This window comes from Corvus hawaiiensis, assembly GCF_020740725.1.
Source record: "Corvus hawaiiensis isolate bCorHaw1 chromosome 37 unlocalized genomic scaffold, bCorHaw1.pri.cur SUPER_37a, whole genome shotgun sequence".
NCBI lineage: Eukaryota > Metazoa > Chordata > Aves > Passeriformes > Corvidae > Corvus > Corvus hawaiiensis.
This window is the reverse complement of record NW_025963262.1, coordinates 783-69887: the sequence shown is the minus strand read 5'-3', so window position 1 is coordinate 69887 and position 69105 is coordinate 783. Positions and strand designations below refer to the sequence as shown.

The 69105-nt window shown below is 58.1% G+C and overlaps 4 protein-coding genes and 2 long non-coding RNA genes across 12 annotated transcripts; 4 read left to right on the top strand and 2 right to left on the bottom strand.

Moving 5' to 3' along the window:
* The first annotated feature begins 17796 nt into the window (after nucleotides 1-17796).
* Nucleotides 17797-32150, top strand: LOC125320798 (kallikrein-6-like). Its single transcript, XM_048293225.1, has 5 exons — nucleotides 17797-17888; nucleotides 26787-26952; nucleotides 28520-28773; nucleotides 30059-30198; nucleotides 31850-32150. The coding sequence occupies exons 1-5, from the start codon at nucleotides 17852-17854 to the stop codon at nucleotides 32009-32011; spliced, it is 759 nt and encodes a 252-aa protein (XP_048149182.1). The 5' UTR covers nucleotides 17797-17851; the 3' UTR covers nucleotides 32012-32150.
* A 6-nt stretch (nucleotides 32151-32156) lies between these two features.
* On the bottom strand, nucleotides 32157-33027 carry LOC125320800. Of its 3 annotated transcripts, XR_007201287.1 has the most exons (6): nucleotides 32966-33027; nucleotides 32756-32799; nucleotides 32591-32630; nucleotides 32465-32528; nucleotides 32249-32350; nucleotides 32157-32217 (listed from the first exon to the last, which is right to left on the bottom strand). It is a non-coding gene; the product is annotated as an uncharacterized LOC125320800 (long non-coding RNA). The 3 variants fall into 3 exon arrangements; XR_007201285.1 differs by lacking the exon at nucleotides 32157-32217 and having other exon boundaries at nucleotides 32349-32392; nucleotides 32508-32630; XR_007201286.1 differs by lacking the exons at nucleotides 32157-32217; nucleotides 32966-33027 and having other exon boundaries at nucleotides 32349-32392; nucleotides 32508-32630; nucleotides 32756-32833.
* A 106-nt stretch (nucleotides 33028-33133) lies between these two features.
* Nucleotides 33134-33536, bottom strand: LOC125320801. The gene is made up of 3 exons (XR_007201288.1): nucleotides 33479-33536; nucleotides 33338-33447; nucleotides 33134-33254 (listed from the first exon to the last, which is right to left on the bottom strand). It is a non-coding gene; the product is annotated as an uncharacterized LOC125320801 (long non-coding RNA).
* A 2958-nt stretch (nucleotides 33537-36494) lies between these two features.
* Nucleotides 36495-50678, top strand: LOC125320797 (kallikrein-14-like). The gene is made up of 6 exons (XM_048293224.1): nucleotides 36495-36590; nucleotides 41407-41481; nucleotides 41696-41849; nucleotides 43303-43556; nucleotides 47205-47341; nucleotides 50454-50678. Exons 2-6 carry the CDS (start codon nucleotides 41412-41414, stop codon nucleotides 50604-50606), a joined length of 768 nt encoding a protein of 255 aa, XP_048149181.1. The 5' UTR covers nucleotides 36495-36590; nucleotides 41407-41411; the 3' UTR covers nucleotides 50607-50678.
* LOC125320796 (vegetative cell wall protein gp1-like) lies at nucleotides 36610-39797 on the top strand. Of its 5 annotated transcripts, XM_048293221.1 has the most exons (4): nucleotides 36637-38792; nucleotides 38863-38981; nucleotides 39046-39128; nucleotides 39279-39797. In XM_048293221.1, exons 1-4 carry the CDS (start codon nucleotides 38013-38015, stop codon nucleotides 39482-39484), a joined length of 1188 nt encoding a protein of 395 aa, XP_048149178.1. In that variant the 5' UTR covers nucleotides 36637-38012; the 3' UTR covers nucleotides 39485-39797. The 5 variants fall into 5 exon arrangements, with proteins under 5 accessions (XP_048149177.1, XP_048149176.1, XP_048149180.1 ...); XM_048293220.1 differs by having other exon boundaries at nucleotides 36610-38757; nucleotides 38912-39128; XM_048293219.1 differs by having other exon boundaries at nucleotides 36610-38792; nucleotides 38863-39128.
* Nucleotides 50679-57843: 7165 nt separating the features above from the next.
* On the top strand, nucleotides 57844-65026 carry LOC125320799 (thrombin-like enzyme bhalternin). Its single transcript, XM_048293227.1, has 5 exons — nucleotides 57844-57900; nucleotides 60390-60724; nucleotides 61774-61910; nucleotides 64678-64908; nucleotides 64988-65026. The coding sequence occupies exons 2-4, from the start codon at nucleotides 60595-60597 to the stop codon at nucleotides 64858-64860; spliced, it is 450 nt and encodes a 149-aa protein (XP_048149184.1). The 5' UTR covers nucleotides 57844-57900; nucleotides 60390-60594; the 3' UTR covers nucleotides 64861-64908; nucleotides 64988-65026.
* The last annotated feature ends 4079 nt before the right edge of the window (nucleotides 65027-69105 follow it).

Below are 69105 nucleotides of genomic sequence, written 5' to 3'. Positions count from 1 at the left end.
GTCTCCTGATGGACGTCTTGGTTGGGACACACCTTGGTTGACCACTGACCATGTGACACGAGGTGTCCTTGGGACACTGGACATCGCGACACGAGGGTGGGTCATGGACACATTGTGGCCACCCATCGGTCATCTTGCAGGTGGTGTCCTTGGAGCACTGGATGTCACGGCAGGAAGGTCTCCTGATGGACGTCTTGGTCTGGACACACTGAGGGTGACCACTGACCATGTGACACGAGGTGTCCTTGGGACAGTGGAGGTCACTGCAGGAAGGTCTCCTTGGGGACACCTCGGTGGGGACACACTGGGGCCATCCAGCGATGACCTGGCAGACGTGGCCTTTCTGGCACTGGACATCACTACACGATGGTCGCTGATGGACACACTGGGGCCACCCGTTGGTCATCTTGCAGGTGGTTCCCTGGGGACAGTGGAGGTCACTGCATGATGGTTTCCTGATGGATGTCTTGGTCTGGACACACTGCGGCCACCCGTTGACCACGTGACACATTGTCCCCTTCTGGCACTGGACATCCCGACACGTTGGTCTCTGATGGACACACTGGGGCCACCCATCGGTCATCTTGCATGAGGTTCCTTGGGGACAGTGGAGGTCACTGCAGGAAGGTCTCCTGATGGACGTCTTGGTCTGGACACACTTTGGTTCACCACTGACCATGTGACACGAGGTGTCCTTGGGACAGTGGAGGTCACTGCAGGAAGGTCTCCTTGGGGACACCTTGGTGGGGACACATTTTGGCCACCCACTGACCATGTGACACGTGGTGTCCTTGGAACACTGGACATCGCGACACGAGGGTGGGTCATGGACGCATTGTGGCCACCCATCGGTCATCTTGCAGTTGGTGTCCTTGGAGCACTGGACGTCACGGCAGGAAGGTCTCCTGATGGACGTCTTGGTCTGGACACACTGAGGGTGACCACTGACCATGTGACACGAGGTGTCCTTGGGACAGTGGAGGTCACTGCAGGAAGGTCTCCTTGGGGACACCTCGGTGGGGACACACTGGGGCCATCCAGCGATGACCTGGCAGACGTGGCCTTTCTGGCACTGGACATCACTACACGATGGTCGCTGATGGACACACTGGGGCCACCCATTGGTCATCTTACATTGGGTGCCCTGGGGACAGTGGAGGTCACTGCAGGAAGGTCTCCTGATGGATGTCTTGGTCTGGACACACTGAGGGTGACCACTGACCATGTGACACGAGGTGTCCTTGGAGCACTGGACATCGTGACACGAGGGTGGGTCATGGACACACTGGGGCCACCCATTGGTCATCTTACATTGGGTGCCCTGGGGACAGTGGAGGTCACTGCAGGAAGGTCTCCTGATGGACGTCTTGGTCTGGACACACTGTGGCCACCCATCGACCATGTGACACATTGTCCCCTTCTGGCACTGGACATCCCGACACGTTGGTCTCTGATGGACACACTGGGGCCACCCATCGGTCATCTGGCATGAGGTTCCTTGGGGACAGTGGAGGTCACTGCAGGAAGGTCTCCTTGGGGACACCTTGATGGGGACACATCGTGGCCACCCACTGACCATGTGACACGAGGTGTCCTTGGAGCACTGGACATTGTGACACGAGGGTGGGTCATGGACGCATTGTGGCCACCCATCGGTCATCTTACATTGGGTGCCCTGGGGACAGTGGAGGTCACTGCAGGAAGGTCTCCTGATGGACGTCTTGGTTGGGACACACCTTGGTTGACCACTGACCATGTGACATGAGGTGTCCTTGGAACACTGGACATCGCGACACGAGGGTGGGTCATGGACGCATTGTGGCCACCCATCGGTCATCTTGCAGGTGGTGTCCTTGGAGCACTGGATGTCACGGCAGGAAGGTCTCCTGATGGACGTCTTGGTCTGGACACACTGAGGGTGACCACTGACCATGTGACACGAGGTGTCCTTGGGACAGTGGAGGTCACTGCAGGAAGGTCTCCTTGGGGACACCTCGGTGGGGACACACTGGGGCCATCCAGCGATGACCTGGCAGACGTGGCCTTTCTGGCACTGGACATCACTACACGATGGTCGCTGATGGACACACTGGGGCCACCCGTTGGTCATCTTGCAGGTGGTTCCCTGGGGACAGTGGAGGTCACTGCATGATGGTTTCCTGATGGATGTCTTGGTCTGGACACACTGCGGCCACCCGTTGACCACGTGACACATTGTCCCCTTCTGGCACTGGACATCCCGACACGTTGGTCTCTGATGGACACACTGGGGCCACCCATCGGTCATCTTGCATGAGGTTCCTTGGGGACAGTGGAGGTCACTGCAGGAAGGTCTCCTGATGGACGTCTTGGTCTGGACACACTTTGGTTCACCACTGACCATGTGACACGAGGTGTCCTTGGGACAGTGGAGGTCACTGCAGGAAGGTCTCCTTGGGGACACCTTGGTGGGGACACATTTTGGCCACCCACTGACCATGTGACACGTGGTGTCCTTGGAACACTGGACATCGTGACACGAGGGTGGGTCATGGACACATTGTGGCCACCCATCGGTCATCTTGCAGTTGGTGTCCTTGGAGCACTGGACGTCACGGCAGGAAGGTCTCCTGATGGACGTCTTGGTCTGGACACACCTTGGTTGACCACTGACCATGTGACACGAGGTGTCCTTGGAGCACTGGACATCGTGACATGAGGGTGGGTCATGGACGCATTGTGGCCACCCATCGGTCATCTTGCAGGTGGTGTCCTTGGAGCACTGGACGTCACGGCAGGAAGGTCTCCTGATGGATGTCTTGGTCTGGACACACTTTGGTTGACCACTGACCATGTGACACGAGATGTCCTTGGGACAGTGGATATCATGGCAGGATGGAGAGTAGTGGACACACTGGGGCCACCCATTGGTCATCTTACATTGGGTGCCCTGGGGACAGTGGAGGTCACTGCAGGAAGGTCTCCTGATGGACGTCTTGCTCTGCACACACCGCGGCCACCCGTTGACCATGTGACACGAGGTGTCCTTGGGACAGTGGAGGTCACTACAGGAAGGTCTCCTTGGGGACGCCTTGGTGGGGACACACTGGGGCCATCCAGCAATGACCTGGCAGACGTGGCCTTTCTGGCACTGGACATCACTACACGATGGTCGCTGATGGATGCACTGCGGCCACCCATCGGTCATCTGGCATGAGGTTCCTTGTGGGCAGTGGAGGTCACTGCATGATGGTCTCCTGATGGACATCTTGGTCTGGACACACTGAGGGTGACCACTGACCACGTGACACGAGGTGTCCTTGGAGCACTGGACATCGTGACACGAGGGTGGGTCATGGACACATTGTGGCCACCCATCGGTCATCTTGCAGGTGGTGTCCTTGGAGCACTGGACGTCACGGCAGGAAGGTCTCCTGATGGACGTCTTGGTCTGGACACACCGGGGTTGACCACTGACCATGTGACACGAGGTGTCTTTGGGACACTGGACATCATGGCAGGATGGAGAGTAGTGGACACACTGGGGCCACCCATTGGTCATCTTACATTGGGTGCCCTGGGGACAGTGGAGGTCACCACAGGAAGGTCTTCTGATGGATGTATTGGTCTGGACACACCTTGCTTGACCATTGACCATGTGACACGAGGTGTCCTTGGGACACTGGACATCGTGGCAGGATGGTGGGTGATGGACACACCATGGTTGACCATTGGTCATCTGGCATGAGGTTCCTTGGGGACAGTGGAGGTCAGCACAAGATGGACTCTTGATGGACATCCATGTCTGGACACACCGGGGTTGACCATCGGTCATCTGGCACGAGGTCCCTTGGGGACAGTGGAGGTCCTGGCAGGACGGTGGCCTTGGGGACACCTTGGTCTGGACACACTGTGGCCACCCATTGATGAGGTGACACGAGGAGCCCTTGGGACAGTGGATGTCCTGGCAGGTGGGCGGGTGATGGACGCACCGGGGTTGGTCATCCACCATGTGACACGTGGTGTCCTTGGGACAGTGGAGGTCACTGCAGGACCGTGGCCTTGGGGTCACCTTGGGCTGGACACACCGTGGCCACCCATCAATCATCTGACACGCGGTGTCCTTCTGGCACTGGACTTTGGCACACGATGGCCGGTTGTGGACACACCTTGGTCGACCATCGGTCATCTGACAGTTGGTTCCTTGGGGACAGTGGAGGTCAGCACAAGATGGATTCTTGATGGACATCTTGGTCTGGACACACTGGGGTTGACCATTGACCATGTGACATGAGGTGTCCTTGGGACACTGGACATTGTGGCAGGAAGGTCCCATTGGGGACACCTTGGTGGGGACACACCGCGGCCACCCATTGTCCATCTGGCACATCATCCCCTTCCTGCACTGGACATTGTCACATGTGGGCAGGGGATGGACACACTGGGGTCGACCATCGGTCATCTGACAGTTGGTTCCTTGGGGACAGTGAAGGTCAGCACAAGATGGACTCTTGATGGACGTCTTGGTCTGGACACACCGGGGTTGACCACTGACCATGTGACATGAGGTGTCCTTGGGACAGTGGACATCATGGCAGGATGAAGAGTAGTGGACACACTGCGGCCACCCATCGGTCATCTTACATTGGGTGCCCTGGGGACAGTGGAGGTCACTGCAGGAAGGTCTCCTGATGGACGTCTTGGTCTGGACACACCTTGGTTGACCATTGACCATGTGACACGAGGTGTCCTTGGAGCACTGGACATTGTGGCAGGAAGGTCCCATTGGGGACACCTTGGTGGGGACACACCGCGGCCACCCATTGTCCATCTGGCACAGGGAGCCCTTCTGGCACTGGACATCGTGACACGATGGTCGCCGATGGACACACTGGGGCCACCCATCGGTCATCTGGCATGAGGTTCCTTGTGGACAGTGGAGGTCACTGCAGGAAGGTCTCCTTGGGGACACCTTGGTGGGGACACACCGCGGCCATCCATTGTCCGTCTGGCACATCATCCCCTTCCTGCACTGGACATTGTCACATGTGGGCAGGGGATGGACACACCGGGGTTGACCATCGGTCATCTGGCACGAGGTCCCTTGGGGACAGTGGAGGTCAGCACAAGATGGACTCTTGATGGACGTCTTGGTATGGACACACCGTGGTTGACCACTGACCATGTGACATGAGGTGTCCTTGGAGCACTGGACGTCATGGCAGGATGGTGGGTGATGGACACACCATGGTTGACCATTGGTCATCTGGCATGAGGTTCCTTGGGGACAGTGGAGGTCAGCACAAGATGGACTCTTGATGGACATCCGTGTCTGGACACACCGGGGTTGACCATTGGTCATCTGGCATGAGGTTCCTTGGGGACATTGAAGGTCAGCACAAGATGGACTCTTGATGGACATCCGTGTCTGGACACACCGGGGTTGACCATCGGTCATCTGGCACGAGGTCCCTTGGGGACAGTGGAGGTCCTGGCAGGACGGTGGCCTTGGGGACACCTTGGTCTGGACACACTGTGGCCACCCATTGATGAGGTGACACGAGGAGCCCTTGGGACAGTGGATGTCCTGGCAGGTGGGCGGGTGATGGACGCACCGGGGTTGGTCATCCACCATGTGACACGTGGTGTCCTTGGGACAGTGGAGGTCAGCACAAGATGGACTCTTGATGGACGTCTTGGTCTGGACACACCGGGGTTGACCACTGAGCATGTGACACGAGGTGTCCTTGGGACACTGGACGTCCTGGCAGGACGGTGGGTGATGGACACACTGAGGTTGACCATCGCTCATCTGACAGTTGGTTCCTTGGGGACATTGAAGGTCAGCACAAGATGGACTCTTGATGGACATCCGTGTCTGGACACACCGGGGTTGACCATTGGTCATCTGGCACGAGGTCCCTTGGGGACAGTGGAGGTCCTGGCAGGACGGTGGCCTTGGGGACACCTTGGTCTGGACACACTGTGGCCACCCATTGATGAGGTGACACGAGGAGCCCTTGGGACACCGGATGTCGTCACACGAGGGCGGGTGATGGACGCACCGGGGGTCACCGTCCACCACCTGACACCCGGTGCCCTGGGGACACCGGAGGTCACCGCAGGCCCTTGGGGACACCTTGGTGGGGACACACCGGGGCCACCCAGCGCTGACGTCACACGCGGTGCCCGGGGGACACCGGGGACACGAAAGGCCCCGGCGGTGACGCCGGACACAGCGCGGCCACCCGTCGGCCATCTCGCACCGGGGACAGCCGGCCAGGGGACACGAGGGCACGGGGACACACCTGGGCCACCCTTCGGCCATCTTGCACCGTGTCCCCTCGCCGCACCGGACGTTGGCACATGAGGGGATGGGGACACATCTGGGCCACCCTTCGGCCATCTTGCACCGCGTCCCCTCGCCGCACCGGACGTTGGCACACGAGGGGATGGGGACACATCTGGGCCACCCTTCGGCCATCTTGCACCGCGTCCCCTCGCCGCACCGGACGTTGGCACACGAGGGGATGGGGACACATCTGGGCCACCCTCCGGCCATCTTGCACCGCGTCCCCTCGCCACACCGGACGTTGGCACACGAGGGCACGGGGACACATCTGGGCCACCCTTCGGCCATCTTGCACCGCGTCCCCTCGCCACACCGGACGTTGGCACACGAGGGGACGGGGACACACCTGGGCCACCCTCCGGCCATCTTGCACCGCGTCCCCTCGCCACACCGGACGTTGGCACACGAGGGGACGGGGACACATCTGGGCCACCCTCCGGCCATCTTGCACCACGTCCCCTCGCCACACCGGACGTTGGCACACGAGGGGACGGGGACGCAGCGCGGGTCCCACGTCGGTGACCTGGCAGGTGCCGGAGGGGCCGCAGGCGACGCCGGAGCAGCCGCTCCAGGAGAGGGGCTCGGCACCTGGGAATGGGGGAAAAATGGGGGGAATTGGGGAAAATTGGGGAAAAAATGGGGGGATTTGGGACTGGAAAGGAGAAAAACGGGGAATTTGGGGGAAAAATGGGGGGATTTGGAGGGAAAATTGGGGGAGAATGGGGAAGATTGGGGGGATTTGGGGGGATTTGGGGGAAAATTGGGGGGATTTGGGGCTGGAAATGAGAGAAATGGGGAATTTTTTTGGGGAAAGGGGGAATTTGGAGGTGGGAATGGGGGAAATGGGGGAATTTGGAGGGAAAATTGGGGGAATTTGGGGCTGGAAATGGGGGAATTTGGGGAAAATTGGGGGGATTTGGGGAAAAATTGGGGGATTTGCGGCTGGAAATGAGAGAAATGGGGAATTTTTTGGGGAGAAATGGGGAATTTGGGGGTGGGAATGGGGGAAATGGGGGAATTTGGGGGGAAAATTAGGAAAAGTGGGGGAATTTGGGGGAAAAATTGGAGGAATTTGGAGAAAAATGGGGGGAAATGGGATTTGGGGCTGGAAATGAGGAAAATTGGGGAAATGGGGGGAAATGAGGAAAAATGGGGAAAATTGGGGAAAAAGGGGGAAATTGGGGGGATTTGGGGCTGGAAATGAGGAAAATGGGGAATTTTGGTTGGGAAATGGGGAATTTGGGGCTGGAAATGGGGGGATTTGGAGGGAAAATTGGGGGAGAATCGGGAAAATTGGGGGAATTTGGGGGGAAATGGGGAAAATTGGGGGGATTTGGGGGAAAATTATGGGGATTTGGGGCTGGAAATGAGAGAAATGGGGAAATTTTTGGGGGGAAATGGGGAATTTGGAGGTGGGAATGGGGGAAATGGGGGAATTTGGGGGGAAAATTGGGAAAAGTGGGGGAATTTGGGGGGATTTGGGGGGATTTGGGGAAAATTGGGGGGATTTGCGGCTGGAAATGAGAGAAATGGGGATTTTTTGGGGGGAAATGGGGAATTTGGGGAAAATTGGGGGGATTTGGGGAAAAATTGGGGGGATTTGGGGCTGGAAATGAGAAAAATGGGGAATTTGGGGGGGGGAATGGGGGAAATGGGGGAATTTGGGGGGAAAATTGGGAAAAGTGGGGGAATTTGGGGGAAAAATTGGAGGAATTTGGAGAAAAATGGGGGAGAATGGGGGGATTTGGGGCTGGAAATGAGGAAAATTGGGGAAATGGGGGGAAATGAGGAAAAATGGGGGAAATTGGGGGAAAAAGGGGGAAATTGGAGGGATTTGGGGCTAGAAATGAGGAAAAGGGGGAATTTTGGTTGGGAAATGGGGAATTTGGGGCTGGAAATGGGGGGATTTGGAGGGAAAATTGGGGGAGAATGGGGAAAATTGGGGGAGAATGGGGAAAATTGGGGGAATTTGGGGGGATTTGGGGGATTTGGGGGAAAATTGGGGGGATTTGGGGCTGGAAATGAGAGAAATGGGGAATTGTTGGGGGGAAATGGGGAATTTGGAGGTGGGAATGGGGGAAATGGGGGAATTTGGAGGGAAAAGTGGGGGGAAATGGGGAAAATTGGGGGAAATGGGGAAAAATGGGGGAAATTGGGGGGATTTGGGGCTGGAAATGAGGAAAACGGGGAATTTTGGTTGGGAAATGGGGAATTTGGGGCTGGAAATGGGGGGATTTGGAGGGAAAATTGGGAAAATTGGGGGAATTTGGGGGGAAAATTGGAGGAATTTGGAGAAAAATGGGGAAAATGGGGGGATTTGGGTGGATTTGGGGAAAAAAGAGGGAAAACGGAGGAATTTGGGGCTGGAAATGGGGAAAAATGTGCGAATTTGGGGAGGAAATCAGGCGATTTGGGGCCAAAAATTGAGGAAATGGGGGATTTAGGGGGAAATTGGGGTGAGAAAGGGGGATTTGGGGCTGGAAATGGGGAATTTGGAGGGGAAATGGGGAATTTGGGGCGGGAATGGGGGATTTGAAGACGGAAAGGTGGAATTTGGGGATGGAAATGGGGATTTTTGGGGTGGAATCGGGGGATTTGGGGGCAGAAATGGGACTTTTGGGGCTGGAAATGCCAAATTTGGGGCTGGAAGTGCCGAGTTTGAGGTGCAAATGTGGAATTTGGGGCTGGAAAGGCCAAATCCAGGTCAGAAATGGCGGGTTTGGGGCTGGAAATGCCGGATTTGGGTCAGAAATCACCAAATTTGGAGCTGGCGATGGGCGGGGCGGGTGGAGCCGGGTGGGGGGAGGGGCAGGGTGGGATTTGGGTGGGAAAAAGCGGGATTTGGGTGGGGAAAAGCGGGATTGGGGTGGGAAAAAGCGGGATTTGGGTGGGGAAAAGCGGGATTTGGGTGGGGAAAAAGCGGGATTTGGGGGGGGAAAAGCGGGATTTGGGGTGGGAAAAAAGCGGGATTTGGGTGGGAAAAGCGGGATTTGGGTGGGGGAAAAGCGGGATTTGGGTGGGGAAAAAAGCGGGATTTGGGTGGGGAAAAAAGCGGGATTTGGGTGGGGAAAAGCGGGATTTGGGGTGGGAAAAGCGGGATTTGGGGTGGGAAAAGCGGGATTTGGGTGGGGGAAAAGCGGGATTTGGGTGGGGAAAAAGCGGGATTTGGGGGGAAAAAAGCGGGATTTGGGTGGGGAAATAGCGGGATTTGAGTGGGGAAAAGGAGGGATTTGGGTGGGAAAAAGCGGGATTTGGGGGGGGAAAAGCGGGATTTGGGTGGGAAAAAGCGGGATTTGGGTGGGAGAAAGCGGGATTTGGGGGGGATAAAAGCGGGATTTGGGTGGGGAAAAAGCGGGATTTGGGTGGGGGAAAAGCGGGATTTGGGTGGGGGAAAAGCGGGATTTGAGGTGGGAAAAGCGGGATTTGGGTGGGAAAAAAAAGCGGGATTTGGGTGGGGAAAAAAAGCGGGATTTGGGTGGGGAAAAAGCGGGATTTGGGTGGGAAAAAGCGGGATTTGGGTGGGAGAAAGCGGGATTTGGGTGGGAGAAAGCGGGATTTGGGTGGGAGAAAGCGGGATTTGGGTGGGGAAAAAGCGGGATTTGGGTGGGAAAAAGCGGGATTTGGGTGGGAGAAAGCGGGATTTGGGTGGGGAAAAAGCGGGATTTGGGTGGGGGAAAAGCGGGATTTGGGTGGGGAAAAAGCGGGATTTGGGTGGGGAAAAGTGGGATTTGGGGGGAGAAAAGGAGGGATTTGGGTGGGAAAAAGCGGGATTTGGGGGGGGGGAAAAGCGGGATTTGGGGGGGGGGAAAAGCGGGATTTGGGTGGAAACCAGCGGGATTTGGGACTCACGGCAGCCGAGCAGGACCCAGGCCCAGAGGAGCAAAGTCCGGGGGGGCCCCATCTGCCCGTGGGGGGAGGGGCGTGAGAAAAGGGGGGGGAACCCCGGGATTTGGGACCCTCCCGACCCCAAAAGTCCCCCCCAAATTCCAGGAGGACCCCAAAAATCCCCCCCAAATTCCGGGAGGACCCCCAAAATCCCCCCAATTTAGGGGGGAGACGCCGTAAATTCCGCCCCCCCCCCAACCGAAGGGAACCACCCCGACCCCCAAAATCCCCCCCAAAATCCCCCCAAAAATCCTCCCCAAAATCCCGGGGGAACCCTCCCGACCCCAAAATCCCCCCCAAAATTTGGGGGGACCCCTCCCCCCCCAGCCTCACCTTCCCCGGCTCCGGCTCCCCCAGGAATTCCCGGGGTTTTTAAGGGATCCCTGGAGCCGCCTCGGCCAATGGGAGCCGGCCACGCCCCCCGGCCACGCCCCCGGCCACGCCCCCGGCCACGCCCCTCTGGGATATCAGAGATAAGATCGGGGGGGGGGAGGGGCTGGGGGAGAGCGAGATAAGATCTGGAAGGGGGAGGGGGGGCCTTAATGGGACAGACTGGGGTGGACTGGGATGGACTGGGGTGGACTGGGAGGGGATTGGGAGGGACTGGGGTGGACTGGGAGGGGATTGGGAGGGACTGGGATGAACTGGGATGGACTAGGAGGGACTGGGGTGGACTGGGGGGGAGTGGGATGGATTGGGGAAGACTGGGATGGACTGGGAGGGACTGGGATGGACTGGGGTGGACTGGGATGGACTGGGGGGGACTGGGAGGGACTGGGAGGGGACTGGGAGGGACTGGGGAAGACTGCGATGGACTGGGAGGGACTGGGATGGGCTGGGGTGGACTGGGATGTTCTAGGGTGGACTGGGATGGACTGGGAGGGACTGGGGGGGACTGGGATGGACTGGGAGGGGACTGGGGTGGACTGGGATGGACTGGGAGGGGATTGGGAGGGACTGGGATGGACTGGGGGGGACTGGGATGAACTGGGATGGACTGGGATGGACTGGGATGAACTGGGATCCTTCCCACTATGGTTCCTCTGACGATCCCTCTCTCCTTCCCTCCCCGCATCCATCCCACACCCGGCCATTCCTTCATCCTCATCCTCATCCTCATCCTTCCCTTCATCCTCATCTTCATCTCCATCCTCATCCTCGTCCCTTCCCATCCATTCCTTCATCCTCATCTTCATCTTCATCTTCATCCATCCCCACTCATCTGTTCCTTCACCTTCATCCTCATCCTCATCCTCATCTTCATCCTTGTCCATCCTCATTTCTCTGTTCCTTCCTTCATCTCCATCCTCATCCTCACCTCATCCTCATCCTCATCCCTTTCCATCCCATCCATTCCTTCATCCTCATCCTCATCTTCATCCATCCCCACTCGTCTGTTCCTTCACCTTCATGCTCATCCTCATCCTCATCCTCATCCCATCCCTGCCCATCCTTTCCTTCATCTTCATCTTCATCCTCATCACCTTCATCATCATCTCCATCCTCATCCTCGTCCCTTCCCATCCATTCCTTCATCCTCATCTTCACCTTCATCTTCACCTTCATCTTCATCTTCATCTTCACCTTCATCTTCACCTTCATCTTCATCCTTGTCCATCCTCATTTCTCTGTTCCTTCCTTCATCTCCATCCTCATCCTCACCTCATCCTCATCCTCATCCCTTTCCATCCCATCCATTCCTTCATCCTCATCCTCATCTTCATCCATCCCCACTCGTCTGTTCCTTCACCTTCATGCTCATCCTCATCCTCATCCTCATCCCATCCCTGCCCATCCTTTCCTTCATCTTCATCTTCATCCTCATCACCTTCATCATCATCTCCATCCTCATCCTCGTCCCTTCCCATCCATTCCTTCATCCTCATCTTCACCTTCATCTTCACCTTCACCTTCATCTTCACCTTCATCTTCACCTTCATCTTCATCCTTGTCCATCCTCATTTCTCTGTTCCTTCCTTCATCTCCATCCTCATCCTCACCTCATCCTCATCCTCATCCTCATCCCATCCCTGCCCATCCTTTCCTTCATCTTCATCTTCATCCTCATCACCTTCATCATCATCTCCATCCTCATCCTCGTCCCTTCCCATCCATTCCTTCATCCTCATCTTCACCTTCATCTTCATCTTCATCTTCATCTTCACCTTCATCTTCACCTTCATCTTCACCTTCATCTTCATCCTTGTCCATCCTCATTTCTCTGTTCCTTCCTTCATCTCCATCCTCATCCTCATCCGTCCATTCCTTCACCTCCATCTTCATCTTCATCTTCATCTTCATCTTCATCTTCATCTTCATCTTCATCTCCATCTCCATCCCCACCTCCATCCCCAGCCCTCCCCGTCCCTCCCTCCATTTCCCCCCTCGTTCCCTCCATTCTCATTTTTCCCCTTTCCCCTCCACTTCCCCCCAATTTTCCCATTTTCCCCTCTTTTTGCCCCAGTTTTTCCCCTCCATCACCTCCCGTTCTTTCCCCCAAGTTTTCCTTTTTTCCTCTCCATTTCCCCCTGCAATTTCCCCCCTTTTCCCACCAATTTTCCCATTTTCCCACCAATTTCCCCATTTTCCCACCAATTTCCCCATTTTCCCGCCAATTTTCCCATTTTTCTGCTCCGTTTCCCCTCCATTTTCCCATTTCCCCCAAATTCCCACAATTTTTCCCCTTTTTCCCTCCAATTTCCCCCCAATTTTTCCCATTTCCCCCCAGTTTTTCCCATTTCCCTCCCACTTTCCCCCATTCCCCCCCAAATTCCCCTAGTTTTCCCATTTGCCCCAAATTTCCCCCATTTCCCCCCAATTTTCCCATTTCCCCCCCAAATTACCCCAATTTTCCCCCCAGTTTTCCCTTCCCCCAGTTTTTCCCATTTTCCCCCCAATTCCCTCCATTTCCCCCCAATTTTCCCATTTCCCCCCAATTTTCCCATTTTCCCCCTCAATTTTCCAATTTTCTCCCCAATTTCTCCCCGTTTCCCCCCAATTTCCCCCCAATTTTCCCCCAATTTTCCCTTCCCCCCCAAATTTTCTCATTTTGCCCCACTTATCCCCGTTTTCCCCCCAAATTCCCGATTTTCCCATTTCCCCCAATTTTCCTATTTTCCCCCAATTTTTCCCACTTCTCCCCAATTTTCACATTTCTCCCCCCCCCAAATTCCCCCGATTTTCCCAGTTCCCCCCCAGTTTCCCCCGTTTTCCCCCAATTTTCCCATTTTCCCCCCAAATTACCCCAAAATTCCCCCGATTTTCCCAGTTCCCCCCCAGTTCCCCCCGTTTTCCCCCAATTTTCCCATTTCCCCCCAAATTACCCCATTTTTCCCCCAATTTTTCCCATCTTTCCCATTTCCCCTCATTCTTCCCATTCTCCCCCTCATTTCCCCCCATTTCCCCCCAATTCCCCCATTTTCCCCCAAAATTTTCCCATTTCCCCCCAGTTTCCCCATTTCCCCCCAATTTCCCCAATTTTTCCCCCCATTTTTCCCATTTTCCCCCCAAATTACCCCAAGTTTTCCCCCCAATTTTCCCTTCCCCCCCAATTTTTCCCATTTCCCCCCAATTTTCCCATTTTCCCCCCAAATCACCCCAATTTTTCCCATTTCTCCCCATTTCCCCCCATTTTTCCCATTCCCCCCCAATTTCCCCCCCCCATTTTTCCCATTTCCCCCCCGTTTTCCCCAATTTTTCCCCAATTTTCCCATTTTTCCCCCAAATTACCCCAATTTTTCCCCCATTTTTTCCCATTTTCCCCCCATTCCCCCCCCGTTTTCCCCCATTTTCCCCCGCCCCCCCCCCGGGTCCCTCCGCTCCCTGCTCGGGATAATTGGGAGCTTTGTTCTGGGAACAATGACGGGGGGGGGGGCACCCAAAAATCGGGGGGGGCACCCAAAATTTGGGGGGGGGAGGCACCCAAAAATAGGGGAGGAGGCACCCAGGGATCCCAAAATGGGGGGGCACCCAAAAATTGGGGGGGGGCACCCAGGGATTCCGAAATGGGGGGGGCACCCAAAATTTGGGGGGCAGCCAAGGACCCCAAAAATTGGGGGAGCACCTGTGGGAAATGGGGGGGCACCCAAAAATTGGGGGGGGCACCCATGAGACTGGGGAGGGCACCCAAAAATCGAGGGGTGCACCTGAAAATTTGGGGGGGGCACTCCGGGATCCCGAAATGGGAGGGGGGCACCCAAAATTTGCGGGAGGCACCCAAAAATTGGGAGAGGCACCCAAGGACCCCAAAAGAGGAGGGGGACACCCAAAAATTGGGGGGCACCCGTGGGACCGGGGTGGGGGGGGGGCACCCAAAATTTGGGGGACGTCCGAAAATGGGGGGGGCACCCAAGGACCCTAAAATGGAGGGGGGCACAAAAATTTTGGGGGGCACCAATGAGACCCGGGGGGCACCCAAAAATTGGGGGGGCACCCAAAAACTGGGGGGGAGCACCCAGGGACCCCATTCCCCCCCTCCCAAAATTCCCGGGAATTCCCAACCCCCCCCCCCCTCTGGAATTTGGGCCCCCCCCGTGTCCGGTTCCGGGTCCGGTTCCCCCCCCCGGTAATTGCTGAGCAAAGAACGGGTGGGGCTGGGGCACCGCGGCCCGGGAGCCTCAGCCGGGCCCCCCCGCAAAAATTTGGGAACCCCCCCAAAAAATTTGGCACCACCCCAAAAATCCCTGGCATCCCCCAAAATCCCTGCAATTTCCCCCAAAAATCCGCGCACCTCCTCATTTCACACCCGGGGTAGACCTGATGTCCCAAACACCGTCGCAACCCCCTCCAAAGTCCCATGAAACCCCCCCAAAAAATCCGTTCCGCACACCTGGGACCCCCCAAAAAATTTGGGACCCTCCCCGAAAAATTTGGGACCCTCCCCGAAAATTTGGGAATCCCCCTCGAAAATTTGGGACCCCCACAAAAATCCCTGGCATCCCCCAAAATCCCTGCAATTTCCCCCAAAAATCCGCGCCCCTCCTCATTTCAAACCCGGGGTAGACCTGATGTCCCAAACACCTGGACACCCTAAAAATTACCTGAGACCCCTAAAAATCCTCTCCGCACACCTGGGACCCCCCCAAAAAGTTTGGGACCCTCCCCGAAAATTTGGAAATCCCCCTCGAAAATTTGGGACCCCCACAAAAATCCCTGGCATCCCCAAAATCCCTGCAATTTCCCCCAAAATCCGCGCCCCTCCTCATTTCACACCCGGGGTAGACCTGATGTCCCAAACACCTGGACGCCCTAAAAATTACCTGAGCCCCCTAAAAATCCTCTCTGCACACCTGGGACCCCCCCAAAAAATTTGGGACCCTCCGCGAAAATTTGGGAATCCCCCTCGAAAATTTGGGGCCCCCACAAAAATCCCTGGCATCCCCAAAATCCCTGCAATTTCCCCCAAAATCCGCGCCCCTCCTCATTTCACACTCGGGGTAGACCTGATGTCCCAAACACCGTCGCAACCCCCTCTAAAGTCCCATGAAACCCCCCCTAAAAAATCCGTTCCGCACACCTGGGACCCCCCAAAAAATTTGGGACCCTCCCCGAAAAATTTGGGACCCTCCCCGAAAATTTGGGAATCCCCCTCGAAAATTTGGGGCCCCCACAAAAATCCCTGGCATCCCCCAAAATCCCTGCAATTTCCCCCAAAATCCGCGCCCCTCCTCATTTCACACCCGGGGTAGACCTGATGTCCCAAACACCTGGACACCCTAAAAATTACCTGAGACCCCTAAAAATCCTCTCCGCACACTTGGGACCCCCCCAAAAAGTTTGGGACCCTCCCCGAAAATTTGGAAATCCCCCTCGAAAATTTGGGACCCCCACAAAAATCCCTGGCATCCCCAAAATCCCTGCAATTTCCCCCAAAATCCGCGCCCCTCCTCATTTCAAACCCGGGGTAGACCTGATGTCCCAAACACCTGGACGCCCTAAAAATTACCTGAGACCCCTAAAAATCCTCTCCGCACACCTGGGACCCCCCCAAAAAATTTGGGACCCTCCGCGAAAATTTGGGAATCCCCCTCGAAAATTTGGGGCCCCCACAAAAATCCCTGGCATCCCCAAAATCCCTGCAATTTCCCCCAAAATCCGCGCCCCTCCTCATTTCACACCCGGGGTAGACCTGATGTCCCAAACACCTCGCACCCCCCCCAAAATCACCTGAGACCCCCCAAAAAATCCGTTCCGCACACCTGGAACCCCCCAAAAAATTTGGGACCCTCTCCGAAAATTTGGGAAACCCCAAGAGTTCCTGGCATCCCCAAAATCCCTGCAATTTCCCCCAAAATCCGCGCCCCTCCTCATGTCACACCCGGGGTAGACCTGATGTCCCAAACACCTGCGGCACAGCCAAAACTGTGCTGGGAGTACTGGGAGGGACTGGGATGAACTGGGATAAACTGGGAGGGACCGGGATGGGACTGAGAGGAACTTGGAGGGGACTGGGAGGGATTGGGAGGGACTGGGAGGGATTGGGGGGCACTGGGAGGGGACTGGGAGGGACTGGGGAGCACTGGGAGGATTGGGGGGGACTGGGAGGGATGTGGGGGACTGAACTGGGCTGAACTGGGAGGGACTGGAAAAGCCGCTTAAGAGCACTGGGCTGAACTGGGAGGCACTGGGCTAAACTGGGCTGAACTGGGACGCCCTGTGGGGGGCCTCAGGAGTGCACAGGGCTGAACTGGGAGGAACTGGGAGGAACTGGAAAAGGCACTTAGGAGCACTGGGCTGAACTGGGCTGAACTGGGCGGGACAGGAAAAGGCTCTTAGGGACCCTGGGCTGAACTGGGAGGCACTGGGCTGAACTGGGTTGAACTGGGAGTCACTGGGCTGAACTGGGAGGCCCTGTGGGGGGCCCCAGGAGTGTGCTGGACTGAACTGGGAGGCACTGGGCTGAACTGGGCTGAACTGGGCGGGACAGGAAAAGGCTCTTAGGGACCCTGGGCTGAACTGGGAGGCACTGGGTTGAACTGGGAGGGCACTGGGCTGAACTGGGAGGCCCTGTGGGGGGCCCCAGGAGTGTGCAGGGCTGAACTGGGCTGAACTGGGCTGAACTGGGCTGAACTGGGCAGAACAGGAAAAGGCACTTAGGGGCCCTGGGCTGAGCTGGGCTGAACTGGGAGTCGCTGGGCTGAACTGGGAGTCACTGGGCTGAACTGGGCTGAACTGGGCGGGACAGGAAAAGGCACTTAGGGGCCCTGGGCTGAACTGGGCTGAACTGGGAGTTACTGGGAGGCACTGGGCTGAACTGGGCTGAACTGAGAGTCACTGGGCTGAACTGGGCGGGACAGGAAAAGGCACTTAGGGGCCCTGGGCTGAACTGGGCTGAACTGGGAGTTACTGGGAGGCACTGGGCTGAACTGGGCTGAACTGGGAGTCACTGGGCTGAACTGGGCTGAACTGGGCGGGACAGGAAAAGCCACTTAGGGGCCCTGGGCTGAACTGGGAGTCACTGGGCTGAACTGGGAGGCCCTGTGGGGGGCCCCAGGAGTGCGCAGGGCTGAACTGGGCTGAACTGGGCTGAACTGGGAGGCACTGGGAGGCACTGGGAGTGGCGCCGGCCGGACCGGCCGGGGCAGCTCCGCGGGGATTTAAAGGCAGCGGCTCCTTCCTCGCCCTCCTCCTCCTCCCATGGAGCGCCTGCTGCCCCTGCTGCTGCTGGCCACTGGTTTGTACTGGTTTGTACTGGTTTGGACTGGGGGGCACTGGGAGGGCGCTGCCCCTGCTGCTGCTGGCCACTGGTTTGGACTGGTTTGGACTGGTTTGGACTGGGGGGCACTGGGAGGGCGCTGCCCCTGCTGCTGCTGGCCACTGGTTTGGACTGGTTTGGACTGGTTTGGACTGGGGGGCACGGGGGGGGCACTGGGAGGGCGCTGCCGCTGCTGGCCACTGGTTTGTACTGGTTTGGACTGGTTTGGACTGGTTTGGACTGGGGGGCACGGGGGGGGCACTGGGAGGGCGCTGCCGCTGCTGCTGCTGGCCACTGGTTTGTACTGGTTTGGACTGGGGGGCACTGGGAGGGCGCTGCCGCTGCTGCTGCTGGCCACTGGTTTGTACTGGTTTGGACTGGGGGGCACTGGGAGGGTGCTGCCGCTGCTGCTGCTGGCCACTGGTTTGCACTGGTTTGGACTGGTTTGGACTAGGGGGCAGTGGGAGGGCACTGCCGCTGCTGCTGCTGGCCACTGGTTCGTACTGGTTTGGACTGGTTTGGACTGGGGGGCACTGGGAGGGCACTGGGAGGGCGCTGCCGCTGCTACTGTTGGCCACTGGTTCGTACTGGTTTGGACTGGAGGGCGCTGGGAATGAACTGGGATGAACTGGGGGACACTGGGAGAGAACTGGGATGAACTGGGAGGCACTGGGAGGTCATTGGAGGTCACTGGGAGACACTGGGAGTGAACCGGGGTTAACTGGGAGGAACTGGGAGTGAACTGGGAGGCACTGGGAGGCGACTGGGCCATACTGGGACAGAGCTGGAGGTGAACTGGAAGGGACTGGGATGAACTGGGGGGCACTGGGAGCACTGAGAGGGAACTGGGAGGCCACTGGGCCATACTGGGACAGAGCCAGAGGTGAACTGGGGACACTGGGAGGGACTGGGAGGAACTGGGGTGAGTGGGAGGCAATCGACGGGGTGGAACTGGTTTGTACTGGGAGGGTGAACTGGGGGCACTGGGAGGGGAACTGGGGGCACTGGGAGGGACTGGGATGAACTGGTAGGGACTGGGAGGAAACTGGGAGCAACTGAGTGGAAACTGGGGACACTGGGAGGGACTGGGAGGCACTGGGAGGGGAACTGGGAACAACTGGGAGGAAACTGGGATGAACTGGGAGCAACTGGGAGGGAGTGGGTGGGAAGTGGGAGGTCACTGGGAGGTCACTGGTCCAAACTGGTGTGAACTGGGATTCACTGGGATTCGCTTTGGAAACACTGGGCTGAACTGGTGTGAACTGGGCTGAACTGGGATGAACTGGGGAGGCTTTGTGAGGTCACTGGGAGATCACTGGGAGGTCACTGGTCCAAACTGGTGTGAACTGGTCCAAACTGGTTTGAACTGGTGTGAACTGGGGAGGCCACTGGGAAATCGCTGAGGCTGCACTGGTGTGAACTGGTGCAAACTGGTCTGTACTGGTCCAAACTGGTTTATACTGGTGCGCAGCAGCTGCAAGCAATGCCAAGAACTGGGGAGGCACTTTGGGGGCAACTGGGATGAACTGGGCTGAACTGGTGTGAACTGGGACGAACTGGGGAGGCACTGGTCTGAACTGGTGTGAACTGGGATGAACTGGGATTCAGTGTGGGTTCCCTTTGAGGGCACTGGGATGAACTGGTGTGAACTGGTTTGAACTGGGATGAACTGGGATTCAATGTGGTTGCACTTTGAGGGCACTGGGATGAACTGGTTTGAACTGGTTTGAACTGGGGATGAACTGGTTTGAACTGGTGTGAACTGGGATGAACGGGGATTCAGTGTGGGTTCACTTTGAGGGCACTGGGATGAACTGGGGATGAACTGGTGTGAACTGGTTTGAACTGGGATGAACTGGGATTCAATGCGGTTGCACTTTGAGGGCACTGGGATGAACTGGGATGAACTGATTTGAACTGGGGATGAACTGGTCTGAACTGGTGTGAACTGGGATGAACGGGGATTCAGTGTGGGTTCACTTTGAGGGCACTGGGACGAACTGGTTTGAACTGGTTTGAACTGGGATGAACTGGGATTCAATGTGGTTGCCCTTTGAGGGCACTGGGATGAACTGGGATGAACTGGTTTGAACTGGGGATGAACTGGTTTGAACTGGGATGAACGGGGATTTAATGTGGGTTCACTTTGAGGGCACTGGGATGAACTGGTGTGAACTGGTTTGAACTGGGATGAACTGGGATTCAGTGTGGGTTCACTTTGAGGGCACTGGGATGAACTGGTTTGAACTGGTTTGAACTGGGGATGAACTGGTTTGAACTGGTGTGAACTGGGATGAACGGGGATTCAGTGTGGGTTCACTTTGAGGGCACTGGGATGAACTGGGGATGAACTGGTGTGAACTGGTTTGAACTGGGATGAACTGGGATTCAATGCGGTTGCACTTTGAGGGCACTGGGATGAACTGGTGTGAACTGGTTTGAACTGGGGATGAACTGGTGTGAACTGGGATGAACGGGGATTTAATGTGGGTTCACTTTGAGGGCACTGGGATGAACTGGTGTGAACTGGTTTGAACTGGGGATGAACTGGGGAGGCTCTCTGGGGGTCACCAGTCTGTACTGGTCCAAACTGGTTTATACTGGTGCGCAGCGGCCGCAGGCGATGATGGAAACTGGGGAGGCTCTTTGGGCGCACTGGTGTGAACTGGGATGAACTGGTTTGAACTGGTTTGAACTGGTGTGAACTGGGATTCAATGTGGGTTCACATTGAGGGCACTGGGATGAACTGGGATGAACTGGGATGGACTGGGATGGACTGGGGAGGCCACTGGGATGTCACTGGGAGGTCACTGGTGCAAACTGGTCCAAACTGGTCCATACTGGTGCCAACTGGTTTGTACTGGTGTGCAGCGGCTGCGGGTGATGACGGGAACTGGGGAGGCACTTTGGGGGCACTGGTTTGAACTGGGATGAACTGGTTTGAACTGGGATGAACTGGGATTCAGTGTGGGTTCACTTTGAGGGCACTGGGATGAACTGGGGATGAACTGGTGTGAACTGGTTTGAACTGGGATGAACTGGGATTCAATGCGGTTGCACTTTGAGGGCACTGGGATGAACTGGGATGAACTGATTTGAACTGGGGATGAACTGGTCTGAACTGGTGTGAACTGGGATGAACGGGGATTCAGTGTGGGTTCACTTTGAGGGCACTGGGACGAACTGGTTTGAACTGGTTTGAACTGGGATGAACTGGGATTCAATGTGGTTGCCCTTTGAGGGCACTGGGATGAACTGGGATGAACTGGTTTGAACTGGGGATGAACTGGTTTGAACTGGGATGAACGGGGATTTAATGTGGGTTCACTTTGAGGGCACTGGGATGAACTGGGATGAACTGGTGTGAACTGGTTTGAACTGGGGATGAACTGGGGAGGCTCTCTGGGGGTCACCAGTCTGTACTGGTCCAAACTGGTTTATACTGGTGCGCAGCGGCCGCAGGCGATGATGGAAACTGGGGAGGCTCTTTGGGCGCACTGGTGTGAACTGGGATGAACTGGTTTGAACTGGTTTGAACTGGTGTGAACTGGGATTCAATGTGGGTTCACATTGAGGGCACTGGGATGAACTGGGATGAACTGGGATGGACTGGGATGGACTGGGGAGGCCACTGGGATGTCACTGGGAGGTCACTGGTGCAAACTGGTCCAAACTGGTCCATACTGGTGCCAACTGGTTTGTACTGGTGTGCAGCGGCTGCGGGTGATGACGGGAACTGGGGAGGCACTTTGGGGGCACTGGTTTGAACTGGGATGAACTGGTTTGAACTGGGATGAACTGGGATTCAGTGTGGGTTCACTTTGAGGGCACTGGGATGAACTGGGGATGAACTGGTGTGAACTGGTTTGAACTGGGATGAACTGGGATTCAATGCGGTTGCACTTTGAGGGCACTGGGATGAACTGGTTTGAACTGATTTGAACTGGGGATGAACTGGTCTGAACTGGTGTGAACTGGGATGAACGGGGATTCAGTGTGGGTTCACTTTGAGGGCACTGAGATGAACTGGTTTGAACTGGTTTGAACTGGTTTGAACTGGGATTCAATGTGGTTGCCCTTTGAGGGCACTGGGATGAACTGGGATGAACTGGTTTGAACTGGGGATGAACTGGTTTGAACTGGGATGAACGGGGATTTAATGTGGGTTCACTTTGAGGGCACTGGGATGAACTGGTGTGAACTGGTTTGAACTGGGGATGAACTGGGGAGGCTCTCTGGGGGTCACCAGTCTGTACTGGTCCAAACTGGTTTATACTGGTGCGCAGCGGCCGCAGGTGATGATGGAAACTGGGGAGGCTCTTTGGGCGCACTGGTGTGAACTGGGATGAACTGGTTTGAACTGGTTTGAACTGGTGTGAACTGGGATTCAATGTGGGTTCACATTGAGGGCACTGGGATGAACTGGGATGAACTGGGATGGACTGGGATGGACTGGGGAGGCCACTGGGAAGTCACTGGGAGGTCACTGGTGCAAACTGGTCCAAACTGGTTTATACTGGTGCCAACTGGTTTGTACTGGTGCGCAGCGGCTGCGGGTGATGACGGGAACTGGGGAGGCACTTTGGGGGCACTGGTTTGAACTGGGATGAACTGGTTTGAACTGGTGTGAACTGGGATGAACTGGGATTCAGTGTGGGTTCACTCTGAGGGCACTAGGATGAACTGGTTTGAACTGGTGTGAACTGGGATGAACTGGGATTCAGTGTGGGTTCCCTTTGAGGGCACTGGGATGAACTGGTTTGAACTGGTTTGAACTGGTGTGAACTGGGACGAACTGGGATTCACTGTGGGTTCCCTCTGAGGGCACTGGGATGAACTGGGATGAACTGGTTTGAACTGGGATGAGAACTGGGGAGGCACTGGGCTGAACTGGTGTGAACTGGGACAAACTGGGGAGGCACTGGGCTGAACTGGTGTGAACTGGTTTGAACTGGGATTCAATGTGGGTTCCCTTTGAGGGCACTGGGATGAACTGGGATGAACTGGGGAGACCACTGGGAAGTCACTGGGAGGTCACTGGTGCAAACTGGTCCGTACTGGTGCCAACTGGTTTATACTGGTGCGCAGCGGCCGCGGGCGATGGCGGGAACTGGAGAGGCACTTTGGGGGCACTGGTGTGAACTGGGATGAACTGGTTTGAACTGGGATGAACTGGTGTGAACTGGGATGAACAGGGGAGGTACTGGGCTGAACTGGTGTGAACTGGGATGAACTGGGATTCAGTGTGGGTTCACTTTGAGGGCACTGGGATGAACTGGTTTGAACTGGTTTGAACTGGGGATGAACTGGTCTGAACTGGTGTGAACTGGGATGAACTGGGATTTAATGTGGGTTCACTTTGAGGGCACTGGGCTGAACTGGTTTGAACTGGTTTGAACTGGGATGAACTGGGATTCAATGTAGGTTCCCTTTGAGGGCACTGGGCTGAACTGGGATGAACTGGTTTGAACTGGGGAGGCTCTCTGAGGCTCACCGGTCCGTACTGGTCCCAACTGGTTTATACTGGTGCGCAGCGGCCGCGGGCGATGACGAGAACTGGGGAGGCACTTTGGGGGCACTGGGCTGAACTGCTGTGAACTGGGATGAACTGGGGATGAACTGGGATGAACTGGGGAGGCTCTCTGAGGCTCACCGGTCCGTACTGGTCCCAACTGGTTTATACTGGTGCGCAGCGGCCGCGGGCGATGACGAGAACTGGGGAGGCACTTTGGGGGCACTGGGCTGAACTGCTGTGAACTGGGATGAACTGGGGATGAACTGGGATGAACTGGGGATGAACTGGGATGAACTGGGGAGGCTCTCTGAGGCTCACCGGTCCGTACTGGTCCCAACTGGTTTATACTGGTGCGCAGCGGCCGCGGGCGATGACGAGAAGTGGGGAGGCACTTTGGGGGCACTGGGATGAACTGGTGTGAACTGGGATGAACTGGGGATGAACTGGTTTGAACTGGGGAGGCTCTCTGAGGCTCACCGGTCCGTACTGGTCCCAACTGGTTTATACTGGTGCGCAGCGGCCGCGGGCGATGACGAGAAGTGGGGAGGCACTTTGGGGGCACTGGGCTGAACTGGTTTGAACTGGGGATGAACTGGGATGAACTGGGGAGGCTCTCTGAGGCTCACCGGTCCGTACTGGTCCCAACTGGTTTATACTGGTGCGCAGCGGCCGCGGGCGATGACGAGAAGTGGGGAGGCACTTTGGGGGCACTGGGCTGAACTGCTGTGAACTGGGATGAACTGGGGATGAACTGGTTTGAACTGGGGAGGCTCTCTGAGGCTCACCGGTCCGTACTGGTCCCAACTGGTTTATACTGGTGCGCAGCGGCCGCGGGCGATGACGAGAAGTGGGGAGGCACTTTGGGGGCACTGGGCTGAACTGCTGTGAACTGGTTTGAACTGGGGATGAACTGGGGATGAACTGGGGAGGCTCTCTGAGGCTCACCGGTCCGTACTGGTCCCAACTGGTTTATACTGGTGCGCAGCGGCCGCGGGCGATGACGAGAACTGGGGAGGCACTTTGGGGGCACTGGGCTGAACTGCTGTGAACTGGTTTGAACTGGGATGAACTGGGGATGAACTGGGGAGGCTCTCTGAGGCTCACCGGTCCGTACTGGTCCCAACTGGTTTATACTGGTGCGCAGCGGCCGCGGGCGATGACGAGAAGTGGGGAGGCACTTTGGGGGCACTGGGCTGAACTGCTGTGAACTGGTTTGAACTGGGATGAACTGGGGATGAACTGAGGAGGCTCTCTGAGGCTCACCGGTCCGTACTGGTCCCAACTGGTTTATACTGGTGCGCAGCGGCCGCGGGCGATGACGAGAACTGGGGAGGCACTTTGGGGGCACTGGGCTGAACTGGGATGAACTGGGATGAACTGGGGATGAACTGGTTTGAACTGGGGAGGCTCTCTGAGGCTCACCGGTCCGTACTGGTCCCAACTGGTTTATACTGGTGCGCAGCGGCCGCGGGCGATGACGAGAACTGGGGAGGCACTTTGGGGGCACTGGGCTGAACTGCTGTGAACTGGTTTGAACTGGGGATGAACTGGGGATGAACTGGGGAGGCTCTCTGAGGCTCACCGGTCCGTACTGGTCCCAACTGGTTTATACTGGTGCGCAGCGGCCGCGGGCGATGACGAGAACTGGGGAGGCACTTTGGGGGCACTGGGCTGAACTGCTGTGAACTGGTTTGAACTGGGATGAACTGGGGATGAACTGAGGAGGCTCTCTGAGGCTCACCGGTCCGTACTGGTCCCAACTGGTTTATACTGGTGCGCAGCGGCCGCGGGCGATGACGAGAACTGGGGAGGCACTTTGGGGGCACTGGGCTGAACTGGGATGAACTGGGATGAACTGGGGATGAACTGGGATGAACTGGGGAGGCTCTCTGAGGCTCACCGGTCCGTACTGGTCCCAACTGGTTTATACTGGTGCGCAGCGGCCGCGGGCGATGACGAGAACTGGGGAGGCACTTTGGGGGCACTGGGCTGAACTGCTGTGAACTGGGATGAACTGGGGATGAACTGGGATGAACTGGGGAGGCTCTCTGAGGCTCACCGGTCCGTACTGGTCCCAACTGGTTTATACTGGTGCGCAGCGGCCGCGGGCGATGACGAGAACTGGGGAGGCACTTTGGGGGCACTGGGCTGAACTGCTGTGAACTGGGATGAACTGGGGATGAACTGGTTTGAACTGGGGAGGCTCTCTGAGGCTCACCGGTCCGTACTGGTCCCAACTGGTTTATACTGGTGCGCAGCGGCCGCGGGCGATGACGAGAAGTGGGGAGGCACTTTGGGGGCACTGGGCTGAACTGCTGTGAACTGGGATGAGCTGGGGATGAACTGGGATGAACTGGGGAGGCTCTCTGAGGCTCACCGGTCCGTACTGGTCCCAACTGGTTTATACTGGTGCGCAGCGGCCGCGGGCGATGACGAGAACTGGGGAGGCACTTTGGGGCACTGGGATGAACTGGTGTGAACTGGGATGAACTGGGGATGAACTGGTTTGAACTGGGGAGGCTCTCTGAGGCTCACCGGTCCGTACTGGTCCCAACTGGTTTATACTGGTGCGCAGCGGCCGCGGGCGATGACGAGAAGTGGGGAGGCACTTTGGGGGCACTGGGCTGAACTGGTTTGAACTGGGGATGAACTGGGATGAACTGGGGAGGCTCTCTGAGGCTCACCGGTCCGTACTGGTCCCAACTGGTTTATACTGGTGCGCAGCGGCCGCGGGCGATGACGAGAAGTGGGGAGGCACTTTGGGGGCACTGGGCTGAACTGCTGTGAACTGGGATGAACTGGGGATGAACTGGTTTGAACTGGGGAGGCTCTCTGAGGCTCACCGGTCCGTACTGGTCCCAACTGGTTTATACTGGTGCGCAGCGGCCGCGGGCGATGACGAGAACTGGGGAGGCACTTTGGGGGCACTGGGCTGAACTGCTGTGAACTGGTTTGAACTGGGGATGAACTGGGGATGAACTGGGGAGGCTCTCTGAGGCTCACCGGTCCGTACTGGTCCCAACTGGTTTATACTGGTGCGCAGCGGCCGCGGGCGATGACGAGAACTGGGGAGGCACTTTGGGGGCACTGGGCTGAACTGGGATGAACTGGGATGAACTGGGGATGAACTGGGATGAACTGGGGAGGCTCTCTGAGGCTCACCGGTCCGTACTGGTCCCAACTGGTTTATACTGGTGCGCAGCGGCCGCGGGCGATGACGAGAACTGGGGAGGCACTTTGGGGGCACTGGGCTGAACTGCTGTGAACTGGGATGAACTGGGGATGAACTGGTTTGAACTGGGGAGGCTCTCTGAGGCTCACCGGTCCGTACTGGTCCCAACTGGTTTATACTGGTGCGCAGCGGCCGCGGGCGATGACGAGAACCGCATCGTGGGCGGGGCCAGGTGCGAGCGGCGGCTCCACCCCTACCAGGTGCTGCTGCTGCAGCCAGGGGGCGCCATCCACTGCGGGGGCGTCCTGATCGGCCGCAGCTGGGTGCTGACCGCTGCCCACTGCCGGACCGACAGGTGAGGGCACACCTGGGCACACCTGGGCACACCTGGGATACACCTGGGATACACCTGGTCACACCTGGGGGTAATAGAAACACACCTGGGCACAACTGGGCACACCTGGGATACACCTGGGATACACCTGGGAGGGATAGAAACACACCTGGGCACACCTTGGCACACTTGGGATACACCTGGGATACACCTGGGAGGGATAGAAACACACCTGGGCACACCTGGGCACACCTGGGATACACCTGGGATACACCTGGTCACACCTGGGGGTAATAGAAACATACCTGGGCACAACTGGGCACACCTGGGATACACCTGGGATACACCTGGGAGGGATAGAAACACACCTGGGCACACCTGGGCACACCTGGGATACACCTGGGATACACCTGGTCACACCTGGGGGTAATAGAAACACACCTGGGCACAACTGGGATACACCTGAGCACACCTGGGGGGGATAGAAACACACCTGGGCACACCTGGGAGGGATAGAAACACATCTGGGCACTCCTGGGCACACCTGGGAGGGATAGAAACACACCTGGGCACACCTGGGATACACCTGGGCACACCTGGGGGGAATAGAAACACATCTGGGCACTCCTGGGCACACCTGGGAGGGATAGAAACACACCTGAGCACACCTGGGATACACCTGGGGGGATTGAAACACACCTGGGCACACCTGGGAGAGATAGGACCACACCTGGGCACACCTGGGCACACCTGGGCACAGCTGGGATACACTTGGGATGCACCTGGGAGGGATAGAACCACACCTGGGCACACCTGGGCACACCTGGGAGGGATAGAACCACACCTGGGCACACCTGGGCACACCTGGGCAGCACCATCCACTGCGGGGGCGTCCTGATCGGCCGCAGCTGGGTGCTGACCGCTGCCCACTGCCGGGCCGACAGGTGAGGGCACACCTGGGCACACCTGGGAGGGATAGAACCACACCTGGGCACACCTGGGCACACCTGGGATACACCTGGCCCACATCCACCCACTTGGCAGTGCCCACCTGTGCCTCAGTTTCCCCACCAGGTGCCCTCCTGAGCCCTCCACTTTATAAAAACCCCCTGTACCTGTCCCAGGTGAGCTCACCTGTGCCCACCTTTACCTGTCCAGCCCCCTGCGCGTCCTGCTGGGCAGGGTCGAGCCTCACCTGCCCCTCACCTGCCCCTCACCTGTCCCTCACCTGTCCCAGGTGCATTTACCTGCCCCAGGTGAGCTCACCTGTGCCCACCTTTACCTGTCCAGCCCCCTGCGCATCCTGCTGGGCAGGGTCGAGCCTCACCTGCCCCTCACCTGTCCCTCACCTGTCCCTCACCTGTCCCTCACCTGTCCCAGATGTATTTACCTGTCCCAAATGTATTTACCTGCCCCAGGTGAACTCACCTGTGCCCATCTTTACCTGTCCGGCCCCCTGGGCCAGCACAGCCTGAAGGGGCAGGGCGGAGCCTCACCTGTCCCTCACCTGTCCCAGGTGCATTTACCTGCCCCAGGTGTATTCACCTGCCCCAGGTGAGCTCACCTGTGCCCACCTTTACCTGTCCAGCCCCCTGCGGGTCCTGCTGGGCGAGCACAGCCTGAAGGAGCGCGAGGGGGCGGAGCAGTGCCTCACCTGGGCGCGCGCCTTCGTGCACCCGCGCTACCGGCCCGGCGGCCATGACAGTGACGTCATGCTGCTGCGCCTCAGCAGCCCCGCGCACCTGAGCGAGCGCGTGCGGCCCGCGCCGCTGCCCCGCAGGTGTCCCCAGGTAGGGGACAGGTGCGTGGTGTCCGGCTGGGGCAGCACCCGCAGCCCGCAAGGTGAGATCGGGGGGGGGGGGGGACAGGTGAGACTTGGGGGGTCGGAAATGGGGGACAGGTGGGGGGGGACAGGTGGGGGGGGGACAGGTGAGGGGATGGGGACACGTGGAGGGGTCAGAGAAGGGGGACAGGTGAGACCTGGGGGAGGACAGGTGAGGGGATGGGGGAGGGGGGACAGGGGATACCTGGGGAGGGACAAATGAGGACCACAGGAGGGGGCAGGTGATACCTGTCCCACCTGTCGCATCCATCCCACACCTGTCCCTCACCTGTCCCATCCATCCCTACCTGTCCCACCTGTCCCATCCATCCCTACCTGTCCCATCCATCCCACACCTGTCCCACCTGTCCCATCCATCCCACACCTGTCCCTCACCTGTCCCATCCATCCCTACCTGTCTCATCCATCCCACACCTGTCCCACACCTTTCCCTCACCTGTCCCATCCATCCCACACCTTTCCCTCACCTGTCCCATCCATCCCACACCTTTCCCTCATCTGTCCCGTCCATCCCACACCTATCCCACCTGTCCCGTCCATCCCTACCTGTCCCTCACCTGTCCCTCACCTGTCCCATCAACCTCACCTGTCCCACCTGTCCCTCACCTGTCCCATCCATCCCACACCTGTCCCACCTGTCCCATCCATCCCACACCTGTCCCACACCTGTCCCGTCCATCCCACACCTGTCCCTCACCTGTCCCATCCATCCCTACCTGTCCCATCCATCCCACACCTGTCCCTCACCTGTCCCGTCCATCCCACACCTGTCCCACCTGTCCCGTCCATCCCACACCTGTCCCTCACCTGTCCCATCCATCTCTACCTGTCCCACACCTGTCCCACCTGTCCCATCAACCTCACCTGTCCCACCTGTCCCTCACCTGTCCCATCCATCCCACACCTGTCCCACCTGTCCCATCCATCCCACACCTGTCCCTCACCTGTCCCATCCATCTCTACCTGTCCCACACCTGTCCCACCTGTCCCATCAACCTCACCTGTCCCACCTGTCCCTCACCTGTCCCATCCATCCCACACCTGTCCCACCTGTCCCATCCATCCCACACCTGTCCCTCACCTGTCCCATCCATCTCTACCTGTCCCACACCTGTCCCACCTGTCCCATCAACCTCACCTGTCCCACCTGTCCCCCACCTGTCTCACCTGTCCCATCCATCTCTACCATCCCCACCCATCCCACCTGTCCCTCACCTGTCCCTCCCCTGTCCCACCCATCCCACCTGTCCCACACCTGTCCCTGACCGCTCTCACCCGCGCCAGGTGCGTTCCCGGATGTGCTGCAGTGCGGGGAGGTGTTCACCTGGTCCAACGCCGACTGCGCTCACCTGTACCCCGGCGCCATCACTCCCAACATGCTTTGCGCCGGCGGCCGCGACGGAGACAGCACCGACTCCTGCCAGGTGCGGCCAGGTGTGGGGGACGCGCACCTGAGGGGTCACCTGGGGGCGGGGGGGGGACTCACCTGTATGGGGAGAATGGGAGAGGGACCCACCTGGAGGGAGGGAATGGGCTGGGACTCACCTGCATGGGGGGGGGCTCACCTGTATGGGGGAGAGGGGTTGGACTCACCTGTGTGGGGGAGGGAAGGGGCTGGGACTCACCTGTATGGGGGGGAATGGGAGTGGGACACACCTGGGGAACATCTGGGGGGACTCACCTGTATGGGGAGGAATGGGAGTGTGACACACCTGGGGAACACCTGGGGGGACTCACCTGTATGGGGGGGACTCACCTGTATGGGGGGGACTCACCTGTATGGGGGAAAAGGGTGGGACACACCTGGAGGGGACTCACCTGTATGGGGGGGGAATGGGCTGGAACTCACCTGTATGGGGCTGAATTGGAACAGAAAACACCTGGGGGGGCTCACCTGTATGGGGGGGACTCACCTGTATGGGGTGAATGGGAGTGGGGAACACCTGGAGGGACTCACCTGTATGGGGGAGAGGGGTTGGACTCACCTGTATGGGGGAGGGAAGGGGCTGGGACTCACCTGTATGGGGGGGAATGGGAGTGTGACACACCTGGGGAACATCTGGGGGGACTCACCTGTATGGGGAGGAATGGAAGTGGGACACACCTGGGGAACATCTGGGGGGACTCACCTGTATGGGGAGGAATGGAAGTGGGACACACCTGGGGAACATCTGGGGGGACTCACCTGTATGGGGGGGACTCACCTGTATGGGGGGGACTCACCTGTATGGGGGAGAGGGGTTGGACTCACCTGTGTGGGGCTGAATTGGAACAGAAAACACCTGGGGGAACTCACCTGTATGGGGGAGGGAAGGGGCTGGGACTCACCTGTATGGGGGGGAATGGGAGTGGGACACACCTGGGGAACACCTGGGGGGACTCACCTGTATGGGGCTGAATTGGAACAGAAAACACCTGGGGGAACTCACCTGTATGGGGGAGGGAAGGGGCTGGGACTCACCTGTATGGGGGGGAATGGGAGTGGGACACACCTGGGGAACACCTGGGGGGACTCACCTGTGTGGGGCTGAATTGGAACAGAAAACACCTGGGGGAACTCACCTGTATGGGGTGAATGGGAGTGGGGAACACCTGGAGGGACTCACCTGTATGGGGGAGGGAAGGGGCTGGGACTCACCTGTATGGGGGGGAATGGGAGTGGGACACACCTGGGGAACATCTGGGGGGACTCACCTGTATGGGGGGGACTCACCTGTATGGGGAGGAATGGAAGTGGGACACACCTGGGGAACATCTGGGGGGACTCACCTGTATGGGGTGAATGGGAGTGGGGAACACCTGGAGGGACTCACCTGTATCGGGGAGAGGGGTTGGACTCACCTGTATGGGGCTGAATTGGAACAGAAAACACCTGGGGGGGGCTCACCTGTATGGGGGAGAGGGGTTGGACTCACCTGTATGGGGGAGGGAAGGGGCTGGGACTCACCTGTATGGGGAGGAATGGGAGTGGGACACACCTGGGGAACATCTGGGGGGACTCACCTGTCTCTCACCTGTCTCTCACCTGTCTCTCACCTGTCCCTCACCTGTCCCTCACCTGTCCCCGTTGCCCAGGGCGACTCCGGGGGCCCGCTGGTGTGCGGGGGTTACCTGCAGGGCGTGGTGTCCTGGGGGCTGCAGGTGTGCGGCCAGCGGGGCAAGCCGGGCGTCTACAGCCGCGTCTGCGCCTTCACCGCCTGGATCCGCCGCACCATCCGCGCCCACGGCGGAGACTGAGCACCTGCGGGGGCACCTGGGCGCACCTGGGGGGCTCCCCGGCCTCACCTGTGACACCTGGGGGGGGTCCCCGACCTCACCTGTGACACCTGAGGGGCTCCTTGGCCTTACCTGAATACACCTGAAGGGCTCCTCCTAACACCTGGGGGTCACCTGATGCACCTGGGGGGCACCCGGGCGCACCTGGGGGGGCTCCCTGACCTCACCTGTGACACCTGGGGGGCTCCCTGACCCCACCTGTGACACCTGGGGGGCTCCCTGACCTCACCTGTGACACCTGGGGGGCTCCCTGACCCCACCTGTGACACCTGAGGGGCTCCCTGACCTCACCTGTGACACCTGAGGGGTTCCTTGACCTCACCTGTGACACCTGAGGGGTTCCTTGGCCTTACCTGTGACACCTGGGGGGCTCCTTGTGACACCTGAGGGGCTCCCTGACCTCACCTGTGACACCTGAGGGGCTCCTTGTGACACCTGAGGGGCTCCCTGACCCCACCTGTGACACCTGAGGGGCTCCCTGACCTCACCTGTGACACCTGGGGGGCTCCTTGTGACACCTGAGGGGCTCCCTGACCCCACCTGTGACACCTGAGGGGCTCCCTGACCTCACCTGTGACACCTGGGGGGCTCCTTGTGACATCTGAGGGGCTCCCTGACCTCACCTGTGGCACCTGAGGGGCTCCTTGGCCTTACCTGAATACACCTGAGGGGCTCCTCCTAACACCTGGGGGGCACCTGATGCACCTGGGGGGGCTCCCTGACCTCACCTGTGACACCTGAGGGGTTCCCTGACCCCACCTGTGACACCTGAGGGGCTCCTTGTGACACCTGAGGGGTTCCCTGACCCCACCTGTGACACCTGAGGGGCTCCTTGTGACACCTGAGGGGTTCCCCGACCCCACCTGTGACACCTGAGGGGCTCCTTGTGACACCTGAGGGGTTCCCTGACCTCACCTGTGACACCTGAGGGGCTCCCTGACCCCACCTGTGACACCTGAGGGGTTCCCTGACCTCACCTGTAACACCTGAGGGGTTCCTTGGCCTTACCTGTGACACCTGGGGGGCTCCTTGTGACACCTGAGGGGCTCCCTGACCTCACCTATGACACCTGGGGGGCTCCTTGTGACACCTGAGGGGTTCCCTGACCCCACCTGTGACACCTGAGGGGCTCCTTGTGACACCTGAGGGGTTCCCTGACCTCACCTGTGACACCTGAGGGGCTCCCTGACCCCACCTGTGACACCTGAGGGGTTCCCTGACCTCACCTGTAACACCTGAGGGGTTCCTTGGCCTTACCTGTGACACCTGGGGGGCTCCTTGTGACACCTGAGGGGCTCCCTGACCTCACCTGTGACACCTGAGGGGTTCCTTGACCTCACCTGTGACACCTGAGGGGCTCCTTGGCCTTACCTGTGACACCTGAGGGGCTCCCTGACCTCACCTGTGACACCTGAGGGGCTCCCTGACCCCACCTGTGACACCTGAGGGGCTCCTTGTGACACCTGGGGGGCTCCCTGACCCCACCTGTGACACCTGAGGGGTCACCTGAGGGTCACCTGGGGGTCACCTGGGCACACCTGGGCACACCTGGGCACACCTGGGGGTCACCTGGGCACACCTGGGCACACCTGGGGGGGGGAGTGGTCCTGGATGTCACATCGGGAGTCCCCCAAGCCCCTCCCCCTCCCCGCAAGCCCCGCCCTCTCTCGCCCCTCCCCCCAAATGGTCCTCGGCCAATCAGGATCCGCTGCAAAATCTCGCCCAAAATCTCCCAAAAAATCCTCCCCAAATCCCCCCCCCCCAGATCTGCCCCAACCGCTCAGGACCCCCCCAAATCTCCCCAAAATTCTCCTAAAATCCGTCTCAGCCAATCAGCAATCCCCCAAATCCCCCCAAAAATCCCCCCAAAATCCCTCCAAATCCCCCCAAAATCCCCCAAAGCCCTCCTCCAAATCCCCCCCCCCCCCCTCCAAAATCCCCATCAGCCAATCAGGACGCCCCAAATCCCCCCAAATCCCTCCCCCTTCTCTCAAGCCCCCACCCAAAATCCTTCTCAGCCAATCAGGACACCCCAAATCCCCCCAAATCCCCCTCAAATCCCCCCCAACCCCCCCCCCAAATCCCCAAACCCCTCCCCAAAATCCCCCCAACCCCCCAAATTCCCCCTCAGCCAATCAGGACCCTCCAATCCCTCCCCAAATCCACCCAAATCCCCCCCCAAACCCCCCAACCCCCCCTCAGCCAATCAGGACCCCTTCAAATCCACCCAAAACCCCTCCTCCAACCAATCAGGACACCCCAAAATCCCCCAAAAATCCCCTTCAGCCAATCAGGACCCCCCAAAACCCCCCAAAATCCCCTCAAACCCCTCCCCCAGCCACTCAGGACCCCCCCAAATCCCCCCAAAACCCCCCAAAACCCCCTCAAAATACCCCCAAAATCCCCTTCAGCCCATCAGGACCCCCCAAATCTCCCAACCACCCCAAATCTCCCTCAGCCAATCAGGACCCCCCAAATCTCTTCCAAACCCCCCCCCCCCCCCCCCAAATCTCCCTCAGCCAATCAGGACCCCCAAATCCCCTCAAAATCCCCCCCAACCACTCAGGATCCCCAAATCCCCCCAAATCCTCCGCAAATCCCCCCAAAACCCTCCCCCCCAAGTCCCCCTCAGCCAATCAGGACTCTCCAAATCCCCCCCAAAATCCCCCTCAAACCCCTCCCCCAACCACTCAGGACCCCCCAAACCCCCCCCAAAATCCCCCCCAGCCAATCAAGACCCCCCCAAACCCCCCCCAAATCCCCCTCAGCCAATCAGAAGCCCCCAAATCCCCCCAAAATCCCCCCCAAATCCCCCCAACCCCCTCCCCCAACAACTCAGGACTCCCCAAATCCCTCAAATTCCCCTCAAAATCCCCCTCAGCCAATCAGGACCTCCCAAATTCCCCCCAAAATCCCCCTCAGCCAATCAGGACCTCCCAAATTCCCCTCAAAATCCCCCTCAGCCAATCAGGACCTCCCAAATTCCCCTCAAAATCCCCCTCAGCCAATCAGGACCTCCCAAATTCCCCCCAAAATCCCCCTCAGCCAATCAGGACCTCCCAAATTCCCCCCAAAATCCCCCTCAGGCAATCAGGACCCCCCAAATCCCCCCCCAAATCCCCCTCAAACCCCTCCCCCAACCACTCAGGACCCCCAAATCCCCCCCAAAACCCCCCAAAATCCCCCTCAAAATCCCCCCCAAACCCCCCCAAAATCCCCCCCAGCCAATCAAGACCCCCCCAAAACCCCCCCCAAATCCCCCTCAGCCAATCAGGAGCCCCCAAATCCCCTCAAAATCCGCCCAAATCCCCCCAACCCCCTCCCCCAACAACTCAGGACCCCCCAAATCCCTCAAATTCCCCCCAAAATCCCCCTCAGCCAATCAGGACCCCCCACATTCCCCCCAAAATCCCCCTCAGCCAATCAGGACCTCCCAAATCCCCCCCCAAATCCCCCTCAAACCCCTCCCCCAACCACTCAGGACCCCCCAAATCCCCCCCAAAACCCCCCAAAATCCCCCTCAAAATCCCCCCCAAACCCCCCCAAAATCCCCCCCAGCCAATCAAGACCCCCCCAAAACCCCCCAAATCCCCCTCAGCCAATCAGAAGCCCCCAAATCCCCCCAAAATCCCCCCCAAATCCCCCCAACCCCCTCCCCCAACAACTCAGGACCCCCCAAATCCCTCAAATTCCCCTCAAAATCCCCCCCAACCAATCAAGACCCCCCAAAACCCCCCCAAATTCCCCTCAAACCCCTCCCCCAACCACTCAGGACCCCCAAATCCCCCCCAAAACCCCCCAAAATCCCCCTCAAAATCCCCCCCAAACCCCCCCAAAATCCCCCCCAGCCAATCAAGACCCCCCCAAAACCCCCCCCAAATCCCCCTCAGCCAATCAGGAGCCCCCAAATCCCCTCAAAATCCGCCCAAATCCCCCCAACCCCCTCCCCCAACAACTCAGGACCCCCCAAATCCCTCAAATTCCCCTCAAAATCCCCCTCAGCCAATCAGGACCTCCCACATTCCCCCCAAAATCCCCCCCAACCAATCAGGACCCCCCAAAACCCCCCAAAATTCCCCTCAAACCCCTCCCCCAACCACTCAGGACCCCCCAAATCAACCCCAACCCCCCCCAAAATCCCCCTCAAAAATCTCCCTCAGCCAATCAGGAGCCCCCAAATCCCCCCCAAATTCCCCCCAACCCCCTCCCCCCTTTAAACCCCTCCCCCCTCCCCGCCGCCCCTCCCCCACCCCCTCCACCCTTCCCCGCCCGGCTTAAGCCGCGTCCCCCACGCCCCAATTAAAAAAAAAATCCAATTAAAATTTGGGGGACCGAAAGAGGGGAGGGGGAGGGGCGTGGCCACAGGGAGGGGGTGGGGGAGGGGCGTGGCCCCCGCTGGGGACGGCGCGCGGGGACGGGCGAGGGGACAGCGGGGACGGCGAGCGGGGCGAGCGAGGGGACGGCGGCGGCGACTCCGGCGAGGGACGAAGGACCCGGGGTGGCCCCACCCCCCCCGGCCCCCCCGAGGGGCGGCGCAGAGGTTTGGGGAGGGGGGGAGGGGAGGGGCGCTGGGGAAGGGGGAGGGGATCCCAGTTTGGCCCAGTTTGGCCCCAGTTCCCGGTTTGGCCCCATTTCCCGGTTTGGCCCTGGCCCAGTTCCCCGGTGTGGCCCCGTCGCAGTTTGGCCCCAGTGCTGATTTCCCCCTCTCCCAGTTTGGCCCCAGTTGCTGGTGTCACCCTGTCCCAGTTTGGCCCCAGTTCCCAGTTTGGCCCTGGCCCAGTTTGGCCCCAGTTCCCGGTTTGGCCCTGGCCCAGTTCCCCGGTGTGGCCCCCTCCCAGTTTGACCCAGTGCTGATTTCCCCCTCTCCCAGTTTAGCCCAGTTTGGCCCCAGTTCCTGGTGTCGTCCTGGCCCAGTTTGGCCCCAGTTCCCGGTTTGGCCCTGGCCCAGTTCCCCGGTGTGGCCCCGTCCCAGTTTGGCCCAGTGCTGATTTCCCCCTCTCCCAGTTTGGCCCCAGTTCCCGGTGTCGTCCTGTCCCAGTTTGGCCCTGTTCCAGTTTGGCCCAGTTTGGCCCCAGTTCATGGTGTGGCCCCGTCCCAGTTTGGCCCAGTCCCACAGTCCCAGTTTGTCCCAGTTTGACCCTGTCCCAGTTTGGCCCCAGTTCCCAGTTTGGCCCTGTCCCAGTTTGGCCCCATTCCCCTCTCCCAGTTCATCCCAGTTTGTCCTAGTCCTGATTTCCCTCTCTCCCAGTATGTCCCACTTTGACCCTCTCCCAGTTTGGCCCCAGTTCCCAGTTTGGCCCTGGCCCAGTTTGGCCCAGTTCCCGGTGTCGTCCTGTCCCAGTTTGGCCCTGTTCCAGTTTGGCCCAGTTTGGCCCAGTTTGGCCCCAGTTCATGGTGTGGCCCCGTCCCAGTTTGGCCCAGTCCCACAGTCCCAGTTTGTCCCAGTTTGACCCTGTCCCAGTTTGGCCCCAGTTCCCGGTGTCACCCTGTCCCAGTTTGGCCCCATTTCCCAGTTTGGCCCTGGCCCAGTTTGGCCCAGTTCCCAGTTTGACCCTGTCCCAGTCTGGCCCAGTTTGGCCCAGTCCTGATTTCCCTTTCTCCCAGTTTGTCCCAGTTCCTGGTGTCATCCTGGCCCAGTTTGGCCCCAGTTCCCAGTTTGACCCTGTCCCAGTTTGGCCCCAGTTCCCCGCGTGACCCCGTCCCAGTTTGGCCCAGTTTGGCCCAGTTTGGCCTCAGTTCCCGGTGTCATCCTGTCCCAGTTTGGCCCCAGTTCCCCGCGTGATCCCGTCCCAGTTTGTCCCAGTCTGCCCCCATTTCCCAGTTTGGCCCCGTCCCAGTTTGTCCCAGTTTGCCCCCATTTCCCAGTTTGACCCCGTCCCAGTTTGTCCCAGTTCCCCGGTGTCACCCTGTCCCAGTTTGGCCCAGTTCCAGTTGGATCCTGGCCCAGTTTGACCCAGTCCGGATGGGCCCCAGTCTGTCCTGTCCCAGTTTGACCCAGTCCCAGGCTCCCAGTTTGGCCCAGTCCAGGTGTCCTCCTCTCCCAGTTTGTCCCAGTTTGTCCCAGTTCTGTTCTCTCCCAGTTTATCCCAGTTCCCAGTTTGGCCCTGGCCCAGTTCAGCCCAGTTTGGCTCCGTCCCAGTTTGTCCCAGTTCGTCCCAGTTTGACCCTGTCCCAGTTTGGCCCAGTTGGTCCCAGTCCCCAATTTCCCCCTCTCCCAGTCCCGCTGTCCCCCAGTCCCAGTTGGTCCCAGTTCATCCCAGTTGGTCCCAGTCTCTGGTTTCCCCCCTCTCCCAGTTCATCCCAGTTCCTCCCAGTTAATCTCAGTTCATCCCAGTTTATCCCAGTTTGTCCCAGTCCCGCTGTTCCCCTCTCCCAGTTGGTCCCAGTTGGTCCCAGTTGGTTCCAGTTTGTCCCAGTTTGTCCCAGTTGGTCCCTGTTTCTCCCAGTCTCCAGTTTCCCTTTCTACCACTTGGTCCCAGTTCATCCCAGTTCATCCCAGTTTGTCCCAGTTCATCCCAATTTGTCCCAGTCTCCGGTTTCCCCCTCTCCCAGTTCATCCCAGTTTATCCCAGTTCATCCCAGTTTGTCCCAGTCTCTCCCTGGTTCCGGTTCCCACGGGGAGGGGGCGGGGCCAACTTCCGGTGGGCGGGGCCTGACCCCAAACTGGGACCCCAAACTGGAACTGGGATCCCAAACTGGGAGCCCAAACTGGGACTGGGATCCCAAACTGAGACCCCAAACTGGGAACCGGGACCACCCCAAACTGGGAACTCCAACCCCAAACTGGGAATGCTGACCCCAAACTGGGAACCGGGACCTCAAACTGGGACTGGGACCCCAAACTGGGAATGCCGACCCCATACTGGGAACCCAAACTGGGACTGGGATCCCAAACTGGGACTGGGATCCCAAACTGGGAACCCAAGCTGGGATCCCAACCCCAAACTGGGACTGGGACCACAAACTGGGAACCCAAACTGGGATCCCAACCCCAAACTGGGACCTCAAACTGGGACCCCGAACTGGGACTGGGACCCCAAACTGGGACCCCAAACTGGGAACCCAAACTGGGACTGGGACCACAAACTGGGAACCCAACCCCAAACTGGGATCCCAAGCTGGGACCCTCAACCCCAAACTGGGATTGCTGACCCCAAACTGGGACCTCAAACTGGGACCCCAAACTAGGACTGGGATCCCAAACTGGGAACCCAAACTGGGAACTCCAATCCCAAACTGGGACTGGGACCCCAAACTGGGAATGCCAACCGCAAACTGGGAACCCAAACTGGGATCCCAGCCCCAAACTGGGAATCCAAACTGGGAACCCAAACTGGGACTGGGATCCCAAACTGGGAACCCAAACTGGGAATGCTGACCCCCAACTGGGACCCCAAACTGGGACTCCAAACGGGGACTGGGACCCCAAACTGAGAACCCAAACTGGGACTGGGATCCCAAACTGGGAACCCAAACTGGGAATGCTGACCCCAAACTGGGACCCCAAACTGGGACCCCAAACTGGGACCGGGACCCCAAACTGGGACCCCAAACTGGGCCCCGCCCTCTTTCCCAAGCCCCGCCCCTTTTCCCATCAGCCCCCGCGGGGTCCCCGGAGGTCACGGAGCCGCGGGCCGGGGTGGGGGAGGGGCGGGGCGCGCCCCGCTAATTAACGCCAATTAACGCCCTCGTTAATGAGCTCGAGCCGCCGGGGCGGGTTGGGCCCGGTGACGTCATCGTTGCGAAAGGGGAGGGGGGAGGGGAATTTGGGCGAGGGGAGAACCCAAAATGACCCCAAAATCCCGCAAAAAATGACCGCAAAATGACCCCGAAGTGACCCCAAACTCCACGAAATAATCCCCAAATGACCCCAAACCACCCCAAAATGACCTCAAACCACCCCAAAATGACCCCAAACTCCACTAAATAACCCCAAAATGACCCCAAATCCACCCCAAACCACCCCAAAATGACCTCAAACTCCACTAAATGACCCTAAACCACCCCAAAGTGACCCCAAACCACCCCAAAATGACCCCAAACTCCACTAAATCATCCCAAAATGACCCCAAACCACCCCAAATCCTCCAAAATGACCCCAAATCCCCCAAGTCGACCCCAAATCAACCTAAAATGACCCCCAATTAACCCAAAATGATCCCAAATCCACCCCAAATCACCTCAAATCCCCCAAATCGACCCCAAATCACCCTAAAATGACTCCAAATCCCCCAAACCACCCCAAAATGACCCCAAACTCCACTAAATCATCCCAAAATGACCCCAAACCACCCCAAATCCCCCCAAATGACCCCAAATCCCCCAAGTCGACCCCAAACCACCCCAAAATGACCTCAAACCACCCCAAAATGACCCCAAACTCCACTAAATAACCCCCAAATGACCCCAAATCCACCCCAAACCACCCCAAAATGACCCCAAACTCCACTAAATGACCCTAAATGACCCCAAACCACCCCAAAATGACCCCAAACGACCCCAAACCACCCCAAAGTGACCCCAAACCACCCCAAAATGACCCCAAACTCCACTAAATCATCCCAAAATGACCCCAAACCACCTCAAACCCTCCAAAATGACCCCAAATCCCCCAAGTCGACCCCAAATCAACCTAAAATGACCCCCAATTAACCCAAAATGATCCCAAATCCACCCCAAATCACCCCAAATCCCCCAAATCGACCCAAAATCACCCTAAAATGACTCCAAATCCCCCAAATCTCCCCCAAATGACCCCAAATCCACCCCAAATCACCCCAAAAAGACCCCAAATCCCCCGCAAAATGGCCCCAAATCACCCCAAAATTACCCCAAATCCCCCCAAATCCACCCCAAATCATCCCAAAATGACCACAAACTCCTCCAAATTCACCCCAAATCCCCCAAATTCACCCCAAATCGCCCCAACATGGCCCCAACTTCACCCCAAATCACCCCAAAATGCCGGCGACTCCACCCCAAATCATCCCAAAATAACCCCAAACTCTGCCAAATTCACCCCAAATCACCCCAAAATGATCCCAAATCCCCCAAATCCTCCCCGAATCACCCCAAAATGACCCCAAGCCCCCCCAAATCCCTCCAAACTTCCTCCAAACGCCCCCAAACTCCCCCAAAACCTCCCCAAATCGCCCCAAAACCGCCAGAAACGCCCCCAAAACGACCAAAATATCCCCCAAATCCCCCAAAATGACCCCAAATCCCCCCCAATTTTCCCCCCGAACCCCTCGAAACGCCCCAAACCTCCCTCAAATCCCCCCCCCCCCCGAATCCGTCGGAAAGCCCCAAAATGCCCCGATCTGATCCCAAATTTTCGGCCCCTCCCCCCCCGGCAGCGGCGATGACTTGGCGCCCCCTGGCGGCCCCCGTGGCGCTCTTGGTGGGGACCCTGGCGGTGCTGCTGGTGACAGGTGAGGGACAGGTGACAGAGGGTGACAGGGGGTGACAGGTGACAGAGGGTGACAGGTGGGGGTGACAGGTGGGGGTGACAGGTGACAGTGGGTAACAGAGGGTGACAGTGGGTGACAGAGGGTGACAGGTGGGGGTGACAGGTGACAGCGGGTGACAGCGGGTGACATGGGTGACAGGGTGTGACAGGCGCGTCCCCGGTCGGTGTCCCCGCAGTGGCCGCTGACACGCGGGTGGTCGGTGGCCGCGCCTGCGTCCCCCACTCGCAGCCCTGGCAGGCGGCCGTGCTGGACATGTACAAACTCTACTGCGGCGGCGTCCTGGTGTCACCGCGCTGGGTGGTGACGGCCGCGCACTGCACCACGCCGGGGTAAGGACGGCTTGGGGACACTTGGGGATGCCTTGGGACACAGCCAGCACACCTTGGGGACACCTTGGGGACACTTGGGGACACTTGGGGACACTCACAGGACACTTTGGGGACACCTTGGAACACCTTGGGGGGATGGGGACACACCCAGGACACCTTGGGGACACTTGTGGACACCTTGGGACACTCACAGGACACCTTGGGGATACCTTGGGGACACTTGGGGACACCTTAGGGGGATGGGGACACACCCAGGACACCTTGGGGACACCTTGGGTACACTTGGGGACACTCACAGGACACTTTGGGGACACACCCAGGACACCTTGGGACACTTGGGGACACCTGGGGCGTGGGGGACACAGCCAGGACACTTTGGGGACACTTGGGGACACTCACAGGACACCTTGGGACACTTGGGGACACCTTGGGACATCTTGGGGACACACCTGGGGCATGGGGGACACACCCAGGACACCTTGGGGACACCTTGGGGACACTTGGGGACACTCACAGGACACCTTGGGGGATGGGGACACCTTGGGGACACCTTGGGGGGATGGGGACACAGCCAGGACACCTTGGGGACACACCCAGGACACCTTGGGGACACTCACAGGACACCTTGGGGATACCTTGGGGACACTTGGGGACACCTTGGGACACTCACAGGACACCTTGGGGATACCTTGGGGACACTTGGGGACACCTTGGGACACCTTGGGGGGATGGGGACACACCCAGGACACCTTGGGGGCACTTGGGGACACCTTGGGACACTCACAGGACACCTTGGGACACTTGGGGACACCTTGGGACACTCACAGGACACCTTGGGGACATCTTGGGACACCTTGGGACACCTTGGGGGGATGGGGGCACACCCAGGACACCTTGGGGACACTTGGGGACACTTGGGGACACCTTGGGACATCTTGGGGACACTCACAGGACACTTTGGGGACACTTGAGGACACCTTGGGGACACTCACAGGACACTTTGGGGGATGGGGGCACACCCAGGACACCTTGGGGACACCTTGGGGACACCTTGGGACACCTTGGGGGATGGGGACACACCCAGGACAACTTGGGGACACTTGGGGACACCTTGGGGACACTCACAGGACACTTTGGGGGATGGGGGCACACCCAGGACACCTTGGGGACACCTTGGGGGATGGGGACACTTGGGGACACCTTGGGGACACCTTGGGGACACTCACAGGACACCTTGGGACATCTTGGGGACACACCCAGGACACCTTGGGGACACCTGGGACATCTTGGGGACACCTTGGGACACTTGGGGGCACCTGGGGGACGTGGGACACACCCAGGACACCTGTCCCATCTCTGTCCTACCCGTCCCTGTCCCCTCACGTGTCCCTCACCTGTCCCCACCTGTCCCATGGATGTCCCTCCTGTCCCTCACCCACCCCTGTCCCCTCAGGGTGACCACGGTGGCCCTGGGCAAGCACCGGCTCTACGCGCGGGAGGTGGGCGAGGAGCGGCGCATGGTGGCCCGCATGGTGGCCCACCCTGGCTATGACCCGTCCTCCAAGGACAACGACATCATGCTCCTCAAGCTGCTGGCCCCCGCCGCCATCTCCGAGCGTGTCCGGCCCATCCCGGTGGCCTCGTGCCTTCCCCAGCCTGGCACCACCTGTGTCACCTCGGGCTGGGGGGCCACCACCTCGCCCGAAGGTAGCGTTGGGGACATGGCGGGGTGGCACCTGGCGGGGGTTGGGGCTTCTTGTGGGCACCTCCGTGGTCATTTGGGGGTTCCTCGTGGGCAGCTGGGGCTCCTCGTGGTCACCTGAGTCTTCTTCTGTCCACCCGGGTCCTCTCCTGGTCACTTTGGACCTCTCGTGGTCATCTGCGTCATCTCATGGTCACTTGGGGCTCCTCATGGTCACCTCGTGGTCATCTGACTCATGTCATGGTCACTTGAGTCCTCTCCTGGTCGTTCGGATCTCCTCATGGTCACCTTGGTCACCTCATGGTCACTTGGGTCCCCTCATGGTCACCTGAGTCTTCTTCTGTCCGCCTGGGTCCTCTCATGGTCACTTTGGACCTCTCATGGTCACCTGGATCTCCTCATGGTCACTTGGGTCACCTCAAGGTCACCTGGTTCCTCTCCTGGTCACTCTGGTCTCTTCATGGTCACCTGGATCTCCTCATGGTCACTCGGGTCATCTTGTGGTCACTTGAGTCCTTTCCTGGTCATCTTGGTAATTTCCTGGTCACTTTGGACCTCTCATGGTCACCTGGATCTTCTTCTGTCCACCTGGGTCTTCTCATGGTCACTTGGGTCCCCTCATGGTCACTTTGGACCTCTCATGGTCACCTGGATCTCCTCATGGTCACTTGGGTCACCTCAAGGTCACCTGGTTCCTCTCCTGGTCACTCTGGTCTCTTCATGGTCACCTGGATCTCCTCATGGTCACTTGGGTCCTTTCCTGGTCATCTTGGTAGTTTCCTGGTCACTTTGGACCTCTCGTGGTCACCTGGATCTTCTTCTGTCCACCTGGGTCTTCTCATGGTCACTTGGGTCCCCTCATGGTCACTTTGGACCTCTCATGGTCACCTGGATCTCCTCATGGTCACTTGGGTCACCTCAAGGTCACCTGGTTCCTCTCCTGGTCACTCTGGTCTCTTCATGGTCACCTGGATCTCCTCATGGTCACTTGGGTCCTTTCCTGGTCATCTTGGTAGTTTCCTGGTCACTTTGGACCTCTCGTGGTCACCTGGATCTTCTTCTGTCCACCTGGGTCTTCTCATGGTCACTTGGGTCCCCTCATGGTCACTTTGGACCTCTCATGGTCACCTGGATCTCCTCATGGTCACTTGGGTCACCTCAAGGTCACCTGGTTCCTCTCCTGGTCACTCTGGTCTCTTCATGGTCACCTGGATCTCCTCATGGTCACTTGGGTCCTTTCCTGGTCATCTTGGTAGTTTCCTGGTCACTTTGGACCTCTCGTGGTCACCTGGATCTTCTTCTGTCCACCTGGGTCTTCTCATGGTCACTTGGGTCCCCTCATGGTCACTTTGGACCTCTCATGGTCACCTGGATCTCCTCATGGTCACTTGGGTCACCTCAAGGTCACCTGGTTCCTCTCCTGGTCACTCTGGTCTCTTCATGGTCACCTGGATCTCCTCATGGTCACTTGGGTCCTTTCCTGGTCATCTTGGTAGTTTCCTGGTCACTTTGGACCTCTCGTGGTCACCTGGATCTTCTTCTGTCCACCTGGGTCTTCTCATGGTCACTTGGGTCCCCTCATGGTCACTTTGGACCTCTCATGGTCACCTGGATCTCCTCATGGTCACTTGGGTCACCTCAAGGTCACCTGGTTCCTCTCCTGGTCACTCTGGTCTCTTCATGGTCACCTGGATCTCCTCATGGTCACTTGGGTCCTTTCCTGGTCATCTTGGTAGTTTCCTGGTCACTTTGGACCTCTCGTGGTCACCTGGATCTTCTTCTGTCCACCTGGGTCTTCTCATGGTCACTTGGGTCCCCTCATGGTCACTTTGGACCTCTCATGGTCACCTGGATCTCCTCATGGTCACTTGGGTCACCTCAAGGTCACCTGGTTCCTCTCCTGGTCACTCTGGTCTCTTCATGGTCACCTGGATCTCCTCATGGTCACTTGGGTCCTTTCCTGGTCATCTTGGTAGTTTCCTGGTCACTTTGGACCTCTCGTGGTCACCTGGATCTTCTTCTGTCCACCTGGGTCTTCTCATGGTCACTTGGGTCCCCTCATGGTCACTTTGGACCTCTCATGGTCACCTGGATCTCCTCATGGTCACTTGGGTCACCTCAAGGTCACCTGGTTCCTCTCCTGGTCACTCTGGTCTCTTCATGGTCACCTGGATCTCCTCATGGTCACTTGGGTCCTTTCCTGGTCATCTTGGTAGTTTCCTGGTCACTTTGGACCTCTCGTGGTCACCTGGATCTTCTTCTGTCCACCTGGGTCTTCTCATGGTCACTTGGGTCCCCTCATGGTCACTTTGGACCTCTCATGGTCACCTGGATCTCCTCATGGTCACTTGGGTCACCTCAAGGTCACCTGGTTCCTCTCCTGGTCACTCTGGTCTCTTCATGGTCACCTGGATCTCCTCATGGTCACTTGGGTCCTTTCCTGGTCATCTTGGTAGTTTCCTGGTCACTTTGGACCTCTCGTGGTCACCTGGATCTTCTTCTGTCCACCTGGGTCTTCTCATGGTCACTTGGGTCCCCTCACGGTCACTTGGGTCTTCTCCCGGTCATCTGGATCCTCTTCTGTCCACCTGGGTCCCCTCATAGTCACTTTGGACCTCTCATGGTCACTTGGGTCACCTCAAGGACACCTGGGCCTTCTTCTGGTCACTTTGGACCTCTCCTGGTCACTTGGGTCTCCTCATGGTCATCTCATGGTCACTTGGGTCACTTCCTGGCCACCTCATGATCACCAGGGTTGTCTCATGGTCACTTTCAACCTCTGCTGGTCACTTGGGTGTCCTCATGGCCACCTGGGTGCTCTCCTGATCACCTGAGTCACCTCCTGGTCACTTGGATCATCTCATGGTCACTCTGCTCTCCTCATGGTCATCTCATGGTCATTTGGGGCACCTCCTGGTCACTTGGATCATCTCATGGTCACTCTGCTCTCCTCATGGTCATCTCATGGTCACTTCATGGCCACCTGGGTGCTCTCCTGGTCACTTGGATCTCCTCATGGTCCTCTCATGGTCACCTGGGCCACCTCCTGGTCACTTTGGACCTCTCCTGGTCACTTGGGTGTCCTCATGGTCACTTGGGTCACTTCCTGGCCATCTCATGATCACCAGGCTCATCTCATGGTCACTTTCAACCTCTGCTGGTCACTTGGGTGTCTTCATGGTCACTTGGGTCACTTCCTGGCCATCTCATGATCACCAGGCTCATCTCATGGTCACTTTCAACCTCTGCTGGTCACTTGGGTGTCTTCATGGCCACCTGGGTGCTCTCCTGGTCACCTGAGTCACCTCCTGGTCACTTGGATCATCTCATGGTCACTCTGCTCTCCTCATGGTCATCTCATGGTCACTTTGGACCTCTCCCGCTCACTTGGATCTCCTCATGGTCATCTCATGGTCACTTGGGCCACTTCCTGACCATCTCCTGGTCACTTGGGCCACCTCCTGGTCATTTCGATGCCCTCAAGCTCACCTGGACCATCAAACCACCCCCAAACCTTGGATTTTCCACCCCAAACCGGAGCTGCACGTAGGGGTTGGAAGGGCCGGAATTTTTTGGGCTGAATTCCGGCCGTTCCGAGGTGTCCACCCCCTCCAGTGTCCACCCCCGGGGGTGTCCCCTGGGTGTCCCCGCAGTGACGTACCCCGAGGTCCTGCAGTGCGTCAACGTCACCCTGTTCTCGCCGGCCGAGTGCCGCCGCTTCTACCCCGGCTCCATCACCGACAACATGATCTGCGCTGGCAACATCCAGGGTGGCATGGACTCCTGCCAGGTGTGCCAAATCCCGCTGAATCCACCCCAAAATTCCCCAAATTCCCGTAAATCCCCCGAATCCCAAAAATCCACCCTGAGATCCTCGGGAAATCCCGACCGAATCCTTCCAAAATACCCCAAAGTCGCCCTCAAGTTCTCCTCCAAAATCCACCCCAGAATCCACCCCAAAATCCACCCCAAAATCTCCCCAAATCCACCCCAAAATCCACCGCAAAATCCCCCCAAATCCACCCCCAAATCCACCCCAAAATCCCCCCAAATCCACCCCAAAATCCTGCTCAAAATTGTCCCCAAAATCCCCCCAAATCCCCCCAAATCCACCCAAAAATCCCCCTCAAAATTGCCCCCAAAATTACCCCAAATCCACCTCAATTCTTCCCCCTAAATCCCCCCAAAAGCCCTCAAAATCCCCCAAATCCCCCTAAAATCCCCCTCAAAATCCTTCTAAAATCTCCCCAAATCTCCCTAAAGCCCCCCCACAAATTCCCCAAAATCCACCCCTAAATTCCCCCGAATCCCCTCAAAATCCCCCCAAATCCACCCAAAAATCCCTCTCAAAATCCCTCTAAAATCTCCCCAAAATCGCCCCCAAAATCCCCCTAAATCTCCCCAAAATTCCTCTCAAAATCTCTCTAAAATCGCCCTAAAATCCCCCCAAAATCCTCCTCAAAATCCTTCTAAAATCTCCCCAAATCCCCCTAACCCCCCCCACAAATTCCTCAAAATTCCCCAAATCCACCAAAACCTCCCTAAATCTCTCCAAATCCACCCGAAAATCCCCCAAAATCGCCCCTAAAATCCTTCTAAAATCCCCCCAAATCCACCTGAAAATCCCTCTAAAATCTCCCCAAAATCACCCCCAAAATCCCCCCAAATTCCCCCAAATCTGCCCCAAAATCCCCCCAAATTCCCCCAAATCCCTCAAAATCCCCCCAAAATCCCCCCAAATCCCCCCAAAATCCCCCCAAATTCCCCAAATCTCCCTCAAAACCCCCAAAATTCCCCCAAATCCTCTGAACTCCCCCCCAAAATCCCTCTAAAATTCCCCAAATCCACCAAAATCCCCCCAAATTTCCCAAAATCCCCCCAAATTTCCCAAAATCTCCCCCAAAATCTCCCCAAATCCTGCCCCACCTGGGCACACCTGGGAGGTGTCACGGGGGCAGGAGAACCTGGGATTGGGGCCTTCAGATGGTCAAGGGTTGGCCAACACCGGTCATCGTTGGCCATGTTGGTCATCGTTGGTCAACACCGGTCATTGTTGGCCACATCGGTCATCGCTGGCCAACACCGGTCATTATTGGCCACATCGGTCATCGCTGGCCAACACCGGTCATCGTTGGCCATGTTGGTCATCGTTGGTCAACACCGGTCATTGTTGGCCACATCGGTCATCGCTGGCCAACACCGGTCATTATTGGCCACATCGGTCATCGCTGGCCAACACCGGTCATCGTTGGCCATGTTGGTCATCGTTGGTCAACACCGGTCATTATTGGCCACATCGGTCATCGCTGGCCAACACCGGTCATCGTTGGCCATGTTGGTCATCGTTGGTCAACACCGGTCATTATTGGCCACATCGGTCATCGCTGGCCAACACCGGTCATTATTGGCCACATCGGTCATCGCTGGCCAACACCGGTCATCGTTGGTCACACCGGTCATCGTTGGCCATGTTGGTCATCGTTGGTCACACCGGTCACCATTGGCCACATTGGTCATCGTTGGTCACATCAGTCATCATTGGCCACACCGGTCATTGTTGGTCATATTGGTCATCGTTGGCCAACATTGGTCATCATTGGCCACATCGGTCATCGCTGGCCAACATTGGTCATCGTTGGTCACACCGGTCATCGTTGGCCATGTTGGTCATCGTTGGTCAACACCGGTCATTATTGGCCACACCGGTCATCGTTGGCCACATTGGTCATCACTGGCCACATTGGTCATTGTTGGTCACATTGGTCATCATTGGCCACACCGGTCATCATTGGTCACACTGGTCATTGTTGGCCAACTCAACAAGGCTTGGTCAACCTAGAGAGGTCATCCAACCCAAGGATGTCCACCAAGGGGTCACCCAACCCAACAAGGGCTTGGTTGACCCAACGAGGTCGCCCAATCCAACAAGGTCCACCAAGGGGTCACCCAACCCAATGAGATCTTGGTTGACCCAACCCAACAAGGGCTTGGTTGACCCAACCCAATGAGGTCTTGGTTGACCAACCCAACAAGACCCACCAAGAGTTTGACCAACCCAACGAGGTCTTGGTTGACCCAACCCAATGAGACCCACCAAGAGTTTGACCAACCCAATGAGGTCTTGGTTGACCCAACCCAACGAGACCCACCAAGGGTTTGATCAACCCAGCAAGGGCTTGGTTGACCCAACCCAACGAGGTCTTGGTTGACCAACCCAACGAGACCCACCAAGGGTTTGACCAACCCAACGAGGTCTTGGTTGACCCAACCCAACAAGACCCACCAAGGGTTTGACCAACCCAATGAGGTCTTGGTTGACCCAACCCAACGAGACCCACCAAGGGTTTGACCAACCCAACGAGGTCTTGGTTGACCCAACCCAACGAGACCCACCAAGGGTTTGACCAACCCAATGAGGTCTTGGTTGACCCAACCCAACGAGACCCACCAAGGGTTTGACCAACCCAACGAGGGCTTGGTTGACCCAACCCAACGAGACCCACCAAGGTTTGATCAACCCAGCAAGGGCTTGGTTGACCCAACCCAACGAGGTCTTGGTTGACCAACCCAACGAGACCCACCAAGGGTTTGACCAACCCAACGAGGTCTTGGTTGACCCAACCCAACAAGACCCACCAAGGGTTTGACCAACCCAATGAGGTCTTGGTTGACCCAACCCAACGAGACCCACCAAGGGTTTGACCAACCCAACGAGGTCTTGGTTGACCCAACCCAACAAGACCCACCAACGGTTTGACCAACCCAATGCGGTCTTGGTTGACCCAACCCAACGAGACCCACCAAGGGTTTGACCAACCCAATGAGGGTTCAGTTGACTCCAAGGTGGTCGCCCACCCCTGGAGGCCACCCCGCAGGTGACGTCCCTCGTGGTGTCCCCTCAGGGCGACTCCGGCGGTCCCCTGGTGTGCAACGGGACCCTGCAGGGCATCGTCTCGTGGGGGATGGAGCGCTGCGGACAACCCCGGCGCCCCGGCGTCTACACCAAGGTCTGCAGATACGCCCGTTGGATCCAGGAGACCATGGAGAACAACTGAGAGGTCCTCGGCCACCAGCGGGGACGGCGGCGGGGATGGAGGGGACATTAAAGGTGTTTGGTGGAAGTTGGAGGTCTTCGTGTTGTGGCTCCATCTCGAAGTTCTGGGGGTTGTCCCGGTCATCGTGGGAGGGGTCAAGGGGAGGTTGACCAAGCGGGGGTGGTCAAGGAGAAGGAGGGAGGGGGTCGAGGTGGGGAGGGTCATCCAAGTAATGGTGGTCAAGGCAAGGGTCAATGAGAGCCATGGTGGTGGTCAAGGTCATGAGGGTCATCCAATCATTGATGGTCAAGCAAGTGGTGGTGGTCAGGCAGACCAATGGAGGTGGTCAAGGCCATGATGGTCACTCAACCATTGATGGTCAACCAACCCAGTGGAGATGGTCAAGGCCATGATGGTCACTCAACCATTGATGGTCAAGCAGACCAATGGAGGTGGTCAAGGCTATGATGGTCACTCAACCATTGATGGTCAAGCAGACCAATGGAGATGGTCAAGGCTATGATGGTCACTCAACCATTGATGGTCAACCAACCCAGTGGAGATGGTCAAGGCCATGATGGTCACTCAACCATTGATGGTCAACCAACCCAGTGGAGATGGTCAAGGCCATGATGGTCACTCAACCATTGATGGTCAACCAACCCAGTGGAGATGGTCAAGGCCATGATGGTCACTCAACCATTGATGGTCAAGCAGACCAATGGAGGTGGTCAAGGCCATGATGGTCACTCAACCATTGATGGTCAACCAACCCAGTGGAGATGGTCAAGGCCATGATGGTCACTCAACCATTGATGGTCAAGCAGACCAATGGAGGTGGTCAAGGCCATGATGGTCACTCAACCATTGATGGTCAACCAACCCAGTGGAGATGGTCAAGGCCATGATGGTCACTCAACCATTGATGGTCAACCAACCCAGTGGAGATGGTCAAGGCCATGATGGTCACTCAACCATTGATGGTCAACCAACCCAGTGGAGATGGTCAAGGCTATGATGGTCACTCAACCATTGATGGTCAACCAACCCAGTGGAGATGGTCAAGGCCATGATGGTCACTCAACCATTGATGGTCAAGCAGACCAATGGAGGTGGTCAAGGCTATGATGGTCACTCAACCATTGATGGTCAACCAACCCAGTGGAGATGGTCAAGGCCATGATGGTCACTCAACCATTGATGGTCAACCAACCCAGTGGAGATGGTCAAGGCCATGATGGTCACTCAACCATTGATGGTCAACCAACCCAGTGGAGATGGTCAAGGCCATGATGGTCACCCAACAAATGGTCAACCAGTGGGTGGTGGTCAATGAGACCAATGGAGATGGTCACCCCCAAAAATCTCCCAAAATCCCTCCAAAATCCCTCAAAATCCCCCCAAATTCCTCTAAAATTCCCCAAAATCTCCCCAAAATCCCCCCAAATCCACCCAAAATCCCAAAAATTCCCCAAAATCCCCCCAAATCCCCCTGATTCTCCCTCAAAATCCCCCCGAATCCCCCAAATCCCCCCAAAATCCCTCCAAATCCCCCCAAATTCCCCTAAAATTCCCCAAAATCCCCCCAATCCCCCCAAATCCTCCCAAAATCCCCCCAAATCCCCCCAAATCCCCCCAGATCCCCCCGAATCCCCCCCAAATTTCCCTCAAATGCTCCCAAATGCCCCCAAATCCCCTAAAATTTTCGAAAATCCCCCCAAAATCCCCTAAAACCCCCCAAAATCCCTCAAAATCCCCCCAATTTCCACTAAAAGCCCCCTCAAAATCCCCCCAAATTCCCCTAAAATGCCCCCCAAATCCCCCCAAAATTTCCCCAAATCCCTCAAAATCCCCCTAATTCACCCCAAATCCTCCCAAATCCCCCCAAATCTCCCCAGCTACACCCAAAATCCCTCAAAATCCCCCCAAATTCCCCTAAAATGCCCCAAATGCCCCCAAATCCCCTCAAAATTTTCCAACCCCCCCCAAATCCCCCAAATTCCCCTAAAATTCCCCCCCAAACCCCTCCAAATCCTCCCCCAAATCCCTCCAAAATTCCCCCAAATCCCCTCAAAATCCCTCTAATTCACCCCAAATCCCCCCAAAATCCCCCCCAAATTCCCTCAAATGCCCCCAAATCCCCCAAAATCCCTCAAAATCCCCTAAATCTCCCCAAATTTCCCTCAAAATTCCCCTCAAAATCCCCCAAATCCCTCCAAAATGTCCCCCAAAATCCCCCCAAATTCTCCTAAATCCCCCAAAATCGCCCTCAAAATCCCCCAAAATCCCCCAAATCCCCCAAAATCCCTCTAATTCACCCCAAATCCCCCTCAAAATCCCCCTAAATTTCCCCCAAATCCCCCCAAATTCCCCAAAATCCCCCCAAATTCCCCCAAAATTCCCCCAAATTTCCCTCAAAATCCCCCTCAAAATCCCCCAAATCCCCCCAAAATCCCTCAAAATTCCCCCAAAGCCCCCTAAAATTCCCAAAACCCCCCAAAATCCCCCTCAAAATCCCCCAAATCCCCCAAAATCCCTCTAATTCACCCCAAATCCCCCCAAATTCCCCTAAATCCCCCCAAATTCCCCCAAAACCCCCCAAATTCCCCTCGAATCCCCCCAAATTCCTCTAAATCTCCCCAAATTCCCCTAAATCCCCCCAAATTTCCCTCAAAATCCCCCTCAAAATCCCCCAAATCCCCCCAAAATCCCTCAAAATCCCCCCAAAGCCCCCTAAAATTCCCAAAATCCCCCAAAATCCCCCTAAATTTCCCCCAAATCCCCCAAATCCCCCCAAATTCCCCTAAATCTCCCCAAATTTCCCTCAAAATCCCCCTCAAAATCCCCCAAATCCCCCCAAAATCCCTCAAAATTCCCCCAAAGCCCCCTAAAATTCCCAAAATCCCCCAAAATCCCCCTCAAAATCCCCCAAAATCCCCCTCAAAATCCCCCAAAATCCCTCTAATTCACCCCAAATCCCCCTCAAAATCCCCCCAAATCCCCCTGAATTTCCCCCAAATCCCCCCAAATTCCCAAAATCCCCCAAATCCCCCCAAAATCCCTCAAAATTCCCCCAAATCCCCTCAAATCCCCCCAAATTCCCCGAAATCTCCCCAAAATCCCCCTCAAAATCCCCCAAATCCCCCCAAAATCCCTCAAAATCCCCCCAAATTTCCCAAAACCCCCCAAATCCCCCCAGATCCCCCCAAAATCCCCAAAACCCCCCAAATCCCCCTCGAATGTCCCCCGATCCCCCCAAATTCCCCGAAATCCCCCCAAAATCCCCCCAAAATCCCCCAAATCCCCCCTAAAATTCCCAAAATCCCCCCAAAATCCCCCCCAAAATTCCCCTCCCCCCCCGTTTTCCCGGGGTGGGGGAGGGGTGGGAAGGCCCCCAGCTGCGGCGGCACCGCCCGGGGTGGGGGAGGGGCCGCTTCATTAATTAATTAATGATTAACGAGGCCGCCCTTTGATAATTGGGGGCGCGCGGCGCCCCCCGCGCCCCTCCCCCACCATGGAGCCCCTCGGCCTCCTCCTCCTCCTCCTGCAGCTGCAGCCCCCGGGTGAGGGGGGACCCCAAATTGGGGGGATTTTGGGGAATTTTGGGGAATTTTGGAGGATTTTGGGGGGTTTTGGGGGGAATTTATGGGATTTTGGAGGGATTTTGGAGAAAATTTGGGGGATTTTGGGGGGATTTAGGGGGGTTTTGGGGGGGATTTTCTGTGGATTTGGGAGATTTTGGGGGGGATTTAGAAGGATTTTGGGTGGATTTGGGGGGATTTTGGGGGATTTTGGGGGGATTTTATGGGGATTTTGGGGAATTTTGGGGAGATCTGGGGGGATTTGTGGGGATTTCAGGGGGATTTGGGGGGATTTGCAGGAATTATGGGGAATTTGGGGGGGATTTGGGGATTTAGGGGGAATTTTGGGGGAATTTGTGGGGATTTGGGGGAAGAATTGGGGAATTTTGGGGGGATTTGGGGGGATTTAGGGGGGTTTTGGGGGGGATTTTCTGTGGATTTGGGAGATTTTGGGGGGATTTAGAAGGATTTTGGGTGGATTTGGGTGGATTTGGGGGGATTTTGGGTGGATTTGGGGGGATTTTTGGGGGGATTTTGGGGCGTTTGGGGGGATTTAGGGGGGTTTTGGGGGGGATTTTCTGTGGATTTGGGAGATTTTTGGGGGGATTTGGGGGGATTTTGGGGGGATTTGGGGGGACTGGGGGGGATTTTGGGGAAAATTTGGGGAATTTTGGGGAGATCTGGGGGGATTTGTGGGGATTTGGGGGAAGAATTGGGGAATTTGGGGGGGATTTGGGGGGATTTAGGGGATTTAGGGGGGTTTTGGGGGGATTTGGGGGGATTTTTGGGAATTTTGGGGGGATTTGGGGGGATTTTGGGGAAAATGCGGGGAATTTTGGGGAGATTTGGGGGGATTTGGGGGGATTTGGGGGGATTTCAGGGGGATTTGGGGGGATTTGCAGGAATTTGGGGGAATTTGGGGGGGATTTGGGGATTTAGGGGGAATTTTGGGGGAATTTTGGGGGAATTTTGGGGGAATTTGTGGGGATTTGGGGGAAGAATTGGGGAATTTGGGGCGGATTTAGGGGGATTTAGGGGATTTAGGGGGGTTTTGGGGGGATTTTGGGTGGATTTGGGAGATTTTGGGGGGATTTAGAAGGATTTTGGGGGGATTTTGGGGGATTTTGGGTGGATTTGGGGGGATTTGGGGGAAAATTTGGGGAATTTTGGGGAGATCTGGGGGGATTTTGGGGCATTTGGGGGGATTTGGGGATTTGATGAGATTTTGGGTGGATTTGGGAGATTTTGGGGGATTTTTGGGAAAATGTGGGGAATTTTGGGGGGATTTGGGGGGAATTAGGGGAGATTTGGGGGGATTTTGGGGGGATTTGGGGGGGATTTTGGGGAAAATGCGGGGAATTTTGGGGGGGATTTCAGGGGGATTTGGGGGGATTTCAGGGGGATTTGGGGGGATTTGCAGGAATTTTGGGGAATTTGGGGGGGCTTTGGGGGGATTTAGGGGGAATTTTGGGGAATTTTGGGGAATTTTGGGGGAATTTGTGGGGATTTGGGGGAAGAATTGGGGAATTTTGGGGGGATTTGGGTGGATTTGGGGGGATTTGGGGGGGTTTTGGGGGGATTTTGGGGGGATTTGGGGGGATTTTGGGGGGATTTTATGGGGATTTTGGGGAAAATGCGGGGAATTTTGGGGAGATTTGGGGGGATTTTGGGGCATTTGGGGAGTTTTGGGGGGATTTGGGGGGATTTAGGGGATTTGGCGGGGGTGGGGGGGATTTTGGGTGGATTTGGGGGGATTTTGGGGGGATTTTGAGGGGAATTTTGGGGGGATTTGGGGGGAATTAGGGGAGATTTTGGGGAGATTTGGGGGGATTTGGGGGGATTTCAGGGGGATTTGGGGGGATTTGCAGGAATTTTGGGGAATTTGGGGGGGCTTTGGGGGGATTTAGGGGGAATTTTGGGGAATTTTGGGGGAATTTTGGGGGAATTTGTGGGGATTTGGGGGAAGAATTGGGGAATTTGGGGGGATTTGGGGGGATTTGGGGGGGTTTTGGGGGGATTTTGGGGGGATTTGGGGGGATTTTGGGGGGATTTGGGGGGATTTTGGGGAAAATGCGGGGAATTTTGGGGAGATTTGGGGGGATTTTGGGGCATTTGGGGAGTTTTGGGGGGATTTGGGGGGATTTAGGGGATTTGGCGGGGGTGGGGGAGATTTTGGGTGGATTTGGGGGGATTTTGAGGGGAATTTTAGGGGGATTTTGGGGCGTTTGGGGGGATTTAGAGGGGTTTGGGGGGATTTTGGGGAAAATGCGGGGAATTTGGGGGGGATTTGGGGGGAATTGGGGGGATTTGGGGGGATTTCGGGGGATTTGCAGGAATTTTGGGGAATTTGGGGGGATTTGGGGATTTAGGGGGAATTTTGGGGGAATTTGTGGGGATTTGGGAAAATTTGGGGAATTTTGGGGGGATTTGGGGGTATTTAGGGGATTTCAGGGGTTTTGGGGGGGATTTTCGGTGGATTTGGGAGATTTTGGGGCGATTTGGGGGCGATTTGGGGGATTTTGGGGGGATTTTATGGGGATTTTGGGGAAAATTTGGGGAATTTTGGGGGGATTTTGGGGGGATTTTGGGGGAATTTGGGGATTTGAGGGGATTTTGGGTGGATTTGGGAGATTTTGGGGGGATTTTGGGGAAAATGTGGGGAATTTTGGGGGGATTTGGGGCGATTTTGGGGGATTTGGGGATTTAGGGGGAATTTTGGGGAATTTTGGGGGAATTTGTGGGGATTTGGGGGAAAAATTGGGGCATTTTAGGGGGATTTGGGGGGATTTAGGGGGTCTGGGGGGATTTTGGGGAATTTATGGGAATTCGTGGGGATTTGGGGGAAAATTTGGGGAATTTTGGGAGGATTTGGGGGCATTTGGGAGATTTTGGGGAAAATGTGGGGAATTTGGGGGGATTTAGGGGGATTCAGGGGGATTTTGGGGCATTTGGGGGGATTTCGGGGGAATTTTGGGGGGATTTTGGGGAATTTTGGAGGGATTTGGGGGGGATTTGGGGAATTTTGGGGAATTTTGGGGGGATTTCAGGGGGGATTTGGGGGTATTTGGGGGTTTTTAGGGGGATTTGGGGGGAATTTTGGGGAAAATTTGGGGGTTTGGGGGGGAATTTGGGGGATGTGGGGGGATTTTGTAGGAATTTCGGGGGATTTGGGGGGAATTTTGGGGAGATTTGGGGGGATTTTTGGTGGCTTTTAGGGGAATTTGGGGTGGATTTTGGGAAATTCGGGGGGGATCGGGGGGAATTTTGGGGGAAATTTGGGGGGATTTGGGACAATTGGGGGGGGAATTGTGGGGAATTTACGGGGATTTTGGGGGAAATTGGGGGGAATTCTGGGAATTCCAGGAATTTTTGGGAATCCTGAGGTGGATTTGGGGCGATTCCGGGACATTTTCGGGCGATTTGAGGGGATTTTGGGGGCATTTGGAGGCGATTTTTGATCATTTTCATCAATTCCGAGGCGGAATTTTGGGGGAATTCCGGGGTTTTTTTGGGGGGAAATTCCGGGAATTTTTGGGAATTCCGGGAATTTTTGGGAATCCTGCCCCCCTCCCCCCCCCAGGCCGGGCCCATCCCGGGCGGATTTTGGGGGGTTCCCAGTGCCCCAGTGGGGCGCACGCGGGGCTGGTGCGGCTGTTCCAGTTTGACCAGTTCGTGTGCGGGGGGGCCCTGCTGAGCCCCCAGTGGGTGCTGAGCGCGGCCCATTGCAGGGCCAGGTGAGACTGGGACAAACTGGGAGCGACTGGGAGGGACTGGGAGGGAACTGGGAGGGACTGGGAGGGGACTGGGAGGGAACTGGGAGGGACTGGGAGGGGACTGGGGGAATTGGGAGGGGATTGGGAGGGACTGGGAGCGACTGGGAGGGGACTGGGAGGGACTGGGATGAACTGGGAGCGACTGGGAGCAACTGGGAGGGACTGGGAGGGGATTAGGAGGGACTGGGAGCAACTGGGAGGGACTGGGAGGGGATTGGGAGGGACTGGGAGCGACTGGGAGCAACTGGGAGGGACTGGGAGGGGATTGAGAGGGACTGGGAGCAACTGGGAGGGACTGGGAGGGGATTGGGAGGGACTGGGAGCGACTGGGAGAGGACTGGGAGGGACTGGGAGCAACTGGGAGGGACTGGGAGGGGATTGGGAGGGACTGGGAGCAACTGGGAGGGACTGGGAGGGGATTGGGACGAACTGGGAGGGACTGGGAGGGGATTGGGAGGGACTGGGAGCAACTGGGAGGGACTGGGAGGGGATTGGGAGGGACTGGGAGGGGATTGGGAGGGACTGGGATGGACTGGGAGCGACTGGGAGCCACTGGGAGGGGATTGGGAGGGGACTGGGAGGGGATTGAGAGGGACTGGGAGAGACTGGGATGGACTGGGAGCCACCGGGAGGGAACTGGGAGGGACTGGGAGCGACTGCGAGGGGACTGGGAGGGATGGGGAGGGACTGGGAGGGGACTGGGAGGGAACTGGGAGGGAACTGGGAGGGACTGGGAGGGATTGGGAGGGACTGGGAGGGACTGGGAGGGAACTGGGAGGGACTGGGAGGGGACTGGGAGGGGATTGGGAGGGACTGGGAGGGGACTGGGAGGGAACTGGGAGGGACTGGGGGGGACTGGGAGGGGATTGGGAGGGACTGGGAGGGACTGGGAGGGAACTGGGAGGGACTGGGGGAGACTGGGAGGGGACTGGGAGGGGATTGGGAGGGGATTGGGAGGGACTGGGAGAGACTGGGAGGGGATTGGGACGAACTGGGAGGGACTGGGAGGGACTGGGAAGCGATTGGAAGAGGATTCGTGGGGACTGGGTTTGAACTGGTCTGAACTGGTCTGAACTGGTTTGAACTGGTTTGAACTGGGCACCCCCTCCCGCCCTCGCAGCCACCTGCAGGTGAGCTCAGGTGAGCTCAGGCGAGCCCAGGTGTGGGGGATAACTGGGATTACTGGGATAACTGGGATTGTGGGGATTTTGGGGTCTTTTTTCGTTACTGGTCTGAACTGGTCTGAACTGGTTTGAACTGGTTTGAACTGGGAGCCCCCTTTCCCGCCTTCGCAGCCACCTGCAGGTGCGCGCAGGTGAGCTCAGGCGAGCCCAGGTGTGGGGCCTAACTGGGATTACTGGGATAACTGAGATTGTGGGGATTTTGGGGTCTTTTTTCGTTACTGGTCTGAACTGGTCTGAACTGGTTTGAACTGGTTTGAACTGGGAGCCCCCTTTCCCGCCCTCGCAGCCACCTGCAGGTGCGCGCAGGTGAGCTCAGGTGTGGGGGATAACTGGGATTACTGGGATTGTGGGGACTTTTTTCATTACTGTTTTGAACTGGTTTGAACTGGTCTGAAGTGGTTTGAAGTGGTCTGAACTGGTTTGAACTGGTTTGAACTGGGCACCCCCTTTCCCGCCCTCCCAGCCACCTGCAGGTGAGCTCAGGTGTGGGGGATAACTGGGATTACTGGGATTGTGGGGATTTTGGGGACTTTTTCGTTACTGGTCTGAACTGGTCTGAACTGGTCTGAACTGGTTTGAACTGGTCTGAACTGGGAACCCCCTCCCGCCCTCCCAGCCACCTGCAGGTGCGCGCAGGTGAGCTCAGGTGTGGGGGATAACTGGGATTTTGGGGACTTTTTCGTTACTGGTCTGAACTGGTCTGAACTGGTCTGAACTGGTTTGAACTGGGAACCCCCTCCCGCCCTCGCAGCCACCTGCAGGTGAGCTCAGGTGAGCTCAGGTGAGCCCAGGTGTGGGGCCTAACTGGGATTACTGGGATTGTGGGGATTTTGGGGACTTTTTTCGTTGCTGGTCTGAACTGGTCTGAACTGGTTTGAACTGGTCTGAACTGGTCTGAACTGGTTTGAACTGGGCACCCCCTCCCGCCCTCGCAGCCACCTGCAGGTGCGCGCAGGTGAGCTCAGGTGAGCCCAGGTGTGGGGGATAACTGGGATTACTGGGATTGTGGGGACTTTTTTCATTACTGGTTTGAACTGGTTTGAACTGGTCTGAACTGGTCTGAACTGGTTTGAACTGGGAACCCCCTCCCGCCCTCCCAGCCACCTGCAGGTGAGCTCAGGTGAGCTCAGGTGAGCCCAGGTGTGGGGCCTAACTGGGATTACTGGGATTGTGGGGATTTTGGGGACTTTTTTCGTTGCTGGTCTGAACTGGTCTGAACTGGTCTGAACTGGTCTGAACTGGTTTGAACTGGGAACCCCCTCGCAGCCACCTGCAGGTGCGCGCAGGTGAGCTCAGCCTGGCCCAGCCCGGGGGCCACGCTCAGTTCGCCGCCGCCGTGGAGCTCGTGGTGCACCCGGAGTTCGGCGGCGGCGCCGATTCCCGGCGCTCCGGGAATTCCGGGAATTCCTCCGGGAATTCTTCGGGCGATTCCGGGAATTCTTCGGGCGATTCCGGCCGCTCCCACGACCTGATGCTGCTCAGGGTGGAGCCGCCGTTCACCTGCGGGCCGCAGGTGAGGCCCCTCCCCCTCCCCGAGGCCCCGCCCAGCCCCGGCTCCACCTGCACCGTCATGGGCTGGGGCAGCACCAGCAGCCCCGAGGGTACGGACTGGGAGGGACTGGGGGGGACTGGGAGGGACTGGGAGGGACTGGGAGGGGACTGGGAGGGGATTGGGAGGGACTGGGAGGGACTGGGAGGGGATTGGGGGGACTGGGAGGGACTGGGAGGAAGTGGGAGGGGATTAGGGGGGACTGGGAGGGACTGGGAGGGACTGGGAGGGATTGGGAGGGGATTGGGGGGGGACTGGGAGGGACTGGGAGGGGATTGGGGGGGGACTGGGAGGGGATTGGGGGGACTGGGAGGGACTGGGAGGGGATTGGAGGGACTGGGAGGGGATTGGGAGGGACTGGGAGGAAGTGGGAGGGGATTGGGGGGACTGGGAGCGACTGGGAGGGGATTGGGAGGGACTGGGAGGGACTGGGAGTTACTGGGAGGAAGTGGGAGGGGATTGGGGGGGACTGGGAGGGGATTGGGAGGGGATTGGGGGGGATTGGGAGCCGCTGGGAGGGACTGGGAGGGAATGGGACAAACTGGGAGGGGACTGGGACAAACTGGGAGGAGACTGGGAGGGGATTGGGGGGCATTGGGTACAACTGGTTTATACTGGGAAGGACTGGGAGGGGACTGGTGGGCACTGGGAGGGACTGGGACAAACTGGGAGGGGACTGGGAGGGGCTGGGCGGGGACTGGGGGGCGATTAGGTGCAACTGGTTTATATTGGGAAGGACTGGGAGGGGACTGGGAGGGACTGGGAGGGCATTGGGAGGGGACTGGGATGAACTGGGAGGGGACTGCTTCATACTGGGAGCCACTGGGAAGCGACTCGAAGAGAATTCGGAGCGACTGGGAGGGGATTGGGTGCCACTGCTTTCGACTGGGAAGGAACTGGGAGGGGATTGGGAGGAACTGGGACAAACTGGGAGGGGCTGGGAGGGCCCCGGATGTCCCAGGTGTGTCCCTGTCCCAGTGCCACCTGTGCCAGGTGTGCCCAGGTGTGCCCAGGTGCCCCCAGGTGTGCCCAGCTGTGCCCAGCTGTGCCCAGGTGTGCCCAGGTGTGCCCAGGTGTGCCCAGGTGTGTCCCTGTCCCCAGAGTCGTACCCGGATGTGCCCCAGTGCCTGAACGTCACCGTGCTGGGGGACGGCGCCTGCCGCGAGGCCTACGGGCCGCTGGTGACCCCGGACATGCTGTGCGCGGGCACGGCCGAGGCCGGCAAGGACTCCTGCCAGGTGGGCACCTGGGCCACCTCACCTGGGCCACCTCACCTGGGCCACCTCACCTGTGTCCCCACACCTGTGGCACCTGTGGCACCTGTCCCCTGTGGCACCTGTGGCACCTGTGTCCCCACACCTGTGTTACCTGTGGCACCTCATCTGTGGCACCTGTGTCCCCTGTGGCACCTGTGGCACCTGTGGCCTCATCTGTATCACCTGTGGCACCTGTGTCCCCACACCTGTGGCACCTGTGGCACCTGTCCCCTGTGGCACCCGTGACCTCATCTGTATCACCTGTGGCACCTGTGTCCCCACACCTGTGGCACCTGTGGCACCTGTGGCACCTGACCTGTGGCACCTCTGTTACCTGTCGCACCTGTGGCACCTGTCCCCTATGGCACCTGTGGCACCTGTGTCCCCACACCTGTGGCACCTGTGGCACCTCTGTTACCTGTGGCACCTGTGGCACCTGTCCCCTATGGCACCTGTGGCACCTGTGTCCCCACACCTGTGGCACCTGTGGCACCTGTCCCCTGTGGCACCTGTGTCCCCACACCTGTGTTACCTGTGTCACCTGTGGCACCTCTGTTACCTGTGGCACCTGTGGCACCTCTGTTACCTGTGGCACCTCTGTTACCTGTGGCACCTGTGGCACCTGTCCCCTATGGCACCTATGGCACCTGTGGCACCTGTGGCACCTGTCACCTCATCTGTATCACCTGTGGCACCTGTGGCTCCTGTCCCCTGTGGCACCTGTCACCTCATCTGTATCACCTGTGGCACCTGTGGCACCCGTGGCACCTCACCTGTCCCCTCACCTGTGTCACCTGTGTCACCTCAACTGTGGCACCTGTGGCACCTCATCTGTGTTACCTGTGGCACCTCACCTGTGGCACCTGACCTGTCCCCTGTGCCCCCTCGCCTGTGGCACCTGTGGCCCCTGTGGTGCCTGTGTCCCCTCACCTGTCCCCTCACCTGTGCCACCTGTGGCACCTGACCTGTGCCCTGTGTCCTCGCACCTGTGCCACCTGTGCCACCTGTCCCCTGTGCCACCTGTGACCTGTGGCACCTGTGTCCCCTCACCTGTGCCACCTGTGACCTGTGTCACCTGTCCCCTGTGGCACCTGTGACCTGTGGCACCTGTGACCTGTGTCACCTGTCCCCTGTGGCACCTGTGACCTCACCTGTGGCACCTGTGGCACCTGTGGCACCTCACCTGTCCCCTGTGTCCCCTCACTTGTGACCTGTGGCATCTCACCTGTCCCCTCTGTCACCTGTCCCCTGTGCCACCTGTCCCCTCACCTGTCCCCTGTGCCACCTGTCCCCTGTGCCACCTGTCCCCTCACCTGTCCCCTGTGCCACCTGGCCCCTCACCTGTCCCCTCACCTGTCCCCTGCGCCACCTGGCCCCTGTGCCACCTGTCCCCTCACCTGTACCATGTGCCACCTGTCCCCTCACCTGTCCCCTCACCTGTCCCCTGTGCCACCTGTCCCCTGTGCCACCTGGCCCCTCACCTGGCCCTGGCCCTGGCCCCTCCCTTGTCCCCGTGTCCCCACCCTCCATCCCAGGTGCCACCCCCGTCCCCGTGTCCCCAGGTGCCACCCCCCTGTCCCCAGGTGCCACCCCCCTCCTCCCAGGTGCCACCACCCTGTCCCCAGGTGCCACCTCCCTGTCCCCAAATCCCTGGGTCCCCTCCCCCATGGCCCCCTTTGTCTCCCCAGTGTCCCCCAGTGTCCCCCAACGTCCCCCCAGTGTCCCCAGTGTCCCTCCAGTGTCCCCCCAATGTCCCCGAGTATCCCCCAGTGTCCCCCAATGTCCCCCCAGTGTCCCCCAGTGTCCCCCCAGTGTCCCCCAATGTCCCCCCAGTGTCCCCCCAATATCCCCCAGTATCCCCCAGTGTCCCCCAGTGTCCCCCAGTGTCCCCCAACGTCCCCCCAGTGTCCCCAGTGTCCCTCCAGTGTCCCCCCAATGTCCCCGAGTATCCCCCAGTGTCCCCCAATGTCCCCCCAGTGTCCCCCCAGTGTCCCCCCAGTGTCCCCCAATGTCCCCCCAGTGTCCCCCCAATATCCCCCAGTGTCCCCCAGTGTCCCCCAGTGTCCCCCCAGTGTCCCCCAATGTCCCCCCAGTGTCCCCCAGTGTCCCCCAGTGTCCCCCCAGTGTCCCCCAATGTCCCCCCAGTGTCCCCCCAATATCCCCCAGTGTCCCCCAATGTCCCCCCAGTGTCCCCCCAGTGTCCCCCCAGTGTCCCCCAATGTCCCCCCAGTGTCCCCCCAATATCCCCCAGTATCCCCCAGTGTCCCCCCAGTGTCCCCTCTGTGTCCCCCAATGTCCCCCCAGTGTCCCCAGTGTCCCCCCAATATCCCCCAGTATCCCCCAGTGTCCCCCAGCGTCCCCCCAGTGTCCCCCCAATATCCCCCAGTATCCCCCAGTGTCCCCCCAGTGTCCCCTCTGTGTCCCCCAATGTCCCCCCAGTGTCCCCCAGTGTCCCCCCAATATCCCCCAATATCCCCCAGTATCCCCCAGTGTCCCCCCAGTGTCCCCTCTGTGTCCCCCAATGTCCCCCCAGTGTCCCCCCAGTGTCCCCCCAATGTCCCCCCAATGTCCCCCCCAGTGTCCCCAGTGTCCCCAGTATCCCCCCAGTATCCCCCCAGTGTGCCCCCACTGTCCCCACTGTCCCCAGTGTCCCCCCAATGTCCCCCAGTGTCCCTCCGGTGTCCCCCCAGTATCCCCAGTATCCCCCAGTATCCCCCAGTATCCCCCAGTGTCCTCTCTGTGTCCCCAGGGTGACTCCGGGGGTCCCCTCGTGTGCCAGGGGCAGCTCCAGGCCGTGGTGTCCTGGGGGGAGCACCCCTGTGGTCAGCCCGGCCGGCCGGGGGTCTACGCCCGCGTCCAGCCCGAGCTGGCCTGGATCCGAGAGGTCATCGGGGAGGACGGAGTGGCCACTGACCCCTCCTGTGAGCCCTGACACCGCCGAGTGACCGCTGACACCCCTGAGTGACCACTGACCCCTCCTGTGACCACTGACACCCCTCCAAGGGACCACTGACACCGCTGAGTGGCCACTGACCCCTCCTGTGAGCCCTGACACCGCCGAGTGACCGCTGACAACCCCTGAGTGACCACTGACCCCTTCTGTGACCACTGACACCCCTCCAAGGGACCACTGACACCGCCGAGTGACCACTGACCCCTCCTGTGACCACTGACACCGCTGAGTGACCACTGACACCCCTGAGTGACCACTGACCCCTCCTGTGAGCCCTGACACCGCCGAGTGACCACTGACACCCCTGAGTGACCACTGACCCCTCCTGTGAGCCCTGACACCGCCGAGTGACCACTGACACCCCTGAGTGACCACTGACCCCTCCTGTGAGCCCTGACACCGCCGAGTGACCGCTGACACCGCCGAGTGACCACTGACCCCTCCTGTGACCACTGACACCGCCGAGTGACCACTGACACCCCTCCTGTGAGCCCTGACACCGCCGAGTGACCACTGACACCGCTGAGTGACCACTGACACCGCTGAGTGGCCACTGACCCCTCCTGTGAGCCCTGACACCGCCGAGGGACCACTGACACCGCCGAGTGACCACTGACACCCCTCCTGTGAGCCCTGACACCGCCGAGTGACCACTGACACCGCCAAGTGACCACTGACCCCTCCTGTGACCACTGACCCCTCCTGTGACCAATGACACCCCTGAGTGACCACTGACACCGCCGAGTGACCACTGACACCGCTGAGTGACCACTGACCCCTCCTGTGAGCCCTGACACCGCTGAGTGACCGCTGACACCGCCGAGTGACCACTGACCCCTCCTGTGAGCCCTGACACCGCCGAGTGACCACTGACACCGCCGAGTGACCACTGACCCCTCCTGTGACCACTGACACCCCTGAGTGACCACTGACACCGCTGAGTGACCACTGACCCCTCCTGTGAGCCCTGACACCTCCTGTGACCCCTGACACCGCTGAGTGACCACTGACACCGCTGAGTGGCCACTGACCCCTCCTGTGAGCCCTGACACCGCCGAGTGACCACTGACACCGCCGAGTGACCACTGACCCCTCCTGTGAGCCCTGACACCGCCGAGTGACCACTGACACCCCTGAGTGACCACTGACACCGCTGAGTGGCCACTGACCCCTCCTGTGAGCCCTGACACCGCCGAGTGACCACTGACACCCCTGAGTGACCACTGACACCCCTCCTGTGAGCCCTGACACCGCCGAGTGACCACTGACACCGCCGAGTGACCACTGACCCCTCCTGTGAGCCCTGACACCGCCGAGTGACCACTGACACCGCTGAGTGACCACTGACCCCTCCTGTGAGCCCTGACACCTCCTGTGACCACTGACACCGCTGAGTGACCACTGACACCGCTGAGTGGCCACTGACCCCTCCTGTGAGCCCTGACACCGCCGAGTGACCACTGACACCGCTGAGTGACCACTGACCCCTCCTGTGACCACTGACACCGCCGAGTGACCACTGACCCCTCCTGTGAGCCCTGACACCGCCGAGTGACCACTGACACTGCCGAGTGACCACTGACCCCTCCTGTGAGCCCTGACACCCCTGAGTGACCACTGACACCGCTGAGTGACCACTGACCCCTCCTGTGAGCCCTGACACCGCCGAGTGACCACTGACACCGCTGAGTGACCACTGACACCGCTGAGTGGCCACTGACCCCTCCTGTGAGCCCTGACCCCTCCTGTGACCACTGACACCGCTGAGTGACCACTGACACCGCTGAGTGACCACTGACCCCTCCTGTGAGCCCTGACACCGCCGAGTGACCACTGACACCGCTGAGTGACCACTGACCCCTCCTGTGAGCCCTGACACCTTCTGTGACCACTGACACCGCTGAGTGACCACTGACCCCTCCTGTGACCACTGACACCGCCGAGTGACCGCTGACACCCCTGAGTGACCACTGACACCGCCGAGGGACCACTGACACCGCTGAGTGACCACTGACCCCTCCTGTGAGCCCTGACACCGCCGAGTGACCACTGACACCCCTGAGTGACCACTGACACCGCTGAGTGGCCACTGACCCCTCCTGTGAGCCCTGACACCGCCGAGTGACCACTGACACCCCTGAGTGACCACTGACACCGCTGAGTGACCACTGACACCACCGAGTGACCACTGACACCCCTGAGTGACCACTGACCCCTCCTGTGACCACTGACACCGCTGAGTGACCACTGACACCGCTGAGTGACCACTGACCCCTCCTGTGAGCCCTGACACCGCCGAGTGACCACTGACACCGCCGAGTGACCACTGACACCGCTGAGTGACCACTGACCCCTCCTGTGAGCCCTGACACCGCCGAGTGACCACTGACACCGCTGAGTGGCCACTGACACCGCCGAGTGACCACTGACCCCTCCTGTGACCCCTTGAGTGACCCCTTGACCCCAATAAACCCCTCCCCCCGCGATTCCAGGGGTTTTGCTGCTCCTGGGGCAGAAAAATGGGGAAAAATCGGGAGAAATTGGGAAAAATAGGGAAAAATGAGGAAAATCGGAGGAAAATGGAGGAAAAATGGGGAGAATTTGGGTAAAAATGGGGGAAAATTGGGAAAATGGGGGAAATCGGGGAGAAATCTGAGAAAAATCCGGGAAAATGAAGGAAAATTTGAGAAAAATCGGGAAAAGCAGGGAAAAATTGGAGGGAAATTGGGAAAAATGGGGGAAAAAAACAGGGAAAAGGGGCAAAACTGGTGAAAAGCAGGGAAAATTGGGAAAAATGGGGAGAAACCCAAGAAAAGAGCCAGGAAAAATTGGGAGAAACTGGGAAAAATCGGCGAGAATTGGAGGAAAATTGGGGGGAAAGGGCGAAAAGTGGGAAAAAAGGGAAAATCCAGGGAGAAATGAGGAAAACGGAGAGAAAAGGGGGGAAATTGGATAAAACCAGGGGGAAATGAGGGGGAAATGGGCAAAAATGGGGAGAAAAGGGGCAAAAATGGGTGGAAAGGGGCAAAAAATGGGGAAAAATGATCCAAAAGTCGGGAAAATCTGGGGGGAAATGAGCTAAAAATGGGCGGAAAGGGGCAAAATAAGGGAAAATGAGGTAGAAAGGAGCAAATCGGGGAAAACGGGCAGAAAGGGGCAGAAAGGGCAAAAATAGGGAAAAATGAGATAAAAATGGACAAAAAGAGGAAAAAATCGGGAAAGATGAGCCCGAAATGGGGAAAATCCAGGGAAAATGGGGCAAAATTGGGGAAAAAAATGGGAGGAAAAGGGGGAAAAAGATCCAAAAATGGGGAAAATGCGGGGAAATGAGGCAAAAATGGGGAGGAAGAGGGGAAAAGAGGGGAAAATGAGGCAAAATGGGCAGAAAAGGGGGAAAATCGGGAGAAACTGAGCCAAAAATGGGGAAAATAGGGAAGAAAAGGGGCAAAATTGGGGAAAAATCGGGGGAAATGAGGCAGAATAGGGAAAAGCCAGGACAAAGGGGACAAAAAAGGGGCAGGAAGGGGAAAAATCCGGGAAAATGAGGCAAAAATGGGTGGAAAGGGGGAAAATCTGGGGAAAATGAGGCAAAAATCGGGAAATTCTGGGGGGAAAGGGGCGGAAATGGGGCAAAAATGGGGGAAAATGCGGGAAAAAATGAGGCAAAAATGGGGAGAAAGGGGGGAAAGAGGGGAAAATGAGGCAAAATTGGGGGGAAATGCGGGGAAAATGAGGCAAAATTGGGGGAAATGCGGGGAAAATGAGGCAAAAATTGGGAAATTCTGGGGGAAAGGGGCGGAAAGGGAGAAAAATGGGGGGAAATGCTGGAAAATTGGGGAAAATGCGGGAAAAATGAGGCAAAATGAGGGGAAATGCGGGGAAAATGAGGCAAAAATGGGGGAGAAAGAGGGAAAAGAGGGGAAAATGAGGCAAAAATGGGGAGAAAGGGGGAAAGAGGGGAAAATGAGGCAAAAATTGGGGGAAATGCGGGAAAAATGAGGCAAAAATCGGGAAATTCTGGGGGAAAGGGGCGGAAAGGGAGAAAAACGGGGGGGGAAATGCTGGAAAATTGGGGAAAATGCGGGAAAAATGAGGCAAAATGAGGGGAAATGCGGGGAAAATGAGGCAAAATTGGGGAAAATGCGGGAAAAATGAGGCAAAATTTAGGAAACTCTGGGGGGAAAGGGGCGGAAAGGGAGAGAAATGGGGGGAAATGCTGGAAAA

Excerpts from the sequence above, each read along its gene's own strand:
- LOC125320799 (XM_048293227.1), top strand. The coding sequence starts at position 60,595 with ATGCTGCTCAGGGTGGAGCCGCCGTTCACCTGCGGGCCGCAGGTGAGG. Across the intron at positions 60,725-61,773 it reads CAGCACCAGCAGCCCCGAGG|AGTCGTACCCGGATGTGCCC; the intron begins GTACGGACTGGG and ends CCCTGTCCCCAG. Across the intron at positions 61,911-64,677 it reads CCGGCAAGGACTCCTGCCAG|GGTGACTCCGGGGGTCCCCT; the intron begins GTGGGCACCTGG and ends CTGTGTCCCCAG.
- LOC125320798 (XM_048293225.1), top strand. The coding sequence starts at position 17,852 with ATGGAGCGCCTGCTGCCCCTGCTGCTGCTGGCCACTG. Across the intron at positions 17,889-26,786 it reads CCTGCTGCTGCTGGCCACTG|CGGCCGCGGGCGATGACGAG; the intron begins GTTTGTACTGGT and ends ACTGGTGCGCAG. Across the intron at positions 28,774-30,058 it reads CAGCACCCGCAGCCCGCAAG|GTGCGTTCCCGGATGTGCTG; the intron begins GTGAGATCGGGG and ends CACCCGCGCCAG.
- LOC125320797 (XM_048293224.1), top strand. The coding sequence starts at position 41,412 with ATGACTTGGCGCCCCCTGGCGGCCCCCGTGGCGCTCTTGGTGGGGACC. Across the intron at positions 41,482-41,695 it reads GGCGGTGCTGCTGGTGACAG|TGGCCGCTGACACGCGGGTG; the intron begins GTGAGGGACAGG and ends GTGTCCCCGCAG. Across the intron at positions 43,557-47,204 it reads GGCCACCACCTCGCCCGAAG|TGACGTACCCCGAGGTCCTG; the intron begins GTAGCGTTGGGG and ends GTGTCCCCGCAG.
- LOC125320796 (XM_048293219.1), top strand. The coding sequence starts at position 38,013 with ATGGGCCCCAGTCTGTCCTGTCCCAGTTTGACCCAGTCCCAGGCTCCC. Across the intron at positions 38,793-38,862 it reads CCAAACTGAGACCCCAAACT|GGGACCTCAAACTGGGACTG; the intron begins GGGAACCGGGAC and ends AAACTGGGAACC. Across the intron at positions 39,129-39,278 it reads GAACCCAAACTGGGACTGGG|ATCCCAAACTGGGACTGGGA; the intron begins ACCACAAACTGG and ends CTGGGAACTCCA.